The sequence below is a fragment of the Narcine bancroftii genome, chromosome 9 (genome assembly GCF_036971445.1).
Source record: "Narcine bancroftii isolate sNarBan1 chromosome 9, sNarBan1.hap1, whole genome shotgun sequence".
Taxonomy (NCBI): Eukaryota; Metazoa; Chordata; class Chondrichthyes; order Torpediniformes; family Narcinidae; genus Narcine; species Narcine bancroftii.
Window position 1 is genome coordinate 120589217 of NC_091477.1, and position 72089 is coordinate 120661305.

Below are 72089 nucleotides of genomic sequence, written 5' to 3' on the forward strand. Positions count from 1 at the left end.
ATCTCTGCACTCACCTTTGATGTTGCTAATCTCACCGTCGGCACATTTTGCACAGTCAAAGCAACATGTTGGTTGCCCTTTCCGGCTCACTTTCCTTGTTCCTGGAAGACACGGTTCTGAGCAAATTGCTTGTGGGATCTAAAGTAAAATAATATATAAGTTACAGTCTACGGATGATAATGTACAGAACAATCTATCCCTAGTTAATCCCATCACATATCGTTTCCCCAAACTTCCAGTTGTATCCTTTAAGTCACATTACAACTGTGCTCTTTTGTTGCCACTTATATCAGTTCATACGTTCAAAAGTAAACAACGAAAATCTGTAAACAATGTGGTGAAGTTTTAAAACAAAACTATGCTGGATGAATTCAACAGGTGAAACAGTGTACTTTATATAAAAGAGATAAAGATGTATCACCAACGTTTCGGCTTGAGTCATTCATCGAGGGATCAGCTCCCAGCCGAAAACGCGCAAAATGTGCATTGAAAATCGTTAATCACTTCCACCAATCATATATTTTTCTACCAAAATTCTAATCAGTTAACCCCTCCTCCACACACTAGGATAAAATTGTCGCTATAAACGACAAAGAATAAAGACACACAACGTTGACGGTGCACTTGCACACATCAAGCTGGAGCATCCAGTCATCGATAATAACTGTCTGCATCTAACCCGTATTTCAAACACATCAGAATCTTCCATTTGACTGATATAAATTCACGGTACAGATGCATGCCTTATTTCCAGTCGTGCCCCACACGATATCCTCGAACGTCAGGACCAGTTGGAGCCCTGGGTGCGCTGAACCATCATAATAGCCAATGTTCACAATGTCAAGTGTACCCTCCGAATTCGTTTGAAAGTTCACCAATTCGTATTTTGGCATTGGATCTCCGTTTTCATCAAAATACACGGTTTCTCCAGTCTTCACTGTGAAATTGACTATGCGTAGATAGTGGAGGAACTGGAAAGTATAAAGCAAGGTTTAGGCATTGCCGTGAGTTCAGCGCGAGGAGGTACAGGCGTTCAGCATCACTCTGCACGTCAAACATTGAAATAACTTGCAGGATAATTGCTACCTTAAGGGGCATATTAATGGGAGGTGACTCATCAATATTATATCCTGATGTATAACCTTGGGTCATATTTACTCGATGTGATCACGAGATGGGACAGTTAAGAAGGCTGAATATGATTGATAGGCCGGCTGAGTTCAGGAGTAGAGGAGATCATGTCATAAAACCACACTTGAAGTACTGTGTTCAGTTCTGGTCATCTTATTATAGGGAGGATGTGGAAGCTATGGAGAGGGTGCAGAGCAGATTTACCAGGATGTTGCCTGGGTTGGAAAACAAACCTTAAGAGGCAATGTTAGCAGAGTTGGAATTTTTCTCTTTGGAGCGTAGAAGGATAAGAGGAAACTTGATGGCGGTCTACACAATTATGTAAGGCATACATAGGGTGGACAGCTACCACCTGTTTCCCAGGGTACGAAGAGCAAACACCAGGGGTCACATGTACAAAGTTAAGGGAGGGAAGGCATCAGGGGTAAATTGTTTACACAGAGATGTCGGTCCTTGGAATTACTTGTCATGGGTGGTGGTGCAGACTAGAATATTAGGTGTATTTCAGAGACTCTTTGACAGGCACATGGATGAAAAAAAAAGATAGAGGGTTATAGGTTAGGATTATGCTTAGTAATTGTATAAGCAATATAAGGGCCGAAGGCCATGTTCTGTGATGTCGTATTCTATGTTCAAAAATTAATCATTGTATTTTCAACTTGCTGTTTGCATGTTTCAAGTACCTGCCACGGCTCAAAATGTGAAATCTGTGCACATGTGTGATTCACAAAGGGTCCATTGCCTTCTTCACAAGTCAATAGGTCGTGGAGCGCATGAGCGATAGCGTAGATTGCCTTATACACCTGATATGAACTTCCGTCCATTATCGCCGGAAGGTAGGAGTTTTCCATTCCTTTCATTTCTTCTTTCCCCGTACATTGCCGAAATTCAACCGGAGAATTTTGTGGAATTATCCGGTTATCAGTGGTAAAGTTACATGTGAACAAAGTTTCCCAAAACTCTGTCAACAAACTGTTTGCAGCAAAATTCGAAGGATGGATATTATGAAGAAAATCTCTGAGTTCCGCGATCTCTGTCCTGTAGGTTATCGGACCGATTGTCCCGGCGAGATAAATTGCACTTACTTCAGGCGGGAGAGGGTTTTCTGTAAGCCACCCTTCGCTTCCAATCCACTGTATTCCAGTTACATTTTGACGCCAAATTTCGTCCAGCAAAATCCGCATATCACCGCCAGGAGCAAAGGCCACCACCACTTTTGTGGACGCCTGTTTAATCACCTGGACAATTTTCCTGATTTTCTCCGCTGGGTCGGTCCTGTGAAATGACTCCGAATAGGCGATACAAACCCCAAACTTTTCCACGTGTTTCACAAATCCTTGCATTCCAAAATTGCCGTAATCGTTGTTACTTCTAATAGTTCCGATCCAAGTCCAGCCAAACACTCGCACCAGTTCCGCGAGAACTTTAGATTGGTACTCGTCGCTGGGTATCGTTCTTAAAAATGTAGGGTATTCCTGTTTATCGCTGAGACAGGAACAGGTGGAATAGGGACTGACCTGCACAGAAAGTGATAAATGTATGAATAGCTGTTCCTTCTTGCATTGGAAGTAACCGATATCGCTGGTTTCAATCTGAGTCATTTTATATTTCTACACCACGGAAGTATTGAACATGTAGAATATAAACGCCATTGTTCGAATATTTTGCACACATTTCACACATTGCTTCTCAACAAAAAAAAACTGATGGTTAATATTTCCTCTGTTCTTTGGCCATTTTCTGGTGGGTTTCAAATATTATCAAATTCCAAGCTGTAAAATGCATTTTATATCTTTGTAAAATATATGCCTGTCACCTAATTACTTTCTGGCCTAGAATTTTATTTTTTTGTTCGTACTAATATCAAAGGCACTTGAGAATCGTCACTATAATATCGCAGACTTATATTTGGTCTTTTACCAGTGGGACGCCGAAGGATCCGATTGTCCTTGAGGTCACGATGGAGCTTGTGGACCCATCACAGCCAACAATGGCAGCGACATTGGACGAGCTTCTACATTCCGGATATTCAGTCAATTCTTCTTCTCCGTTGATCAAAGTGAGCGCTGCTTTCGAAGCAATCGCTGGGGACGAGCAGTCATCATGGATTTTATACCCGAGTGTGATCCCGGGGAGTAAATTTTCATCCTGGTTTATTTCTTCAATCGCAAAAATCATGGTCTGCGCCAAACGGAAGCTCACAATATTAACACTGCAATAAGAGCAAAATAAGGCAATAAAACAGTTCAAATTAATCGTTCCATGAAATAATACGTCGAACTATTTAAATTGTCTAATTTACTTATTATTTATACCAGAAGGACGCATCAACATCATAATCCGTTGAAGAAAAGTGGCTGCCCGCATCCACCCCTCCATGGCGCACTGTGGAAAGTAGAGAAGCTCCCACGAACGCAGAAAGCAGCTGCAAGATCCAACACAAGCTCTGACCTCCCATCTTTGTGTGACCATGAACGAACCTACCTCCCATGTTTCGGCTTTTTATCACGTCTTTCTCGCGAAAGGAGGAATAGAAGTCTGAAAACTGGCACTCGTGGGTTGTGCAATAGTTCTTTTTTCAGCTGGCATCAGACTCTTGAAATTTCCCTTGGTAGTCAACCACACGACTGTCTGTACCATTGCAAGTCATTTTTGCGCACGCAATACGGTGAACATTTATTGTTTATCTTATGTATTATTGTCTTTTTCTTTAATTAATTCAATTAGTGTATCGTTTTTTCTTTAACTGTTTGAAAGCAGCAGATACGAATTTCGGTGCACATGTAGATTATATTGAGTGTATGAAAATAAACTCATCGTTACCTCCGATGTCAATTTCAGCACTGGACACAGACCTCTCTGCCGTTCCTCGATCTCATCCTTGAACTCGGCCCAACACACATACCTCCTCATCCTTTTACCCTCAGGTGCTCCGAAACCTGATCTCGGCTCCCGACCTATACTCGTTACTGATATTTCACCACCTCCAAGGTCAAGGCATAAAATAAGATCCATTCTTCACTGACCAGCATTGACCGGATACTGCAGCAGATGACGGATGTGCAATGTTTATCCATATTCACCGCAATACATGACTGTCCTTGCAGGAGCACGTATCCGTGAATGGCAGTTCAGTGGTTAGGAAGCTCAGAGTGCACTCAAACATCAAAGATGACTCACGTTGGACGTTTTATGGTCTCTCTGTTATCACAGAAGTTTATTGACAGAGAAATGATCGGAACTAGCATTCAGAGGATTATTATACTTGTGACGACACTTGGCTTATGTCTACCCAAATATAGCAATTTAAAACATTACGCGTCTAACCCAATCCATCATAGTATAAATATATTGGGAAACCATCTAGTGACTTCCGCCAATATTTTGATGTTGTCATTCACATTGCATTAAATGCACGTGATATTATTACTGAGGACAAGAAGGGCTCCCGACAGGTCTCGGGCGCTGAGGGGTTCCTGATTGTATCGGAAATTTCGATCCATCTCGGGTCTGTGTCGCTGCAGAGGCTGCAATCGCGCTGGAAACCAACTTGCTTCTTTTCCTCCGGCAATACTTATAGGGAATTTTTGTTTCTCTTGCCGTAGACAACAGATAGAGTATATCAAGTGTGTTACATTTTAATATATTATTATAGGATCGTAAAATGAACCTTGAACCAGGAACATCATTACAGGAATGATCCAGAGAGGTAATTCATCAGGAATTTGCCTCGATTGGAGAACATGCCTTCTAAAGCAAGATTGGCAGAGCTATCATGCGAGGTAACTAAATTGAGGTGGATAAGATAATGAGGGGTTTAGATAGAATGGGCAGTAAGCATTTTTTCCAAAGCCCATCTGTTTGAGGGAAGTGGAGGAATTTTTAGGGGCGATGTCAAATGAAGGTTTTATTTTCAACCGAGGAATGAATTCCTGGAATGCAATGCCTGTCTTGGTGCAATATAAACATTCAAAAGGCACTTAGATATCAAAAAATGAGGATTGCTTGCAAGATTTAGGAAAGTATTGGATTGTTGTAAAGTAGATTTACATAGGTCAACAAAATATTGTGGACTGCGTCGTAATAGGAAATGTTCCATGATTTATCTGTCAGTGAAACAATTGGGCTACCTGTCGTAATAAGAATATATTAAACATTCACTTAATAAAGAATATACAGACTTTCATATTTTTGGTTCGTGTCAGCACATAAGTGTTGTCGTGGCAACAGATCCAGAATAACTTTCGTTCTGTCATATACATTTGCCAAATAGTTGCCAGTTTACGTTTGTGGAAGATCCTGAGCGTAAGCACAGCCTTTTGAAAAAATGAAACAGGTTAATGGCCAGGAAGGTCGTGGGACGAAACCGGCCATTATAGATCCCTCTTTATTTTGGGCGACAGAATTTCCAATCAGACGTTGGGGCGCCACGACAAAATGCACAGTCAGCATTTTGTTTCACTCGATGCTCTGTGTTGGAAAGCTATATCGATACTCCATGCCTTGTTGCTTTGGTGTGAACTTATGATGAAGTAAGTAAACTTATCTATCAGTGTTCAAAGTTGTATTCGTTGTGTCACCGCAGTACACAAAAATGCTGGAGGCACTCTTGTTTGCTCTCATTGTTCCACTGTTTCCTGAAATGGAACAGTGGCAATAAAGTTGCACGATAACAACAAAGTATTTTTAATTTAATGTTAACATTTTAAAGTTTAAGTGAAGTGTTAAATGTAACAATAATAGTTAAAAGTCAAAAATAAAAATCGCGAACTTGTCTGGCAATCATTAACTCTATTTAAAAATCAATTCAATGTTTTCAGTAATTTCTACTGCCGAGCAAACAATGCCGGTTTACAATGCAATCTTACTCGCCTTCTGCACTCAGTGCTTTTCGGAGTCAAGGCAAATGAGTGGAAGTGTTCAACTGGGTCTAAATGCAAAGTGAATATTCCACCAAGAATGATGTCTCCATCCTTCTCGAAATCAGACAAATTGGCTTTAGCTCGACGTTTACAAACGATTCCATGCGTTTCCCAGGCAGCGAACAGCAGCAGGAGAACCAGAAACCGGGACATTGCTGTATTACAGGGGACCTGTCACGATTGTTCTGCAGTGAAGTGAAGAAATTGGATTTATATTGTGTATATCAAGATCTGAGTATCTCCCAGTGCGATTTACAAGCACAGCAAGTACTGAAATAATCATGAGGTAATATGTGCGGGACAGGTGTTTGATGATGTTGCATCCAGCTCAGGGCGAGATTATTTTTTATAGAGAATAAACATTACATCTGTTTTTCTTTTCATGCTGTTTACATTTTCCAGTGATACATGAAGATGTTCCAGGGACTATGCAGTGGCCGCACGTTCAATGATAACCACCAGAAATGTAATTGACTCACGGTCTCCGTCCCATCTACTTTCACGTCAAATGGCACATCAAATAATACGTGGGGGGAAATAATTCCATTTTAGAGAAACATGGGGCAACCTTCTCACTAAGATGGCAATACGTATCTGTAGCGAGCTGAAATTGCAGAAGCTGGTGCAAACAACGTTCTGAAAACAGGTGAATATATTGGCAGATGTGACGGTCTTGATCGGAAATGGACATAATGCAGGCACATGAATTCCAACTTGGTCAGCATTGACGAAGGGCCTGTTATATGCTGTATAACTCGGTAATTCCAAATATTTCAACAATGGAGATATTGAATAACGTGCCTGCTCACAATTTTGATACTAATTCAACCTTGAAGTAAAGCGAACATTTCATTCGCCCTTATAATTACGATAATGAAGTGATTGAGTGATCGGCCACAGTTCACATTAACTCGAGCCTGCCAACCATTTTGATGTACTCCTGACATAACGCTGAAACAGGTCCTCCGCGGGTGCGATTTTTCCAGCCCCATGCCCAGCCCTGGAGCACCTGGAGAAGAAGAACAGCTATGCCAGCCTACTATTTATCGAGGACACCTCCACTCTTAGCAAAATTCTACCAATCAAATCCCCTAACCACGTGAATGTCGTCTCAGCAACCTTTCCATGGCCATCCTTAATATTGAAACACCAGGGACTTGTGGCCTGGCGCCAGGAAACATACTTTCTCTCAAATGCAGGAAAAGAGCTGGTTATTGACTTCTGGAGGAGAAGTGGTCTCAACGAATGGTCCTGAAGTAGAGATAGTAACAGCTTTAACTTCCTTGAGATAACCATCTCCAATTAACTGGTCCATCCAAGTCAATGTAATGGGCATGAAAGCGCACGATAATATCTCCTACCGCAGAGGACTAAGGAAATCTGTCATGCTATCAGCATCTTTCTTGCAATTCCAACAGGTGCTGTCGGGGTGCATCACTGCGTAGGATTGGAATTATGCTGCCCAAGACTGCAATAATCTGGAAAGTGCTGTGAACGTATTTCAGTCCATCACACACACACACACACACACACACACACACACACACACACACACACACACACACACACACACACACACACACACACACACACACACACACACACACACACACACACACACACACAACACATACCTTTCCCCAGTCGACTGGGAGTCACTTTATTGAGCATCTTGGATCTGTCTGCCGCGGAGATTTCCCAGTGAGCAACAATTTCAATTCCTCATCCCATATCCCTGCCGACACTTCTGTCTATCTTTTCATGCACTGGCTGACTGAGACCACAGGAAAATTTTAGGAATACCCCTCATATTTTTCCTTGGCATCCTCCAACCATATCGCATTAAGAATGACTTCTCCGGTTTCCATTTGTACCAACCCCGATCATTCCCTATTCCCTCCCCCCTCCCCTCTCTCTCTTTTTCTCTCTCTCTCTTTTCTTTTTCCTCTGTATCCTTTCCTCTAGCGCTGTTAACACAGAAAACTAAACATATCCCTTCCCCTAGTCAATTCTCACCTTTCCTCCCTGGTGTGACCATCCATATCCATAATATCTTTTCTCTATTCGTCCATACCTCTTCCCCTGTCCATTCGTCCCTCCCCAGCCCTTTAATTGAGTAGCCTGTCTGCTTTTTACTCATACCTCGTTAGGGCTCAGGCTCAAAGCTGCCTTATTTACCTTTACCGCCTATTGACATTGCTGGACTTGCTGAGTTCCTCCAGAAAGCATGTGTCATATTTTTAAAAATTATTCTTTCTATCCTACCTTCGTAAAAGGTAAAAATCTCGAATAAAGTTTTTATTTGCAGACACTTCCAATAACTTGGATGCGTCACCAAAGCTCTCTTTAAATTGCTTACTAAGCCAAATCATATCACTAATTCTTGTGGTATCTTGTGGAAATGAGGAACTTTAATACTAACGCTTGCTTTCTGTCTGACGCCAATATTTTATATTCGACTCCAGTAAACATGCAGCAACCATTTATGCAAAATTAATTCACTAGATTATATCTGGTGATTCCTATTTAATTACCTTCTTGTTTACAACCTGAAAAGATCCAACAAATATTTGAACCCATGTTCTTTCGATCAATACATACTGATTCTCAATGATTAGATATAGATGCTGTGCTGTCAATTTTTATATCATGGATCCCAGTATTTGCTGGACAAACGCTGTTTTGTGTATTGACCGTTGATCCCCCAATTTCACGCCCATTATTTTTACCAATTACAGTGTCAGATGTGTTGCACCTCAATTTACTGGGACTTTTGTGGACTGTAGTTTTTGGAATATTACAATAAAACATGTTTGAATGCTAAAAGATAAAGCGATCTCGCATACCTTAGTCCCATAAATATCTCACGTGGGTTTTACTTTTATGCCATTGTCTCATGTCATGTCTCATCATGTCTCTTCTACCACAGTGCATTTTATTCTGCGAGATTCCTACGTTCTATGATATACTTAACGTGAAGAAACGTGTCGATCACTTTTTAGTACGCTCAAGATGTCATATAGGTATACTGCACGGAGGTGCCATCCAATCTAATTCCAAGCCGACCAAATTTGCCATCTAGACTGGTTCCATTTGCCTATGCTTGACTCGTATCCCCAAGAGCTCCCCCATTCATCTATCAGCCAAAATGGTTTTGAATGGTGCAATTGTTCGCATGTCAAAGATTAAAATTCAAAGTTCAGACTTATTATTAAAGTAAATACATGACATCACATATAACCTTTAGATTTTTTTTGTCTTTTGGGCCAGGCAACTTTTCTACTTATTCGTAGTGCAACAAACACTAGACTCCAAAAAATTACACAAGAAAGAGAAATTTAAACAAACTGACTGCAACAAAGAATAAAATAAATATTCTGTCATGATTAATGAGCGATGTAAGAGTCCTTAAATAGGTTTATGATTGAGTTTGTTGTTGAGGAGTCTGATGGTAGAGGGGTAGCAGCTGTTCCTGAATCTGGTGGTGGGAGTTCTGTGGCACCGAGACCTCTGATGGCGGGTGCGAGAACAGACTGTCCTGGGTGGTGTGCATCCTCCCTGACGCCAACTTTCCATGTCGATTTTTTTGCCTGTGATGTACTGGACGGTGTTCATTAACTTTGTTTCAGCTCCGGTTTATCTGAGGCCCCAAACCAGTCCGTGAAGAAACCGGTCAGTACACTGCACATCTGCTGAAGTTTGCCAATGTGTCCGCTTTATACCAAAACTCCGCAAACTCCTGAGGATGTAGAGGGGATAATGTGTTATCTTCACGTTGACATGAGTGTGTTGGGCCATGGATAGGTTTAATGCGTTATCACATAGTGAAGACATGTGGGGTAGAAGCCATTCAAATGTGACATTCATTCAGAGGAAGTGAATAACGTACGCAGATCAGTATTTTTTTTAAAGGATAGTGTAGGAAAACCTACAATACATGGGTTAATGTAGAATGGGGAAATATTTAATGGAATATGAAGTGTAATGTGTTCACACAGAGCATGTGGGAAAAATGATGGAATCCATTATTAAGGATGTAATAGCGGAGCATATGACTAACAGAGAAGGGATCGGACGGAGTCAACATGGATTTACAAAAGGTAAATCGTGCTTGTCAAATCTATTGGAATTCTTTGAGATGGTGACAGGTAAAATAGATGGGGGAGAGCCAGTGGATGTGGTGTACCTGGACTTCCAAAAGGCCTTCGATAAGGTCCCGCATAAACGACTGGCTTACAAAATCAAGGCTCATGGGATTGGGGGCAAAGTATTGATGTGGATTGAGAACTGGCTAGTAGGTAGAAGACAGAGAGTTGGGATAAATGGCTCGTTTTCTGAGTGGCAGGCGGTGACCAGTGGGGTGCCACAGGGATCTGTACTGGGACCCCAGCTGTTGACAATTTACATTAATGATCTGGATGAGGGGATTGGATGTCATATCTCCAAATTTGCAGATGACATTAAGCTAGGAGGGGTTGTGTGCACGGAAGAGGGGGTCAGGAAGCTCCAGTGTGATCTGGATAAATTGAGGGACTGGGCAGATCCATGGCAAATGCACTACAATGTGGATAAATGTGAGGTTATCCACTTTGGTAATACAAACCGGAGGGCAGATTACTATTTGAATGGCAATAGATTAAGAGATGGGGAAGTGCAGAGAGACCTAGGGGTACTTGTACACCAGTCTCTGAAAGAGAGCATGCAGGTACAGCAGGCGGTTAAAAAGGCAAATGGTATGTTGGCCTTCATATCAAGAGGAACAAGGATACCTTACTGCAGCTGTACAGGGCCTTGGTGAGATCCCACCTGGAGTATTGTGTGCAGTTTTGGTCACCTTATCTAAGGAAGGATGTTCTTGCAGTGGAGGGAGTGCAGAGGTGATTCACCAGGCTGATACCTGGAATGGCAGGAATGACATGAGGAAAGATGGCGCAAATTGGGATTGTACTTGCTGGCGTTTAGAAGATTGAGAGGGGATCTCATAGAGACATATAAAATTCTGGCAGGACTGGACAGAATGGATGCAGATGGGATGTTTCCAAGGATGGGAAAATCCCGAACCTGGGGCCATGGTTTGAGGATAATAGGCAAACCGTTTAGGACCGAGATGAGGAGGAATTTCTTGACCCAGAGGGTGGTGAATCTGTGGAATTCATTGTCACAGAGGGCAGTAGAGGTAGGTTCATTAAATATATTTAAGAGGGAATTAGATCTATTTCTTCAGTATAAGGGAATTAAAAGTTACAGAGAGAAGGCGGGGACGGGGTACTGAACTTTAAGATCAGCCATGATCTCGTTGAATGGTGGAGCAGGCTCAAAGGGTCGAATGACCTACTCCTGCTCCTATCTTCTATGTTTCTATGTTTCTCTTTATTTCCACTCACATACCCTATGCAATCAGTGCTCGATTCAGAATATTAAACGCGAAGGAATTTATCCATTCTCCAAACGTCTGGATGGGTTTCCTCCAGGTGCCCCAGTTTCCTCCCACCCTTCAAAATGTACGGGTGTTTGTTGATCAATTGGGTGTAATTGGGTGGTATGGGCTCGTAGGACAAAAGGGCCTGTTAACGTCCTGTCTATCCAAAATTAAAAAGGAAGGTCGAGGGGTCGATTTCTGTGCTACAACCTTCTATGGTTTCATATATCTAATAAAGGGTCATTTAAAATTGACTAAATTTGTATCAAAATGTGGAAGGAATAGACCATCTTACAACAAAGAATAGCAACAAAGAAGGAAAGGAAGAAAGTAAACTCATGGGAAAGGCCAAAAGAAACTATTAATAAAGAAATTTTGTAGAAGGAAATTAAAGCTTAGAGCTGATAAAGCCCAATTACCCTGGGATTTCTTGATCAAATCTAATGCGTTTAGATATGAAAACTTTGTTTCTGTAGTAAATTTTAACATACTACTAAAGAAATAAGGGAGAGAGGATAGAGGGAAATACTGGCTGATTGGCTTCTCATGGTCTTTTGGAAGACTCTCAGCTTATGTATAGGGATACCCAAGCCCTCTGATTATCAACATCCAAATCCCTCCCCAATTGCAAACTGCTCAGCATTGCGTTGTTTTCACCACAGCCCTTCTTGCGCATTGTGCTGCACCCGCATGTATTTGCAGATTCCCTCTGCCTGTTAGTTTCTTTTTGAAGTTCCTCATAATATCCAAAATTCCTCATTTTGTGTCAACAGCTAATTTGAAAATGTTACATTCCCATTGATAACGATCGTTGATATCTATTGAGCTCCAGCTTGGTGCTTCCTGTACATCACTACTGTTACGAGACCAAAGGACCCCAAAACCCAGCCGCAATAGATATTCACCACGACAAATGGTTATTTAAACAAAAGTTGTTTTTAATTAACTTTATGCATGAAAATAGAATCAAGCTTTATCTCAATATTTAACTAACCCAAATTAACCCCCTTCTAATTCTAAGCGCATGTGTATGATGTGAGTGTAAATTTAAGAAATGTTCTTTGGTTCACAGTCCAATCTCACTTCCCCTTCTTCCAAATTCTCTAGTTGCAGGCAATTCTTATATTGTGCACAGAATTTAACATCTATCAAGTTCACCAGGCTTTGGTGCTCGAAAGGTAAATGTTTAACACTCAAAAAGGTTCTTATAGGATTTGCAGAGGGAGATTTGTTGTTCCAGAATTTCCTCAACTGAGGTATCACCATTAGTCACCTCAATGTCTCGCTGATGAAACTTACACCATCAGGGTTCTCCAGATGACAACCTCTTTCTTTCAGGCTACTACAGAGTTCCTTTCTGTTCCACTTATTCCAAGAGAAACACCAGAGAGATAGCACTCCCAGCCATCTGCCACTCTGGAGCTTTCTGCTTCCAACCAACTTTTCCTGGCTTATTTCAGCCGTGACTGTTCAGTCTCTTTCAGGGTCATGCACAGTCTGGCTGAGAGACCTTGTTGAGCCTCTCTCTCTCTCTCTCTTCAACTGCCAACAGCTATAAAGCCCATGTGACTCTCACTTGCAAATTCCCAATTTCTACAGCAAACCACAGGAGCTCTCCCTCTTGGTCAAGCTCTTGTCTTAGGTAAACAAAACTACTCATTGACCTTTGAGAGAGCACCTTGTAGTTATTCAACCAGCTAGCCTGTCTCAATCCAAACAATGTCTATTCATTTCACGACGTCATTTCAATTAGCACCCACTTGTGAAATGTGCATAGCATTCACCATTGTTTCTGTAAAGTTCACTGAATATGAATTCTAAAGTCTTTCAAATAAGATCTGCTTTAAAATGTGTGTATGTATGTAGCCTACTCTAATCTTAGCAAATTCTCCCAATATTTATCCATTACACTACTCACAAGAGAACCCAATGAAAGCAGAAAGAACCCATGGCGAATTAATTCCCTTAAATCTTCTTCTTTCTTTGGCTTGGCTTCGCGGAACAAGATTTATGGAGAGATTTATGTCCACGTTAGCTGCAGGCTCGTTTGTGGCTGACAAGTCCGATGCGGGACAGGCAGACACGGTTGCAGCGGTTGCAAGGGAAAATTGGTTGGTTGGGGTTGGGTGTTGGGTTGTTCCTTAAATAATGAACGAACTACCCACTCAATTGTTCGATTAGAGCTGCAGATTTGTTGCGTCCAGTGATGATTCCAGCTAAAGTAACCTGTTATATGAATCGATGGTCTCCTTAATCCATTTTTCTCATTCTGTGTTATAGCTATGCACGGCCTAGTGGCTCCTGTTTGTAACAGGTTTTAATAATCCGAATCGAGAACATTCCTGTTCAACTCACATCAAATTAAACTACGGACACATCAAAAACGAATCAAGACAATTTCAACATGCAGGAATCATACGCAAACACGCGTTTTAGTAATGGAACAGAAGCTGGAGGGGCATATGATCTTGATGGAATGTACCGATCTGAAACGTTGTCTGTGCATTTCCCTCTATGGGGGCTGCCTGGCCCGTTGACCCTCAGTAGCTTCTCGTTGTTTACTAAGGATTCCAGCATCTGTAATTTCGCGTGCTTCTTAGTTTATGGTGAAGTTCCTTTGCCCATCATGTGTTTCTTCGTGTTATTCTGCGGCTTCACTACAATAATGTAACATTTGGGTGCGAAAATACAGGCCAACAAACCAAAGCTTGAGGCCCAGATAGCAAACACTTCCACGGCCACCGTGTACTTCCCTGGAGAACTCACATAAGCTGGAATGAACGTGATCCAAACCGCGCAGAAGATCAACATGCTGAAGGTGATGTACTTGGCGTCATTGAAGTTGTCTGGAAGTTTCCGGGCAAGGAAAGCGAGAACTAAACACACAATGGACAAAAGAGCAATATAGGCCGATACCAAGTAAAAGGCCGTTAATGACCCCACGTCGCATTCCAGAATAATGATGTCTCGATAATAGCTCATGTTTTTCAGGGGATGGGGAGGTGACACACTTAGCCAGACAACGCAAACTAAAGCCTGCAGAAATGTCAGGATACACACGCCCAGCCGTTGCTGAGCGGGTCCAAACCAGTTCATCACGCTCCTGTTGGGAAGAGTTGCTTTAAAGGCCACCACAACTAGAATGGTTTTGCCCAAAATGCAGGAAATGCAGAGAACGAAAACAACTCCGAAAACAGTGCGACGCAACCTGCAAGACCAGTCGGAGGGTTCCCCAATGAAGCTGAGCGAGCAAATGAAGCAAAGCATGAGAGCGAAGAGAAGGAGGAAGCTGAGCTCGGAGTTGTTCGCTTTCACCATGGGAGTTTCCCGGTAACGGTAGAAAATAGCAGCGGTGGCCAAGGTGAAGCAGACTCCCACTAGAGCGAGCGTCACCAACACAAACCCCAGAACTTCTCCAAAGGAAAGGAACTCCACCTTCTTGCGAACACATCGGGTTTTCTGTTGATTTGACCAGTATTCCGAGGGACATTTCATGCAATCTGTGGAATCTGAATAAGGAAATCCAATGTGAAACTCCAAATATTCGTGAGCACAGAATATGAAATTCCGGAGGCCCCGTGCAATACAGTTACATACTTGCACAGCAGGAAAGTGGACATTTTGGCGCACCATGTGGCACTGCTGAGGAAGCCGGCAGCGCAATGCAAGGACAAAGTGGCCATGCTCCGGATTCGTACCCGGATCATCTCGAAGGACTTTGTATGCGTGTATGGGTAGGGTTTCCCCGGATCGGATTTCATCCCACCCTTCAAAATGCACGAAAGTTGGAGGAGGTTGGAGGTTAATTTAGTCCATTTTGGAAGCATGAGCTTGTGTGCTGTTACCCTGCTGTACATGAATTTTAACACAAACATTTTTCCAATCTCCTCTATATTAATGGACTCACCTGTGATGTTGCTAATCTCACCATCGGCACATTCTGCACAGTCAAAACAACATGTCGGTTGCCCTTTCAGACTCACTTTCCTTGTTCCGGGAAGACAGGGTTCTGAGCAAATTGCTCGTGGGATCTAAAGCAAAACGACACCAAATGCCTATTTTATCATATCCACGTGATGAAACATAGGAAAATCTGTTCCGTTTTTCCCAATACTCATGTTATCCCAGACTCCCAAATTATTCTTCAGATTTTTATTGTTTAATTCACATCAAGGCTCTTCTCTTTGTGGGCCATGTCTAGCAGTTCTCACGGTCATACAGTCGAAATGTAGACCGGTCTGGGCTGAATGACGCTATCCACTCACACAGGTCTTTTTTTTCAATATTCTTTAGAACCTCCGCACTCAATATATTCAACCATTGAACCACACACTGGGACAATGTGGGCATTCTGAACTCCAACGAATAAAAATATAATCCATTCACACTACGCTTGCACAGAAATTGGTGTATTCGACAATCGGTATTAACTGCCTCCATCTACCATGTTGTCCTTATTGGCCAGAAAAAGTCCACGGTAAAGCGGCATACCTTATATCTGTTCGTACTCCACATGATATCTCCAAAATTCATTACCAGCTCGTGACCTGGCAGAGCTGAGCCTTCATAATAGCCAATATTCACAATGTCAATTGTACCCTCTGAATTTGTTTGCAGGTTCACCAATTCGTATCTTGGCACTGGATCACCGTTTTCATCAAAATGTACGATTTCTCCAGTCTTCGCTGTGAAATTAACGAGGCGTAGGTAGTGGAGCAGCTGGGAAAGAATAAAGCACAGAAGGGGAGAAGTTAGCAGTGACGTTGATTCGGAATGCGGAGGTACAGACGTTGAACTTCTCTATACACCCAAATTATTTAAATATTCTATAGGATAATTGTCACCTGGAGTAATATGTTGATCTTGGAGGCGCCCCATCAATATAATGTACATATATCTAGCGGTGGGTCAGGGATGAAGATACTGGCCTTGGTTAACTCGATATCATCACTGAATGAAAATCACTATTTAAGACCCAAGACAAAAACCTCGAACCGTACAGCACGGAAACGGGTGCTTCCATCCTTCTAGTCTGTACAGGTCAACTTTTCTGCCTAGTCCTACTGGCCTGCACCAGGTCCATAGCCCTCCATACCTCTCTTATCCATGTACTTCTACATTGTGTGTCAGTTTCCTGTAGAACATTTGAATACTTTGGGTGTACAGTTTTCATTTTAGATCTCCCCATCTCTTTTGGCTCTTTAAATAGCTGTCCACTCTGATTTTCAAGGGGACCAATTTTGTCCCTTGCTATCCTTTTGCTCTTACTATACCTGCAGAATCCATTGGGATTTTCCTTCACATTGCATACAAAAGGAACCTTGTGTCTTATTTTAGATGTTTTGATTTCTTTCTTGGGTTTCTTCTTGCATTTTATACTCCTCATGTACCTCATTTTCTCCATGTTGCCTACTATTCACCACTCTCTTCTTCTGAACCAGATCCCCAATCTACCTGACAGGAATATACAAGTGCTTTACTCTCAACATTGTGGTCTCCCACTTAGTCCTCATGTCATCACTTGAAAACAATTGTTCAAGTCCATGCATTCTAGGTCCTCTCTTATTTCATCACAATTGCCTTTCTCCAATTTACAAACTCAACCCGAGGACCAGAACTATCCTTCTCCATAATGACATTTTGATCATTGGACCCAAAAGGTTCCCCAACACACTTCTATCACCAGTCCTGTCTCGTTACGCAATAGGAGATCCATTATTGTATTCTCTCTGGTTGGGAGGCCTCTATGTATTGATTCAGAAAACTTTCCTGAATGCATTTGACAAACTCCAAGCCATCCAGTCCTTTTATGGTATGGGAGTCAATATATGGACAGTTAAAATGCCCTGCTATCACGACCTATGTTTCCTTCAGTTCTGTTCTATCTCTACATATTTGCTTCTTAAATTTTCATTAACTATTGTGTGGTCATACCTTTCCTTTTCCTCTGCTCCACCCATTTAGCCTCAGTAGAGGCAGCTACTTGTCTGTCCCATCTGATAACAGCTGTATATTTTCCCTGAGGAGCAATGCTACTCCTTCCCCTTTCATCCCCGCCCTCTGCTCTCTTGTGTCTGAAGTAATTGAAGCCCAGAACATTGAGCTGCCAGTCCTGCTCCTCCTTCAAACGTTTCACGAATGGCCACAAGGTCATAATTCCACGTGTCAATCCACGTTCTAAAATCGCCTGCCTTTTCTGCAGTACTTCTTGCATTGAAATAGATGCACCTGAGAACAATTCCACCACGTACAACCTTTGACTTCTAACATTACAAATAATTTCCACCTGTCTTTTATTTCCTGCACCCTTTATCCATCTGGCACTCTGGTCCTCACCAGGAGAATTATGTTTGAATCCGATAACCCACCCTCCACCCCCATCCCCCAGCAGTACTATCAAATCTTCCCGCAAGGATATTAGTCCCGCTCGTTCAGATGCAAAAACAGAACAGGTCCACCTTCCCTGGAATAGAGCTGAATGATCTAGCATCCTAAACCTGCACCATGTCTTTTGACACGTTTTAAGTTGCATTATCTTCTTATTTCTATCCTCACTGCTAGGACGCGGCACTGGGACCAGTCTTGAGACAACAACCCGAAGAGGCCTTGTCCTTCAACTTAGCGCTTAACAACCTGAAAACTCTCTTTGCAGGACCTCATTGCCCTTCCTACGCACGTCTTCATCCCCGAAGGCCCCAAAGGTGCGGAAGTTTTGTTCTGTGGCTGTGCAGCCTGTCAGATGTAAACACATTCCACCCATCCCTTTCCCGCCCCACCCCCACCCCCACAAGAAGCTGGAGAAAAAACTGCCCTAATATCGTTCATAAACAAGGGATCTTGTACAAGTGCTGATGTCAATATTCATCCTTTACCAATCCCCACTGCTGACGATCTGCACACGAAACACACCATCACCGGGGTAATCTTTATCCTGCAAATTAGCTGCCCTGTTCCCCACACTTTGCATATTCATATGTTTAACCTTTGAACCTATTCTCTAAAAGAAGAATTTTGATAATCACGAAGAAAATTGTGGCCAAAGTGTCTTGGATGGCGAAGAAATGAAAATGGAACCACATAAATTTCAAGCATTGATCATAGCTCTCCCGCATTGCCAATGTGCTGTTTGTAAGCACAAGAAAAGCTCATATTTCAATACCTGCCAAGGCTCAAAATTTGAAATCTGTGCACATGTGTGATTCACAAAGGGCCCGTTGCCTTCTTCACAGGTTAACAGGTCGTGGAGAGCATGAGCGATAGCGTAGACCGCTTTATTCACGTGGTAAGAACTTCCGTCCATTATTGCCGGCAGGTAGGAGTTTTCTATCCCTTCCATTTGTTCCTTCCCTGTGCATTGCTGAACTGGAACAGGAGAATTTCCTGAAATGATCGTGTTCTCAGTGGTAAACCTGCATGTGAACAACGTCTCCCAAAACTCTGTCACCAAAACGTTGCCTGGAAATTTGGAAGGATGGACATTATGAAGAAACTCTCTGAGTTCGTCGATCTCTGTCCTGTAGACTGCTGTACCGATTGTCCCGGCGAGATAAATTGCATTTAATTCGGGCGAGAGAAGATGTCCTGTAACCCAGCCCTCGCTTCCGATCCACTGGATGCCCGTTACGTTTTGACGCCAAATTTCCTCCAACAAAATCCGCATTTCCCCGGCAGCAGCAATGGCCACCACTACATCCGTGGACGCCTGTTTAATCACCCGGACAATGTTCCTGATTTTCACCACTGGGTCGGTCCTCTGAAATGACTCCGAGTAGGCGATACAAACCCCAAACTTTTCCACGTGCTCCACAAATCCCTGCATTCCAAAATTGCCATAATCGTTGTTACTTCTTATAGTTCCGACCCACGTCCAACCGAACGTTCTCACCAGTTCAGCGAGAACTTTGAACTGGTACTCGTCGCTGGGTATAGTTCTAAAAAATGTCGGGTATTCCTGCTTATCGCTAAGGCAGGAGCAGGTGGAGTAGGGACTGACCTGCAGAGAAAATGATCAATATATGAATACCATTTTAATTTTACTTCTGGTTCAAAACTTGATAGATCAGGTGGAAATATTGTTGAATATAAAATAGTTAAAATCGTGACAGATTTAATGAATGAGATGAGACTTGTTGATAGTTGGGGGAAAGTACGTCCTCATGATAGGGACTATTTTTATACTTTTAGACACAAGACGTATTCACGTATTGATTTTTTTGAAGTTTCTCCACAATTACAAGCTTAATTTCAGAAGATAGAATATCAAGCAAGTATATTATCGGATCATTCACCTTTAGTGATATCAATTGCGTTGGGAGAAGAACAAAATGTGAATTATAGATGGAGATTTAATACAATACTTTTAAAGAGGAAGGACGTTTGTGAATTTATGAGGCCAACATAAAATTTTAACTAGAAATTAATGAACACTCAGTAGCAAATAAATTTATTGTATGGGACTTTGAAAACCTATTTAAGAAGACATATAATGAGTTGCACATCTAAAATAAAGAAGGAATATATGAAAGCAGTAGATCAATTAGACAAAGATATATTGTATTTAGAAAAGGAATTACATATTCATAAAAATGAAGAGAAACAAAGATTATTGGAATCAAAAAAATTGAAACGTAATGCAATCTTATAAAGTAGAACGACGTACTGAGACAGAAATATTATGAATTAGTTGATAGAGCCTATAAAATTTTAACATGGAAACTCAAAGCTGAGCAATTATCAAGACCAATAATAGCACAAAAAGAGAAACTGGTCAAATTACATAGAAAACGCAAGAAATTAATGATCTTAGGATTTTTTATAAACAATTATATCAGTCTGAATGTTTAAAGGACGAGGAAAAATAGATGAATATCTATAACAAGTTACATTGCCTAAAATAAATGTCGATGAATAAATGAAATTATCCAATTCCTTTACGAATGTTGAATTACATGATGTTTTGATGTTTTTGCCAAATAATAAGACTCTAAGAGAGGATGGTTTCTCTCTGGAGGTTAATGAAGAACTTAACCAGCTGTTACTTCCTGCTTTATGGTACTTTTTGAACAAATGAAAAACTCTAATGACTTACCAGAATCTTTTAAAATAACATTAATAAAAGTTCTTCCAAAAAGGGAAAAATCCTTTATTACCATCGTCTTATAGAACGGTATCATTATTAAATACAGATAATAAAATAGTATCCAAATTATTACCTAACACATTAACTAAATATTTGCCTAAAATAATAAATATGGATCAGACTGGCTTTATTAAACATAGAAGATCTGCAGACGATAGAGTTAAAATTATGTTTATTAAATGTAGCCCATTCTCCGTGACTTTAGACGCAGAAAAATTGTATGATAGACTAGAATGGGACTTTTATTAAAAGTAATGAATTTTTTCGGAATTCCAAATGATTTTATAAATTGGATAAGAGCTTTGTATAATCATCCAAAAGCTAAGGTGGGCACGAATAGGCAAATATCTAAACCTTTTCTATTAGAAAGATCATCTAGACAAGGATGCCCATTATCATCATTTTTATTTGCATTGGCCATATAACTGTTGACAGAAGTGATAAGGAGAGATAATGAGATTAAGAGTTATTTGATAGAAGATAGAGAACATAAAATTAACTTATTTGCAGATGATGTTACTTACAGAACCAGAAATAACATTGAAGAAAATTAATGCACAATTGGTAGAATATCGTTTGATATCAGGTTATAAAGTCAATGTAGGAAAGACTGAAGTGATGCCTATGAATGATGAGGAGTATACATACATTAAGTAAGCAGGTGATGATGTTTAAGTGGTAAAAGGAAGCAATTAAATATTTAGGAATTAATATTGATAGAAATTTAAATAATTTATTTAAACTGTCATTACCAAAAAATTATTTAATATTTAAAGAGATGGAAAGATTTACCAATATATTTAATAGGAAGGGTAAACTGTATAAAGATTAATATTTTTCCCAGGTTGTAATATTTATTTCATTCATTACCCATTCCTATACCAACGAAGGTTTTCAATAATTAAATAAAAGTGTAAGAAAATTTATTAGTCATGATAAAATGCCAAGGAAAGCTTTGGAAAAATTACCTTGGAAATTTTATCAGGAAGGATTACACTTAGCGAATTTAAAAAATTATTATAAAGCAGCTCAATTAAGATTTCTATCCTCCTGTTATCAAATTGGGCAGAAGACAGCAAGGGTACCTATGAAATGAATAATATAGGAGAAACTAATCCAGAACAATTTTTATATAAATGGAACAAAGAACCTTTGAGAGGAGTACCAATTTTAAAACATTTATTCAAGATATGGGATGGAATTCATGTACAAAGAGGAATTAAGAACTACCAAATAGCTAAGATGATGTTAAAGCAGAATGCACTTCATCCTTTTACTTTAAATAATCCTTTCTTTGATATCTGGCACAATAATGGGATAAAGAGGATAAAAGAATGCGTCTTAGGTCCTTTTTACTTGACGTTCCAACAAATGAAAGAGAAATACAATATAACAATACAGGAATACCTGGTCCTGGCAACTGTAGAATTACATTTGCATGGATCACAGGCATCGTTTGAAAAATATTCAAACTTTTCACAAATTACTTATATATTACAACAAAAGTTACACAGAGTTAAACGTTGTACGATTTATTAACCATTTTCCAAGCTCTAAAATGCAATTTTATCACGTGTCTTCTCTACTAACTTATTTCTGCTATAGAACGTTATGTCATTGCTCTTTACTAACATCGAACGTCGTTGAAAATCGTCATTATAGTGCCTCATTCAAATATTTAACCCATTACCAGTGGGATTCCGAAGGATCCGATTGTCCGTGCGGTTACGATGGAGTTTGTGGATAGTTCACAACCAACGATGGCAGCGACGTTGGAGGAGCTTCTACATTCCGGGTATTCAATCATTTCTTCTTCTCCGTTGATCAAAGTGAACGCTGCCCTCGAGGCAATCGCTGGGGACGAGCAGTCATCGTGGATCTTGTACCCGAGTGTGATCCCGGGGAGAAGGTTTTCATCCTGATTTATTTCTTCAATGGTAAAAATCATGGTCTGCGCCAAACGGAAGCTTGTATAATCAACACTGAAGAAAGGATAAGGGGAGGGAGAGAGAGAGGAAGTAATAAAAACCGTTCAAATTAATCATTCGACTAAATATAATGTCAAACTATTTAAATAGTATAATTTACTTATTATTATACAAGACAACTATAAAAAAAAACATGAACATCAAATGCCGCTGAAAACGAGTGCCTGTCAGCTCTCCACTCCTCTGTGGTATGGGATCTGTGTTACTCACAGGCGTACTGTGGAAGGTACACGAGGAGAGAGGGCTGCGAAACGTAGAAAATATAGTTGGGTCCATCTCAGGCTCTAACTCCCATCTTTGTGAGGCGCTGCCTCCGTCGACACGCACCTCAACTCCCAGGTGGTGGCTTTCTCCCACTCCTTTCTCCCGACAGGAGGTAAAGAAACCAGAAAGCCAGCACCCGTGGGTTGAGAAATAGTTTCTTTCCAACCGCTATCAGACTCTTGAACTTCCCCTTGGGACATCAACAATAGACTGCTCCAATGCCACACATTTATTGTACATCTATATTATTGTCTCTACAATGCCTACCTGCTTGACTGCAGCAAGTAAGAATTTCAATGTCGATCTGCATTGTACAATATGTTTTTCAATAAACTGATCGTTAACTTCAATGTTTAAGCTTTGGACATAGACCTTCTGAGTTCACATCCTTGAGATGAGCTTCGGGCACAGATCTCCTCAACTTTCTACCCTGATGTATTTCGAAACCTGAACTCGGTTCACGACACGCCCTCGCTGTTCATATTTGACCATCTCCAATCTCAGGGCATAAACTGGGATCAGGAAATAGCAATGACCGGATATTGCAGGAGAGAGCTGAAGAGGGACGCGAAAAGTTAGCCCATATTCCTCGCAATTCATGACTGTCCTTGTATGTGCACATTTTTGCGAATGACAGTTCAGTGGATAGGAAGCTCCCAGTGCACTCACAACAAAGATAACTCATTGGACATTTTGTGGTTTCTCTGTGATCTCACAAGAAGGTTTATTGACAGATAAATGATCGGAACTACAATTCAGAGGATTAATATTCTGATGACTTTAGCTGGGTTTATGTGTAACCAAATATGGTAATTTAAATCAAAAGGTTAGCAGCGGTAAGGCTTTTCTCTTTATAATGCCGAATGACGAGACGTAACTTAATCAAGGTGTATAAGATCATTAAGATCATGAAGGGTTTAGATTTAGTGGACAGCCTATTTCCAGAGCACATCTGTTTGATGGGGAGTGGAGGAAAATTTAGGGAAGATGTCAGATTAAGGTTATTTTTCATAGAGAAAATGTAATGCAGCGTCGACCTGGTGCAATATGAACATTCAATAGACACATAGATGGGCACATGGATGTCAAAATATAGAATTATTTGGGCCAAGTGAGGTAGAATTTGATTGTTGCAGAGTTGGTTTATATTGCTGGGTCAATAAAGTGGCTGACGGACCTGTACTGTGCCGTAATGTTCCATGCTTTATTTGTCAAAGTATCAAGTGTCGTAATAAGAATATTGCAAGTGTTTTCTGTACTCGGATTATGGTGAACATTTATTGTCTATCTTAAGTATTATTGTTGCATTTTAATTTAATTCATTAATTGACTATAGAGCTTTTTTTTACACGTACCTACCAGTTCGGAAGCAGGAACTAGGATTTTCGGTGCGTGTGTGCATTGTATAATGTGTATGACAATAGACACATCGTTATCTACGATATCACTTTCAGATTAACGTTTTAGCTCCAGACACAGACCACCCCACCTCACTGCCCTCCGGTGTTCCTAATTCTGATCTCGGCTCCTGAACTACCCTCCTTGTTGATATGTAACCACCTCCAAGCTCAGAGCATAAAACCCTAACCCGTGGAGAGGGCTCTAGGCGGACGCGCAATGTTTACCTCTATTCCCCCCAATCCATGACCGCCTTTGTACATGCGCGGATCCGAGAATGGCAGTTCCGTGGATAAGAAGCTCAGGGTGCAGTCAGGCAACAACTATAAATGTCGCATTCGACATTTTATTGTCTCTTTGTGATCACAAAAGAACATTTATGACAGAAAATTGATCGGAACTAGCATTCATAGGACTACAATTCTGGTTTTAATTTAAAGTGTTACGCGTCCAACCCAACACGTTATAGTAGAAATATATGTTGCCATCATCCAATGGCTTCCGCCAGTATTTTTTTCTAGTCCATCGCATTGCTTTAGAGGCGTGTGATGCTATTAATATGCACATATAAGAGTCAGTGAAGCGCAGATTTCACCTTTAAATAGAGATTCACCCTTCATATTCCTTCACTGTCATTTTTCAATCCGACGTAAAGAACATCATTGATTGTTTCAGCTCAAACTCTATTTCACAGAGCTGAAAATCTTCAAATGAAGATACAATTACAACTTTGAAAATATATTTCAAGGGTTATGGACACATTCGGATTCAATGCGTCAAAACAGATAGAGACCACAGCCGGCATGAACAAGATGGGTAGAAAGGACTCATTTTTGTGATGTGTCTACCTCAGATTCCACGATGATAACTCTTCTGGCAAAAGCTGCATGACTGCCAAATAAAATGGAAAATGCAATGTTTACGTAAACTCTGCAAAGGAACAGATTAATCACGCAAAATAATTAAGAATTAATGACTTAAAATTCTGCCTTTGCTGCCATTTGAAAGCGGGAAACTGTTGGGAAAATCGGCACTTAAGGCAACATTTGACAGGTCACAGGTGAAGCCCAGTTTGGAACATTGCGTGCATTTCTGGTCACCAAATTACAGGAAGGATACCAGTAAGATGAAGAGTGTGCAGAGATTTACTAGGATTTTGCCGCGTCTTCAAAGTTGAATGGCAGGGAAAGATTAAACAGCTTAAGACTTTATTCCTTGGAGCGTTGAAGAATGATGGATATTTACAAATCTATGAGGGATATAGAGAGAGTAAATGTGAGTAGGCTCTTTCCACTTAGATAAGGAGAGATAAATACAAGAGGACATGGCTTTAGGGTGAAAGGGGAAAGGTTTAGGGGTAACATTAGGGGGAATCTTTTCACTCAGAGAGTGGTGGGAGTCTGGAGTGAGCTGCCATATGACGTGGTAAATGCAGGGTCACTCTTAAGTTTTAAAACTAAATTCGATAGATGCATGAATGGGAGAGGTCAGGAGGGTTATGGAATTGGTGCAGGAAACGTATTTAACTGAAAAAGTTGAGGAGAGATTGGATTGGCCATGTTGTAGCATCGTCTTTTAATTCAAAAGCAAGAGGTGTTGGTATTTTAATTCATTTTAAAAAGTTATCTTTTACACTGGATTCAGTTTTCCAGCTGTTGGTAGATTGTTGTTTGTTAATTGTAAGATTTTTTCGGAGGCTTGGACTCCGATCAATGTTTATACCCCTAATGTAGGCGATGATTGTTTTATGGCAGAAGCTTTTCTGAATTTAAATCAGGCTTATGATAATGTGTTGGTTAGTGGTGATTTCAACAGCTGTTGGGACCCTTTATTAGATAAATCTCCAAAAACATTAGGTAAAACGAAGCTGGCTAAACAGTTGTTGATGGTAATGAAGGATTTGAATTTGGTAGAGATTTGGAGGAGGTTAAATCTGACAGAAAAAGATTTCTCTTTTTATTCCGCTCGGCATGATTCTTATTCTAGAATAGATCTATTTTTAGTAACAGCACAATTACAGGGTAGACCTATTCAGGCTGAATATAAAAGTTGGGATTTTGTCTGATCATTCTTTATTATTAATTACTTGTATTGGTTCAGAAAGGGTTGAAAATACATATTGGTGGATATTTAATATATTGTTGAAAAAAACTGAATTTATTACATTTTTGAGAGAAAATATAAAATACCTTTTGCAAATAAATGAGGGATCAGTGCGAAGTAAATTAATCTTAGGAGATGCATTGAAAGTCTATCTGAGGGGACAAATTATTAGTTATACAGCTAAAGTTAAAAAGCAATATCTGGTAGAGAGTCAAGATTTAGAAAAAGAGATAGATAAGTTGGAAAAAGAAGTACAATCAGACACCACAGAAGTTTAAAAAGCTCATATAACTAAATTAAATTTATGGTACAATACTTTATAAATTTATACATTTGAAAAATTATTGGAAAGAACGTTATTATGAGCTGGGTGAATGTGCCCACAAAGTGTTAGTTTGGCAGTTGAAGATTGAACAGGTTTCAAGGACAATAGTGCTATTATACGGGGTACAACAATTACTTATGAACATCAGGAGATTAATGATGAATGTCGTTTATATTATGAGGAGTTGTATACCTTTGAAATTTTGGAAGACAATGTTAAAATTAATGCATCTTTGAATAATCAGGCTTTACTGTCTTTAAAGGGTGCAGAAGTTAAAGATTTAGATAATTTTGCTTTTTTATTACAGTCATGGAAGTTAAATAGGTATTGCAAGCAATGCTTGATGGGAAATCCCCAGATGAAGATGGTTTTACTTCTGAATTTTATTAAGAGTTTCAGGATTTGTTGCTTCCTGTATTAATGGATGTTTTGAAACTGGCCATTGAGAGTGGTTCTTTTCTAGATTCTTTTTCTAAAGCATTGATTACAGTTATTCCCAAGAAAGATAGAGACCCATTAAAAGTAGGGTCTTATAGACTTCTTTCTTTATTGAATGTGGGTTATAAGATAGTAGTCAAGGGTTTGGCTAATAGATTAGCTAAATATTTACTGGAGCTGATTCATGTAGATTTTTAATTTTAATAGGCTGGGTTTATTAAGAATCGGTATTCTGTGGATAATATTGTGAAGTTAATTTCTCTGATTAATGTTTCTCAAGACCAACCCGACCAACTTATGATAGTTGCCTTAGATGCTGAGAAGGCTTTCAATAGAGTGGAATGGGGTTTTCTATTTAAAGTACTGGAATTTTTTTAATTTATTGGTTGGGTGAAGGGTTTATATAAAAACCCATCAAATAGGGTGGTGACAAATGGGAAAATAGCTCCTTCATTTATATTATCTAGATCAACTAGACAGGGGTTTCCTTTTTCACCAGCTTTGTTTGCATTGGTGATAGATCTGTTGGCTCAAATGATTAGGCAGAATGGCAGTATTAAAGGTGTATGTAGATGAATATAAAATAAATCTATTTGCAGATGATATTTTAATATATCTAACACATCCTATGCAATCACTGGGGTATCTTCAAGCATGGTTGGAACAATATGGTAGGTTGTCAGGTTATAAAGTTAATTGGGATAAGAATGAAATAATGCCTTTAGAAATGGAAGATTATTCAGCTTGTCAGCAGGTTACAAAATTTAGGTGGTCTGATAAAATTAAATACCTGGAAATAATTGTTCATGAATACAATCATTTATATGATCTGAATTATTTGCCATTATTGACTAAAATGAAATATGATTTAAATCAATGGAAAGGTTTGCCAATAATTTTGATAAGGTGAGTAAGTTGTATTAAAATGATAATTTTCCTTGTATACAGTAACTTTTTCAATAAATTCCGTGTACAATTCTGAAAAAAGTTATTTAAAGATTTGAATGTATTAGTGAGGACGTTTTTGTGGAAAAGCAATTTAGCGAGGGTGTCATTACAAAAACTGACATGGAAATATGCTTTTGGAGGATTGCAGTTACCTTATTTTCAAAACTATTATGATGTGGTGCAATTAAAATTTATTAATAGAATATTTGAAATAGATCAACCTTTGGCATGGGCTAAAATTGAAATGGCTCAGATTCATGAACAAAGAATGGATCAATTAATTTATAAATGGAACCCTCAACTTTTTCAAAATTAAAATTTACCTGTGTTCTGGCATGAGAAAAAACATATTATAGGGACTGAAAGAAGAAGTTCAGCTAAAACTCTTTTGTATTAGAATAAATTGTTTTCCTTTTCAATGAGTAATCAACTTTTGAAATTATGGGAACAGAGAGGTATTAAATTGATGGAATATTGTTGTGAAGCTGGGTATTTTGTTTCATTTCATAGACTGAAGGAAAAAATATGGAATTTCTTCGAAAACGTTATTTACTTATTACCAGATTTGAGCCTTGCTGCTAGATAAATTTGGATGCAGCTTAAGGTTAACTAGACTTGAAAATTTACTTGCCAAAAGTGGTGAAATATGGTTTATCTCAGATATGTATGGTTTATTGTATCATCAAATGTTTAAACCAGATGTTTATAAAACAAGTATTAAATGGAAGAAGGACTTGTCTATTTCAATTTCTCAGGATGATTGGATAACTCTATGTGAAGAGAGCATGACTAAAATAAATAATGTAAGATATAGATTAGTCCATTATAACTTTATTCATCAGGTTTATTTAACTCCCGAGAAGTTAAGGAAATATGGACTTTGTTCTTTAGATTTGTGTTTTCGATTAGGTAAACAGGTTGGGTCTTTTTTTACATTCAGTATGGCTCTGTGAGACATTGAGGCCTTTTTGGAATAGAATTATGGAATCTTTGGAAAGTTTGTTCCAATTTAAGCTTTCACGTGATCCTTTAGTATTTTTATTGGGATATATTAAGAAACTCGGTTTGGAATTAAAATTAGATAAGTTTCATATTGCATTTATTGGATTAGCATTGGCTGTGGTGAGAAAATGTTTAGCTATTACTTGAAAGAATGAAATTGAGTTGAGTATTCAAATATGGCACATGGAGATGTGATCCTGTATTCCACTAGAAAAGATAACTTATAATTTATGTAATAATTATTCATTTTTTTGTTAAGATGTGGAGCACTTATATGAAATATATGGCTTTAAATATATAGTAGAATTTTTTCCCCAGGTTGAGATGGCACCTAACATGGCGACGGTTTGATTATTATATGTATTAACTCCTTTTCTTTCTTTCTCTCCTTCTTTGGGGTATGTATAAGTTGAGGGGAGAGGTGATGGGTGGGGACTGGGAGGAACTTAGGGGAGAACATTATGTATATTTGCATTCTTTACTTGATTGCATGCCTTATTTTGAATAATAAATAAAATGTACCAAAAAAAGCAAATTGGGATTCGGGAGGGTTCTGAGGGCAAGAAGGCTCCCAAAGGTTTTCGGGCACTAAGGGCTTCCTCGTCGTGTGGAACATGTGCTTCTGGAGCTCTCGTTGCCGATGGGGCGAACGGGAGTCGCTCAGGCTGCAGAGTTTGCAAAATCACTGGAGGCGAATGTAGGGACAATCCGCGTCTCTGAATGAACTCTCTCTTGTTTCTTTCTCGACAATGCTAATGGCGACTCTGTTTGCCTTGCAGTTGTCAACAGTTGAAGTATATCATGCATATTACATTTTAATGAATTATTACGGGACAATAGAAGTAACCTTGGATTTTGAACTTCATTACAGAAAGGATGCAGGTGCTTCAGAGAGGATGCAGAGGAGATTCATCAGGATGTGCCCTGATTAGAGTGCATGTCTTATGAAGCAAAGTTTCAAAGATTGGCTTTTCTCTTTGGAGCAGGTGACTTAACAGTGGTGTACAAGATCATGAGGGGCTTAGAGAGAGTAGATAACCAGCACCTCTTTTCAGAGCACACCTGTTTGAACGGGGAGATATCATGTGTAGGGTTTTATTCACACAGAGAGTGGTGGGTGCCTGGAATATTCACAGGGCACCTAGATGGGAACATGGATTTAGAAAAAGTAGGATAATTGAAATGAGATAACGATGGATTAGATTTTTAGAGAATAGGTTTAATAGGTCAGGACAACGGGGTTGGCTGAAGGGCCTGCGCGTTGCCGTATGCTCGAAGTTCTATGATTAATTTGTTAATGGTTTAAGAGTATATCCCCCTTAAAAGATACATCATATAGTTCCACTTAATAAAGAATATGCAGACTTTAATATATTTGTTTAGTCTCATCAGATACATGATGTTATGGCAACAGATCTGGAATGGATTCATACTGTAATATCTATTTGACAAACAGATGTCAATTTATATTTGTGGAAGAGAGCGTAAAATGGTTCTGAGGGTAATCACAAATTTTGGAAAAATAAACAAAAGAAAGGGTGAAATGGGCAGGAAGATCACGGGACTAAACCGACAGGGTTTACATACAAAACACATATAACGTATCCTTTTTCTGAAGACAGAATTTCCAATCAGACGTTGGGCGCCTCGAGAAAATGCTTCACTAGATGCTGTGTGTTGGAAATCTACATCAATGGTTTGGTTGCTTTGGTGCGGAATCATGATGAAGTAATTGTATTCATTGCGTTCAGAATTGTATTCATTGTGTCTCAAAAGTGCACACAAATGCTGGTGGCACTCATGTGCTTTCATTATGCCACTATTTCCTGAAAGGAAACCGTTTCCGAATAAACAACAAATGTATTTTAACTTAATATCAACGTTTTAAAGCTGAAGCAAAATGTTAAATTTAATATTCTGTAACAATGGTGCTTAACTGACAAAGGTAACAGTGAGCAACGTTGCCAAACAATCATTAACTCTCTGTTTAAAAATCAATTCGATGTGTCTCAGCAATTTCTACACTATAGAAAAACATGCCGGTTTACAAGGGGTGGACTCACCTTCTGCACACTGTTCTTTTCGGGGTAAATGCAAATGAATGGAAGTTTTGAACCATATCCATATGCACATTAAATATTCCACCAAGAATGATGTCTCCATCCTTTTCTAAATCCGACAAATTGGCTTTAGCTCGACGCTTACAAACGATTCTTTGCGTTTCATCTGCAGTGAACAGCAAAAGCAGAACTAGAAACCGAATCATTGTTCTATTACAGAAAATCTCTCACTATTGTTCTTCGGTAAAGGGAAGAACCTGGATTTATATTGTGTCTGTCAAGAATTGGGGATTTCCCAAAGTGATTTAGAAGCCCTGCAACTGCTGTAATATCGTAATTCTCCAATCATGGCATGACACACGCGGGACTCGTGAGTTGATGACGAAGGATCTACTCAGGGCGAAATTACTTGACAGAGAATAACAATTACATATATTTTTTTCGATCTGATTACATTTTCCAGTGATATATGAATTAACCCCAGAGAGTACAAGGCGCCGTCGCTCCGATGAGAGCCATCAGATATGTAATTTACACGCGACCCCATTCCATTAGGAATACCTAATTTAAATCTAGTAATACTTCCATAAAATAATACAATTTTATTTATTTCATGAACGAGGGGCACAAGTTTAAGGAGTGCGAGGTAAGATTTAAAAGGAACACGAGGCAAGTTTTAACCCAGATGTTAATCCGTGTTGGCAGCGAGGTGACAGGTGAAACGACAGAAGCGGACACAAACAGCGTTCTGAAGACAGAGGGGAAAATTTATGGCTGTGAGCTGCTTGAATGGGATTATGGGCTAGTCCAAGTATTGAAGTATCCCATAATTCCAACTTGGTCGGGATGGACAAGGAGCCTGTTCCTAACTCTACCACTCAATGATTCAAAGTAACATTGAAGAGAGTGAACAATGTGCACGTTGATACTCATTCGCCCTTTAAGTAAAGCCAACATTTAATTTCCATTTATAATTCCCGTCATGAGATTCTTGAGTGGTCGATCACTGCACACATTAACTAAAGCCTTCCAGCCATTTTTCACCCACACCATCGCATCCTGCCGAAATCGATCCACAGCAGTTGCCATTTCCCAGTCCTCGAACACGTGGGCTGCAAGAAACCTGTCACCAGCCTGTTATTTATTGAGTACAGCACCGCTCTCTGCACAATAACACCAAGCAAACGAATCCACAATCTGCGTAAATTTAGTTACAGAATCATCTTTGAAGTTGGCTTCATGAATGATTATACACAGGCCGTAATTCATGGAATTGCTGACAGGACCTTCTCCATGATTATCCTCAACATTGGAACACGACAGGGCTGCCTATTCAGTCCTCTTCAGCACTCTCTATACATACAAATGCCCCAACTCTAAATCTGCGGAAGACTTTTGTAGTTAGCCTCTTCAACAGATAAGAGGAATACAGAAACGTGAAAGAGGAACACTTCGCTTGACGCCAGGAAGCAACCTTTCTCTCAATGTCATTCAGACAAAAGAACCGGTGATCCAATTCCGGAAGAGAAGTGCAGATCATCCCCCAGTTTGAATGAATGGTGCTGAAGTGGATATTGTAGCAGCATTACGTTCCTTGAGGCAATCATCTCCAGTTGCCTGGTCCATCCAGGACAATTTAATGGGCATGAAAGTGCACCAGCACTTCTACCTCAGAAAACTAAAGAGATTTTCTTAGCATTAACTCTTTTGCAACTTCTACACCCAACCCAACCCCAACCCCAACCAACCAATTTTCCCCTGCAGCCGCTGCAACCGTGTCTGCCTGTCCCGCATCGGACTTGTCAGCCACAAACGAGCCTGCAGCTGACGTGGACTTTTACCCCCTCCATAAATCTTCGTCCGCGAAGCCAAGCCAAAGACTGGTGCACATTTTAAATAATGCTTGCATGGTGAATTACTGCGTGGGATTGAAATTGTGCCGTCCAATACCACAAGGATCTGGAAATGGTTGTGAACGTGTTTCTCTCTATCACACACTCACAGGGTTCCCCCAAACGACTGGGAGTCGCTTCTAGTTTCGTCCGCCGTAATGGCGGGGATCTTCCAATGGTCAAGACTTTCAATCCCTGTTCCATTCCTTTGCCCTCATGTCTTTCCATGATCTCATGTCCTCACAGACTTAGACCAGCCGAAGATTGGAGGAACAACAGCTTATTTTCTGGTCGGAAATATGTGTGCCCCCACAAAGGGCCGTGAAGCATCCGGCTAGCACACTTTATATTGCACGTTTTGCTGAAGTTTTCCACGGTTTCCGTTGCCAAACCAAAACTGCAAACTCCTGAGGTCGAAGAGACGCTCACGATGATAATCGTGAAGGATGAAGATACACAGATACAGAGAAGAGAAGACGACACAGACATGGATACAGACACAGAAGATGAGGAAGAAGACCAAGAATTTCAAAGGAAGGAAGAAAGCAAAATAGAAGGACAAAGTTAATTCATGACCTCAGAGTGAAGATATGTGGGGATAGCAGCCATTCAAATGCGACAGTCAATCGGAGAAAGTGAATAATGAATGCAAGATCGGTATTTTTTAGGAGACAATAGGACAGTACAAGAAAAGTTTCAGGACATGGGTTAAGGTACAATAGGGAAATAATAGGAATATTAAAAAGACCGCGTTCACACACAGATTGAGGGAACTAACGGCTGAATTTGTACTTGCAAGCTTAATTTTGTCATTTCAGGAAATTTTGAACGGGTTCTAGGATAGAAAGGACATGGAGGGATATTAACCGAGAGCGGGAAAAAATGAAAGAGACACAAGATTTATTGTCACAAAAAAATTGGCGTATTGGAAAACTACAGTTGGCGAAACAACATAAAAATAGTGGGCCTGAAAGAAGGCAAAGAAGGGTCAAGTATGGAGGAATTTATAAAAGGATGGATCCCGAAGGTGTTGAGAATGACAGATTCACATGAAGAAATAGAAACTAAAAGGGCGTAAAGAGCACTAGTACCGAAACCACCACCACATCAGAAACTGAGATCCATATTGGTAAAACGTCTAAGATATATGACAAGAGAGAACATACTGGAGCAGGCAAGTAAGAAGGTTAGAGGAGACAATAAGCCATTGGAATATAAAGGACAAAAAATATTTTTTTACCTGGACATAAACTTCGAACTTTTATAGAAGAGGAAGGAATTCAACATGGTGAAAACAATCAGTATTTATTTCTGGGAAAGAGAATAGACTGCTCTCAGACCCAAAGAAAGCCCAAGAATTTGCTGAACATTTGCAGGACAGGAGAAGAGAGGAGGAGAAGTGTCAAGAAGGATGCCCAGCAAGAAAATATATAAAAATATGTAAAAATAATGTATATATAAAGATTTAAAGATGGATAAGAGAAGGGGAAGAAGGGGCAAAGAGAGAGAGCTTTGTTATATATGTAGGAAAATAGTGTTCTCTGGGGTGGGCTGGGGGGAGAATAATGGTTATTGTGAAAGCGAATGACACTTGTGAGTAATTTCGCAAACCAAATGGAAAGGGGAGTTGTAGTTGTGGTCAAGGGACAAGGGGCAACCCAAGGAGGTAGGGTTCATTTGGGGTTAAAGGGTTATTACTTGTGCGGAATATTTCATGTCTTAAGTGTGTTGTCATATATAGAGATTAAAAAGGAAACCTTAAAAAACAGTAATGGAAAAAAAAGGGGATAGAGGTGGTGAAGAGGTGGAAAAGAAGTGAAAATAAACATATAAGATGGCCACGTTGAACTATATGACTATAAACATTAAGGAATAAATAACCAAATTTAAGTGTATCCCATTGGAAGAAAAAAAATCACATATAATTTAAAAGACAAAGTTACAATGTTTGAAAAAACCTGGGAATCATACATGGAACTTAAAAGAAAGAGCAAGCCTTGGACCACCACCACCTAAAATGATAAGAAGATAAACACGATCAGATTTAATGTGAATAAGTAGATGATACGTCTTTTTTGTTTGTATTCCTTTTGTATAAAGATATTGTTTTATTGTATTTTATATGTGCAATATTTACTGTTTTTGGAGGAGGGTGGGAAGGGAGAAGGGAGGGATGGGGGTTAAAAAAAAAGAGAAAATGTCACTGTGTATATTTAAAGAGATGCATCTGTAAATATTTTGGTTGATATGGTTCATGGTGCGATAAAGAATTACCAAAAAAAAAGAAAGAAGGAAGAGAGAATAGAGGGAAATACTGGCTGATTTGCTTCTCATGGTCCTTTGGAAGATTCTCAGCTTATGCACAGGGATACCCAAGCCCTCTGATTATCAACACCCAAATCCCTCCCCAATTGCAAACTTCTCAGCATTGCGTTGTTTTCACCACAGCCCTTCTTGCGCATTGTGCTGCAGCCGCATGTATCTGCAGATTCCCTCCGCCTGTTAGTTTCCTTTTGAAGTTCCTCATAATATCCAATATTCCTCATTTTGTGTCAACAGCAAATATGAAAATGTTACATTCCCATTGACAACGTTCGTTGATGTCGATTGAGCTCCAGCTTCGTGCTTCCTGTACACCACTACTCACAAGTGAACCCAATGAAAGCAGAAAGAACCCATCACAAATAACCCTTAATTCCCTTAAATAATGAACGATCGACCCACGACAAGTTAAACTCAATTTTTCAATTAGAGCTGCAAATGTGTTGCCCCGTGTGATGATTCTACCTGAAGTAACCAGGAATATAAATCTCCTTAATCCATTTCTCTCATTCTGTGTTATATCTATGCACGGCCCAGTTTGTAGCAGCTTTTAATGTTCTGAATCGAGCACATTTCTTTTCAATTCTCATCAAATTAAACTACCGACCCATCAATAACGAATCAAGAAAATTTTAATATGCAGGAATCAGATACACTGACGTGCAATAGAACTCACACGCGTTTTAATAATAGTACAGAAGCTGGAGGGGCATCTGAACTCGAAGGAGTGTCCCGATCTGAAACGTTGGCTGTGCGTTTCCCTCTATGGGGGCTGCCTGGCCCGTTGACTCTCAGTAGCTTTTCGTTGTTTACTCAGGATTCCAGCATCTGCAATTTCGCGTGTTTCTTAGTTTATGGTGAAGTTCATTTGCCCATCATGTATTTCTTTGTGTTATTTTGCACTAAAATAATGTAATATTTGGGTGCAAAAATACAGACCAACAAACCAAAGCTTGAGACCCAGATAGAAAACACTTCCACGGCCACCGTGTTCTCCCTGGAGAACTCGCATAAGTTGGAATAAAAGTGCTGAAGGTGATGTACTTGGCGTCGTTGAAATTATCTGGAAGTTTCCGGGAAAGGAAACCGAGAACTAAACACACCGTAGATAAAAGAGCAATAGAGGCCGATACCAAGTAAAAGGCCGTTAATGACCCCACGTCACATTCCAGAATAATGATGTCTCGATAATAGCTCATGTTTTTCAGGGGATGGGGAGGTGGCACACTTAGCCAGACAACGCAAATTGAAACTTGCAAAAATGTCAGGATACATACACACACCCAGCCGTTTATCACGCTCCTGTTGGGAAGAGTTGCTTTAAAGGCAACCACAACAAGAATGGTTTTGCCCAAAATGCAAGAAATACAGAGAACTAAAACAACTCCGAAAACAGTGCGACGCAACCTGCAAGACACAGATGTTCAAGATGTTTTTAAATGGCGTAATTGTACCCACCTCTTCAACGACCTGCAGCACTTTGCATTGTTTCTGTGTGAAAAGGTTAAGTTCAGGTCCATTTAAAATATTCCATCGCTCATCGCACTCTCGTTTTAAATTTTCCTATCCCAGAATAGTACGTGTGACTTTTCACGTTTGAAATGCCATCTTATATTCTTTATATCCCTGGAAGGCCGCCTCTCATCCTCCCATCCTTTAAGAATGATAGTCCAAGCCTATCCAGCTTCTATCTTCAATTCTATGCCTTCATTTCCTGTAAAATCCTTGTAAATCTTTTTCAACATTTACAGATTAATGTACAGCGGCAACCCATTCTCTCTAACCAATGTTTGTATGTTCGATTGCCATCAAAGTGTACACATCAGAGAGATTTGAGGCCCCTACAGCCCAGCAAAATCCATCCTGGGCATTAAAACTAGTCTCAGAATATACCCTTTTTATTTGCCTCAAATCTCATGAGCTCCATAAAGGTGCTACCAGCCACCCTCTTAGCAGTAACCATTTAACTCACGAACCCCCTCCCTATACCTTAGGAATGCTCAAGGACTGGAAATGACCAGTGGAATCATGAATGTTCACAGGCTGCACTTGCAATGACGATACAAACAGAGGTTGAGCACGGGATCGAACCAGGGTCATCGGAGCTTTCAGTAAGCGGCTGTACCAGCATGTTGCCTGCATACATTTCAATCTCTCTCAAATGGTGAAAAGGGGGCGGGAATGGTCATTGTTCAACTCAGATGAGAAAAAGAATGCGGCCCCAGTGAAAGGCTGGCCATTTTCTTTTTCTTTCCAGTGAATCGAACCTCTCACCAACCTCTAAAAACGAAGTTTTTCTCTGGTGAGGACAAAAATATATCGACGCGATTATTTTACCAACCGTCCGATGCTTTACGAAGTCTTGCAGAACATGATTTTTCAGATTTGAGAATCTTCAATATTTCCCAGGTTTTTATCTGCAACATCTTGAACGATTCCAATTTTAATCGTGGAAATAAAGTGTCTACAGTTGAATGACGAACTACACGCCGTCATTTCAACAAACTATGACAGATGAGCAATACAAATGGGATGGGAAGAATATAAGAAATCACGGTGGCCATTCAGCCCAACGTTCAAATTCCTCATCTCTTCCATTGAAATCCTTTCATACACCCGCCTTATTCTAATCAAGGTCCGTGTTTCACTCATGATTGTTCCAATTATCCAATCACTCTTGGTGTTGCAATCCCAGATTTTCATTTCTCCGTGTGTTTCACTCCTTGGTAACCAAGAGCAAACATGTCCTACCTCTTTGTTGACCTGCCTATCTGTAAATGCCATTATCCATTTCAGAGATCAACACAATTGTCACCCACATTCATGCAATTTAACTTCATGACTGGAGGAGTTTTGTTTTGTTTTTACAAGGTACCTGTTTGGCTGCATCAGGTTCACATGTATATTGTGCTTAGATATATGACAATAAACATTATCATTCTGATTTAACTGAATATTGGGTTCCACAACTACATCGTGGTTGCTTCGCCAGTGCATCGCAGACTTGTGCTCAATTCTGAGCGCCACATGCCTGATGAAAGGTCGGTCCTTAAGAGATAACCAGAAGGTGCTCATTAAGCACATCACATGGCTGAATAACTCCAGTTCTGTGTATAGTCTGGAGACACAGGACCTTTCTGCTTGGAATGAAGGAGGATGTGCAGTCATGTATTCGAAGAATTAAATCATGAAGGGTATGGACAGCGTGGACGAAGGGAAGTAGTCCTCATTGGAATAACATTCAGGATTTGACCATTCTACTCTGGGAAACAGACTGACGATCAATCCCGTCAACGCCTCCAATATTTCATGTGTCAGGTCGCCCCTTGGTCTCCGACTCTCCAGAGAAAACAATCTAAGTTTGTCCAACCTCTCCTTTTACGTGATGTACTCCAATCCAGGGAATGTCTTATTTTGCATCCCTTCAAAGGCCTCCACATCCTTCCTGTAATGAGGCAACTAGAGGCTTCTATTTATATCATAGGGAGATGAAGCCATACAGGTCCTTCCGCCCATTACGTCCATGCAGATGACGTTGGCATTGTGGGTTCGTCCCATTACCCTGAAAGAAATGGACAGTGTGGATGGAGAGTAAGTTCTTAATAACAGAGTGGTCTAAAATGAACTGGACCACCCAAACTTTTCTGCTTTTGTGGGATTTGAGATGTGGGAGGAAACTAATAGGGGCACGATGAGTACTTTCACAAAATCATCTGTGGAGAAAAGCAAAAGTCCATCGGGCCTTTCGTTAAAAAATAACATCTCCAGCCCATGTCAGGGATTGTTTCAAAATGCATTTCTGATGAACCCCTTTACTTTCACGGTTAAAGGTCGACCGCTTTATTTCCCTCAGCAATTTGCTTTTGCTTCCTAATCCACCATCTGCCGTCTCTTTGTCTTCTTGTAGTTAACACGCTGCTTAAAACTTTTTCCCCAAAACTGGACTTTGTTCACAATAAATTATTTATAAAAAAAAGAAAACCGTTCAAATTCTTTTACACCTGTTGTACAAATCATGTATATACGTTCCCATCAATGTGCATTGTCACATTTGTCCTCTAAATACACCATTACCACCCCGTGACACCTTGTTGCTTCTCCTCCCTCTGTGTCTGAGGGAATTCTCCTCGGTCTCTGCCCCTCAATTCCTGGTAATGGGAGGACTCCAGATGGTGGTCCTTCCCAACAGCGTCCTGACTGTACCAAACCTCAGCATGTATTCCTGCATCCTGGAATGTGTCCGTCGGCAGCATTCTTGCGCCTACATGTGCTGAAAGACCAGGAAGTTGACCAAAGGAGGACCGAGGTGGTGGTCTTCCAGCAGTTCTGGATATTTGCCTCTGTGTGGGTCCCCGGGAGTAGCCTGTAGATCATGTGATCTAATTAGATTACTCGAATTAATATTTGGCATAAATGATCCATTAGACAATGGTGATCGTTACTCAATATCAGCCCTTTCCTTTTCGCTGTTCAAACGTCCTGTTATCAATGATGCCAGGACGCAGTTGTCTTTGGAGGGAAAGAACCCCACTTAAGGAAGTGGATCTCAACTCTGTCCCCGCACTGTTGAAACAAATCACTCTACTTGTTTTCAGGGTTTATTCTCCAACTTAGAATTGGTTTCAGTTATTCTTGATGGAATGTGGACAACATGACTACATTATCTCATTGGGGGAACCGAGGCTTTATACTCTCTGGGAGTTCTTATTTCATTGGGCTATGTATATTTTCTCTGGGGTGACTATTTGAATACTTTCATTAGATATAATTTTTATTCGTTGTTATTTCCCTAGCCACTCGCCAGATGTAAATACATCAATACACGTGTCCCCATATACCATGTCATAATTGAATTAATGCACTGGCTGCACTTGAAAATCCATTTGGGAATTCCTTCGATTTTAATAGAGATCATATAAATTCAGGTTCTTCCCTTTAAAGTGTAACGATAGTGACAGGTCCCCTGCAATAGAACAATGCCTTGGTTTCTGGTTCTCCTGTTGCTGGCCGCGACGCGAGAAACACGCGAAATCGTCTGTAGGCGTCGAGCAAAAGTCAGTTTGTCTGATTTAGCCAAGGATGGGGATATCATTCTTGGAGGAATATTTACGGTGCACATGGATCCGATTCTAGACTTCCCTTCGTTCGCTTTTCCTCCGAAAAGCACTGGGTGCAGAAGGTGGGTCCACCTCTTGGAGGCAGGCATTTGGTCGCTATTCGGAACAATGTTGTCATCCTTTGGTTTGATATTTGAATTCGAGAGTTAATTATCGTCTGACCACTGTTATCTCTATTTTCCTTTCCTGCCTCTGTAACAATACATTTAACATCGTACTTCCACGGAAAAAATGTTGAAATAAACTTTGCTATTCAGCTACTTTATGTCAAATTTGAAAAGAAACTTGACAAATCGAATGCACGTTTGAACGGAGTGGTATTTACTGTATGTTGTAGTAAGGTACCATCAATGGCCGATTTAAATTTCCATGTCAGATAGTTCAGTAATACGTAATGATACCTTGTGGGCATTTTCTCTGGGGATCTTCTGGGCAAATTAACTACATTCTTTCGTTTTGTAAGACTGTGGGGATGGACTCTCCAGAGCGGGAGTCTGTGACCGATTCTGACATGAGGGTTTTTGCAATGAATTCATTCAGAGCTGCGAAATGTAAATAGAAATGGCTGATTTTCGTGCTCTCCCACTAAATCTAAATTGAACTTTTTTGGAAGGGGAGGGAAATTAAATCATGAATGATATCCAGGCTCCGTTGCCATGGCATTATATGCTAATACCGAATAAGAAAGGAAAGACTATTGTCTTCTCTGATGAACTGGGAAACATCTCATCTTCTCCCTGCGCTGCAATGACAATGTGGCATTAAGAATCTCAGTACGTGTCTGACCTTGTTGACAAAGCTTCCCTCGATTTCCTGAAGATATATCTTTCTTGAAATACTCGGAAACTGAATCTACCCTGCTCTCGTGATCTGAAAATTCTATCCTTCTTGATACTCTATCCCTCTTGTGTGAAAAAAAATCGTTCCTTTCAGAAATACACGACCTACATTTCAAGTGCAAACCAAGCGAAGATCCAAACTAATTCAGGCTTGCTCGATACCTGCTGGAGAACCATCTTTATTTTTAAAATAATTAATCATTCTGACTAATAATTATGTCCTTTTCTCATATATATAATTTATATTAGCATTTCGCCTTCCACTTTAATTGGCAGGTAAGGTAACTTTTATTACCATTGATAGGAGTGTAGTGGAAACGTACAGCAGAGAAACGGATCTGTCGGCCCACGGTGTCTATTATCTCCGTGGATCCGTTTGAAATGCCAGGCCCGGACACCGTGGCCGTTTTAACGCGATCATTCTATCTGCTTAATGTTATTCGCCCTCTGCGACGGAGCAGATTGTCCTTCTATGGCCTTGGATTTGAACATTATTGTATGCTATTAATCTGAAGGCTCGCTAAAGCGCACGTCGCTATTTGTGGTTATGGTTTAATGTAAATAACATCGTCAATGTTGCCTGAATGACGACATCTAAATAATGAGAAAATAGCTGGAAATGGCTTGATGTGTTTATATTATAATTTATTGGGTGTGCAAGACATCTAAAGCAACAACATTTGGTACATATGATCTTCAGGCAATATCATCTGAATTCCGCTCATTCTTTTGTCACTAAACTGACTTGAGTGATCACTGAGGGACCTCAAAATGCTCAATGCCTCGGGTAACACTTTGACCTCCTCGTTACCATCGGAGGATCGCTGCACTTGCGAGATCGACGACGATTTCTGGGAATGGTGGGAGCTCGTCCAGATCCCTGGTGCGGGGAACGCCGTTTGCTGTTGGGACGGATTACCTTGGAGGCCTTGAGCTAGGAGGTGGTGAAATATCAACAAGTGCGGGTCCAGAGTCGAGGACAGAGTTGGGTGCAGGTGGAGAGGTTTGTGCCCAGAGCTGAAACCTGATGCTGGAACATATTAGGGCCGGGGAGCTGGAAGCCATTGATCCTGAGTGACACATACGTTTCCTTTTCTATCGACGAGGTATGTAAAATTAATTGCGCGAATAATCAGGACTTGCTGTGGTTTTTGGATGATCCTTTGCGAACGATAACTTTTTTACATTTCAATGTATGATTGAATTCCTAACTTTCAGTTTTTATCACATACTTATCCGCAGTATTAACTTTTCGAGCTTCCGAGTAGCGCAAACCATGATTTTTGCCATTGAAGAAATAAACCAGAATGAAAATCTACTTCCTGGGATCTCCCTCGGGTACAAGATCCACGACGACTGCTCGTCTTCCGCGATCGCTTCGAAAGCAGCGCTCACTTTAACCAATGGAGGAGAGGAACTGATTGAATACCCAGAATGTAGAGGCTCCTCCAACGTCGCTGCCATCGTGGGTTGTGATATATCCACAAACTCCATCGTCACCGCAAACACGATCGGATCCTTTGGAATCCCGATGGTAATGGGCCAGATATTTGATTGTAATGTTATGATAACGACATTCAACTCGCTTCAGATTCCTTCTTTAGCACAGACATGAACACACATGGTCCGGGCTGTGAGTTGGGGGGTGTGCCATAATTGGTGGTGGTCGTAAGATCGTAATTCAAAGAGCTCGGGTAATTACCACAATTCATATCCAGCAGAAGCGTGGAAAGATGTTAGTTGTAAAATTGACGTAATTCTGCAAAATAATCTCAGAATTCCCGTTCCCTTCTCAATGCTGAATACTTGCTGTTGTGTACAAGGATCAAATATTTCACTTTGAAATGGTAGCGACGTCTCTGTCATTTTCAGTGCAAGCCTGAGCAAGGTACTCATGTAGTTAACATTTCCTCTGCAGGTTAGTCACTTCTCCACCTGCTCCTGTCTGAGCGATAAGCAGGAATACCCTACGTTCTTCAGAACGATACCCAGTGACGAACACCAGTCCAGAATTCTCGCAGAACTCGTGCGAGCCTTCGGCTGGTCTTGGATCGGAACCCTTAGAAGTAACACCGAATACGGCAATTTTGGAATGCAGGGATTTGTGGAGCACGTGGAAAAGTTTGGGGTTTGTATCGCCTACTCGGAATCATTTTACAGGACCGACCCAGCGGAGAAAATCAGGAAAATTGTCCAGGTGATTAAACAGGCGTCCACAAAAGTGGTGGTGGCGTTTCTTGATATTGGTGATATGCGAGTTTTATTGAACGAAATTTGGCGTCAAAACGTAACGGGTATACAGTGGATTGGAAGCGAGGGCTGGATTACAGGAAACCTTCTGCCGCCTCAAGTAGAAGGAAGGTATATCACCGGGACTATCGGGCTGGCAACTCATAGGACAGAGATCGCCGAACTCAGAAATTTCCTTCATAATGTCCATCCTTCCAATTTTCCTGGAAACCGTTTGGTGACAGAGTTTTGGGAAACTTTATTTACATGTTATTTTACCATTGACAACATAACAGGAAATTCTCCAGTTCCATTTCGGCAGTGCACAGGGAAGGAACAGATGGAAGGGATAGAAAACTCCTACCTTCCAGCGATAATGGACGGAAGTTCTTACCACGTGTATAAAGCGGTCTACGCTATCGCTCATGCGCTCCACGACCTGTTAACCTGTGAAGAAGGCAACGGGCCCTTTGCGAATCACACATGTGCACAGATTTCAAACTTTGAGCCTTGGCAGGTAGGAAATCCTACACCTATTTTGTTACCCAATCGGCAATGATAAAAGTTTGGACCTTATCTTGTGACATTTGCATTCACCTTGTATATGTTTTTGTGGTGATCGAAATTTTATTTTCAGACTTTACATTTTATTTTAAAATAAAATTTTATTTTAGAAGGTCAATATTTTAGTCTGTGAAGTGTGGGAAATGGGGCCCCTAATTTGCAGAGATAAGGACTCCCCCGATTACCTTGTGATTTTCATTTTGATTAACTGCATTGGGCAACAGCCGAAGGATAATGTTAGACGGGAACTGGTAGAACATTCCAGCTTTCGGAATGATCGAGTGTGGGGGGTTCGTTTCTCATTTTTGCAGAGCACCATCTAACAGACGGAAACCCTACGGGGCAGTACTCGCTCCGGCTTGCTGTGGAGCGGCAGAGAGCTCAAGTATATCCTCCCCAGCCTGTGGTTCAGTGGTGATGCCCAGTGAACCGCGGCGTCTATTTTAATACTTGACCCATCTTCAGAAATACTGAAGAGGCGTCTCAATATGTCTCGCCACAAGGCGTTCAAACTGGGTGGACAGTGACATCGAGCCCACGGCAGGGCTAAAGGTTAACCTTCCTTCCTTCCTTCCTCCCCAGCTGCTCCACTACATGCGTTTCGTCAATTTCACAGCGAAGACGGGAGAAAATATTTATTTTGATGCAAATGGTGATCCAGTGCCAAGATACGAATTCGTGAACTTGCAAACTAATTCGGAGGGTAGAGTGGACATTGTGAACATTGGATATTATGATGGGTCAGCTCCGCCAGGGCGCGAACTGGCAATGAACACGGGGGATATAGTGTGGAGCGGGAATGCAAATAAGGTATGCCTTTTTTTTCACCGTGGATTTATATCGGGGAAGTGGAAAATAATGGGATTAGGGTGATATGGTGGATGTTGTCATTTCTTACCGAATCCTCTGATTTGACCAATTTAAAGTGCACTCTCCCCAGTTTTCCTTCTTGGAGTTCAGAAAAAATAGGGACCACCATCTTCAAATGTGAGAGACCCTAAGAGACCTTGACAGGGTAGATGTTGAGATTGTTTCACCAGTTTGAACGTGTCGAACGAGAAGATTTTTTTAAAGATCAATGATTAAGACTAAACAATGTGTAATTTCTCGCCTGAGAGTCTCGAGAATTTATGCTAGATCGTTAGATACATGAATTCGTAGAAAGATCAAGGAATTGACAGTCATGCAGAACTACCATAGAAGCGGAGTTGAGGAGGCACAGATTTTATATTTCAGTTTATTATCATACATGACTTCACTTACAACCGCTGGATCCTTTATTCTGGGGGCGAGGCAGAATTGCCACTTATTGCTAGTGCGAAAAAAAAACTATACACCCCATATACATATAAACAAATAAATAAATGTCAATAGATAAGAAATGTAGACGAAGCGAACTGTGCAATGCAGAGAGAGAGAGAAAATCACTAAGCGCACAAGCAAGAGTCCTTAAATGAGTCCCTGATTGAGTTTGTCGTTGATGAATCTGACGATGGAGGGGTAGCAGCTATTCCTGAACCTGGTGGAGTGAGTCGTGTGGCAGCAGCCAGAACGGAGTGGAGATCCTTGATAATTACTGCTGCTCTACAACGGCAGCGTTCCCTGTAGATGTTCTCGATGGTGGGGAGGGTTTTACCTGTTATGTCCTGGGTTGTGACCACTACTGTGGAAAGAATATTAACTTGTTGCAACATGGCTTTGTTTGTCTGCCTAAAGTAACAAACAAAGACAAATCCATCTCTGGCACTTGCCTCCCATCCACTGAAAGCATCAATCTGAGACGCTGCCTGAAAAAGGAAGCCAACAGCATAAGGGGGCTCCCATCAACCTAGTCGCAGCTCTTGCTGCTGTTCCATTCAGGCAGAAGGTATAGAAGCCAGAGGTCCAGCACTTTCAGGTTCAAGAATATGTTTTTTTTTTTATCTAACAGCTCCCAGGATGAGACCAACAGATCATCAGAAATGTCTTCATTCTTCTATGCAAGTTGAAGGGAAACACTTCGTATTTTATCTGGGAGCCCTTCAACCAGATAGCACCAACATTGACCTTTCCAGTTTTCTATTAGCATCCCACCCCATGTCTCCTTTCCCCCCTGTCTATCTGCCTCTCTATTCCCTTTACCCCCTGCATCCTTTATCCCAGCTCTGCATTCGCAGAGATATTCCTCTTGTCCCTAACATTCCAACATTTCCTCTACCCTGGCCTCTTCTCCATATCCAATTATCAGCTTTTTTCTGTAGTTTGCCTTCCTCCCTCTGTCGTTTATTTTATTCATCCATTGCATGCATGAAGAAATGTCCAGGGCCGAATCATCTGTAATATATCTTTATCTCTCATGGACGCTGCGAGACCAGCTGAGTTCCTCCTGCATTTCTGTTTTTACTACAATCATAGCATCTGCAGACTTCTGTGTTTCACTTTATCCAACAGCACTCATGCTTTTGAACCTCCATGTCCTACCCTAAAACCAACATAAATTACTCAGGGACCGCCAAAGGATCTTTTTGCACAACTGAAATGTAACTTTTTTTCTTGCACTAGTTTCACTGTAATTTTTAAATTTGAAATGTATTATCTCTAGTTCAGTCTTGGCATATATGGTAATTTAATTTATGCTATTGTTGTGGTGTATCTTGTGCACCTGTGTGGCTGCAGGGAGTAAATATTTTGGTACATCATTCTCTTTCTTTGGCTTGGCTTCACGGACGAAGATTTATGGAGGGGGTAAAAGTCCACGTCAGCTGCAGGCTCGTTTGTGGCTGACAAGTCTGATGCGGGACAGGCAGACACGGTTGCAGCGGCTGCAGGGGAAAAATGGTTGGTTGGGGTTGGGTGTTGGGTTTTTCCTCCTTTGCCTTTTGTCAGTGAGGTGGGCTCTGCGGTCTTCTTCAAAGGAGGTTGCTGCCCGCCAAACTGTGAGGCGCCAAGATGCACGGTTTGAGGCGATATCAGCCCACTGGCGGTGGTCAATGTGGCAGGCACCAAGAGATTTCTTTAGGCAGTCCTTGTACCTTTTCTTTGGTGCACCTCTGTCACGGTGGCCAGTGGAGAGCTCGCCATATAACACGATCTTGGGAAGGCGATGGTCCTCCATTCTGGAGACGTGACCCACCCAGCGCAGCTGGATCTTCAGCAGCGTGGACTCAATGCTGTCGACCTCTGCCATCTCGAGTACTTCGACGTTAGGGATGAAAGCGCTCCAATGGATGTTGAGGATGGAGCGGAGACTTCATTATACTTACAGTATGTATGCATCAACAAACTTACATTGTGTTATGGACATTTAAGGTGTGAGTAAAATGTTTGCATAGTGATGGTTGCCCGAGCATGCAGTCAAGAGAAATGGTTAAAGATCATAGAGTAGCAATGTTTATAAGGCATCTGGATGGAGACATGAAGTGGCATTGAATGGAGGGAAATAGACCATGGGCAGGCAGAGATGCCATCATGGTTGGTACAGACATCAAGGGGCGAAGGACAATTATCACATTCTCTGGGCCAGTTCTCTTCACAACAGGGAAAGATACAAGGAAGTAAAATATTGCAACAAGGGACGATTAGCCTAGTGGTTAGAGCAACGCTGTTACAGCACCAACGATCAGGACCTTGGTTCAAATCCGGCGCTGTCTGTAAGGAGTTTGTATGTTCTCCACGTGTCTGCATGGTTTCCCACGGGGACTCTGGTCTCCCACTTTTCAAAACGTACCATTTGGTGGTTCTAGGTTTAATTGGTGAAACTGCGCGGCATAAGCCGAAACTGTGCTGTATATCTACATTTTAAATTTTTTAATTTAAATTTAAATTCAACATCATGAATAGTTTGCGGAAGAAAATTGCCGGAAAACAGTGCAGCAAGCTGTGCACCTACCTCATAGCTCTAATGACGCATGCTCCATCCTGCCCTGAGCTGCTGGTGGCGTGGAGTATACACGTTCTCCCTGCAACTGCATGAGTTTCTTAAAGGTGCTTGGATTTCTTACCAGATGCCAAAGATGTGCTGTTTCGTTGGCAACTAGCTCCTGGTGTGTGGGTGTTAGTTATCAAACACCCCCTCCACTAATCCTGGCATGTTTCCCCAAATTTCTATCAACTCCCTCAGATTCTGCGTCTCACCAACACACCAGCATATCCCTAGGCCTGGCCCTAACCTTGATCTGAGTCAACAATAAGAGGTATAGAAGAGAAAGAAACTGACCTGTAGAATATTGTCATGGCAAATGGACAGCCAGCAACTTTGGGAAGAGCATTTTTCTTTCTTTACTTTTTTAATATTAGTATTGAATGTTATATAATAGGACATTCTTACATAAAAGAATGATGCATAAAATTAATGCAGACTGTAACAGACCGGATGAGCACAATATATCAGAGAGAAAAATATTTCTATTTTGCAAAATATTATTCAAAGGTCAAAATGAAAAAAGGAAAATAGAAAAAAGTATACAATTAATGAATCTAAACCCCAAACAATTCCTAAGTTGCATAACAATATAGAAAACAACTGCCAGTAGAAATAAAAAGATACACATAGCCACAAGAATCACAAAGAACCTGATTATGATCCCATTAGAGGCTGTGAAAATAATTCCAAAAAGAACCTCAAAGATTAGGAAAAATTAAATTCGAGCCACTGATGGAACTTATTATTTTCTCCAAGGTTAAATGTTACATTGTATCATGTACCCATTGATTCTGAGAGGTTGGGACAGTGTCTTTCCACTGAATCAAAATAACTCGTCTTCAATAAGAGAGGCTAATACGTGATATGGAAATGAAGACCATTTCATGACCCTCTGTTCAACCATCCCAAACAAGGCCACAATGGGTCTGGTGCTGGGTTTACATTAATAATTATTGATACAGTACAGAAGACTGCTTCCCAATACTTGGCAAGGGTTGAACAAGGCCAAAACATATGAATTAATGATCTGTCCTCATTCGTACATCTGTCATAAAAGGAGCTAATATTAGGGTAAATACAAACTAGTTTAACTTTAGACATATATGCTCTATGCACAACTTTGAATTGTAACAGTGCATGACGGGCACAAGGAGAAGACGAATTAACCAACAAAAATAGAGTTCCAAGAATCATCAGAAATAGAAATGTGGAGGTCCGACTGCCAGGCCTTTTTAATTTTATCGCTGAAGCTTGCCTTGATTTCAGCCAAGCATAATATACAATCACTATTAACCTTTCTGAGTTGGTTGAAAATTGTAAATTGTAAATTGTTTCTATCAAATTCATAACGGGAACCTGCAAGAATGTTGAATATTGAGAATAGAGAAAAGTCTCTAATCTGCAAATATCTAAAAAAAAGTGAGAATTTGGTCAATTTTTTTAAAATTGCTGAAATGTAGCAAGATTATTATCAATAAATAAATCAGAAAAATGTTTAATACCTAATCTTGGCCAATCCTGAAAAGCAGGGTCCAAGGTTGAAAAAAATAATTAGATAAAATAGGACTGAAAAGTAGAAACCTTTAGTGCCCAAAATGTTTTCTGAACTGATCATAGCCTCACATATCTACATTATCTACACTGTAGTGCATTTGCCATACATTTGTCCTTGCATATAATCTGCCAAACCAACCATCACCCTCTCCCCCATCTCTTGGGAACTTCTTCATCCAGCTTCGTGTCAACTGCAAATATGGAGATATTTTATGCAATTCCTTCATCTGCAAGGTCATCAAAATATTTTGCAAATGGTTGGGTTACTTCACTGTTCCTCATTAGTAACTCCCTGCCAATCTGAAAAATACCCATTTATTGCCAATCTCTGCTTACTTCCTGGCAACCAATTATAGCTCTCTGTGATTACAGATACATATGTATGTTCGTTTTGTTTTTAGATTCCACAAGCAATTTGCTCAGAACCCTGTCTTCCTGGGACACGGAAAGTGAACCGAAAAGGGCAGCCAACATGTTGTTTTGACTGTGCAAAATGTGCCGATGGTGAAATTAGCAACATCACAGGTGAGTTCAGAGAGAGGGACAGGTTCATGGACAACCTGGTCAAATTGTCTGTTTCTTACTATAAAATTCTGTGACTCTATGTCCCACTATGAGACAGTGTCTCGTGAATTGCGAAGTACCGTGCTGACCAATATTCTTGTAGGGAACATCGGAAGTTATTATTTTTCAGATTCCACAGATTGCATCAAGTGTCCCTCAGAATATTGGTCCAATCAGCAGAAAACCCAATGTGTTCGCAAGAAGGTTGAGTTTCTTTCCTTTGGTGAAGATCTGGGGTTTGTGTTGGTGACGCTCGTTCTAGTGGGAGTCTGCTTCACCTTGGCCACTGCTGTGATTTTTTACCTCTATCAAGAAACTCCCATGGTGAAAGCGAACAACTCCGAGCTCAGCTTCCTCCTTCTCTTCGCTCTGATGCTTTGCTTCATTTGCTCGCTCACCTTCATTGGGGAACCCTCCGACTGGTCTTGCATGTTGCGTCGCACTGTTTTTGGAGTTGTTTTCGTTCTCTGCATTTCCTGCATTTTGGGCAAAACCATTCTAGTTGTGGTGGCCTTTAAAGCAACTCTTCCCAACAGGAGCGTGATGAACTGGTTTGGACCCACTCAGCAACGGCTGGGCGTGTGCATCCTGACATTTTTGCAGGCTTTAATTTGCGTTGTCTGGCTAAGTGTGTCACCTCCCCATCCCCTGAAAAACATGAGCTATTATCGAGACATCATTATTCTGGAATGTGACGCTGGGTCATTAACGGCCTTTTACTTGGTATCGGCCTATATTGCTCTTTTGTCCATTGTGTGTTTAGTTCTCGCTTTCCTTGCCCGGAAACTTCCAGACAACTTCAACGACGCCAAGTACATTACCTTCAGCATGTTGATCTTTTGCGCTGTTTGGATCACGTTTATTCCAGCTTATGTAAGTTCTCCGGGAAAGTACACAGTGGCTGTGGAAGTGTTTGCTATCTGGGCCTCAAGCTTTGGTTTGTTGGTCTGTATTTTTGCACCAAAATGTTACATTATCTTACTGAAACCGCAGATCAACACAAAGAGACACATGATGGGCAAAGAAGCTTCACTGTAACTCTGGGATACACTCCAATCTATGCAAATTGAAATGAGTCAAGTGGCATCCATGGAGTGAAATGGACATCCAGCCTTTCTGCCCTGGGCCTTTTTGCAGTTCAGATGCCACCTGGCCTGCTGTGTCTCCCTCACCACATCAATGTAGTATCTTGTATTTCTGGTTTGCATTGTTTCCGTGCCAATATGTGTAGTCCTTGCTCATTAAAGAACAGTTGTTCATGCTTGTCTAATTTTTTAGTGAATTGAAAATAAATGTGTTCCATCAGGTGTCAGTAAAATCACTGTTGCAAACCAAATAGAGCGAATGGTGCATCGGTTTAACAGAGAATGTGACGAATAGATAAAGGCGGCAGCCAATTTATATTAATGGTTATTTCACATGCATTATAAATGTTACCTAATACAAATGATGCTTTTCTTCCACCAGTCACTATTGCAAATTTGCATAATGCACAGAGTGAATACATCTGATTGGTCAGTTCATTTGGAACTTGGGGTGGGTCTGTCCTTATTAATAAAAATGAAGATGTTATGGGAAAGTCTTGATAGGTTTGGTTTTTAAGATCAGCGTGTAATATGAAACACTCTGTCGATGACTTATTAAACATCAGGGAGACAACATCCATTTCACAGACCACGGTTGGGTCAGAGGCTTCATGATATTTTTTAAAAATATTTTACTTCACAATTTTTAAATCCACCACAGTAAGTAAATTTCATTCAGTAAAAAGACTTCAAAAATTACATGTGAGCTATACAACCCCCTTCCTCTCCCTCCCTCCCCAAACACCCCCCCAAAAAAGAAAAAAGTAAAAAAGAAAAGAGAATAGAAAAAAGAAAGAGAGGAGAATGTCAAGGAGATAAACTGTATATAAGGTAAAGTTTTTAATTATAATAATGAAGATGAGGTCTTCAGAGAGTCTGTTAAATATTCATTCCCACATTTCATAAACTATTAGTAATCTTCTCAAGTGGATACAGCTACAAATTCCACATGACATCTTTCCATTCCTAAATCTGTGTCTGATTTCCAAGTAATGGCTATATGCTTCCTAGAAACTGCTAAAGCACACATGTCAAACTCTGGCCCGCGGGCCAAATTTGGCCCGTGATGTAATTATATTTGGCCTGCAAGATCATTTCAAAAATGTATTAGAGCTGGCCCGCTGGCCGCCGCGCCAGTATAGCGCTTGCACAGCTAATACTACAAATCCCAGAATGCATTGGCGTCAGCCTGCTAATCGCCCCCACCTCCTCTGTTTACGTTGCAGGGTCTCACCATGGACTCTGGTTTTGGGGCCTGGCCGGTGTCAGGGGAATCCAAGGCCGCTTCCCAGCGCCCAGAACCGGAGGCCTCGGGCCTGACCTCGCCAGGACCGTTGCCCACTCCCACTCCCTGCCGCAGGCTGACCCGTGACTCACGGTGACGGGGCCGCTGATCCGCCGAGATGCCGCCCTGCAGCGAGAGCCGATGCCCCCGCACTGTCATTGTCCAACCCGATCGCCTGCAAACCCCCCGCCCTCCCGCACACAGGCCTGAGTAAGTATTATGAACTTTAATCTCAGGATAAAACGATCTTCCAATAGTTTCATGTCACAGTGATAAATATATTCCTGGTTAAAAATGGTCCTGCACCTGGATACAAGCTCATTAGGCATAAAACTTGAAAAGTGTGTAAATCAAAGGATATCTGTACCAATGGAAAAAGGGCATGGCAAATAACCCTGCTAGAGTTCATGCCCACAATCAGTCACCCATTTGATTGTTTCAGGAATCATGTTATTCTCCCACATTCTCAATAGCCCTCAGATTTTACTATTCGACAGCACACTAGCAACATTTGACAAATCCTCTATAGAGAAATATTATTTATTGAATATTTTATTTCTCATTTTTTAATGCTTCTGGAAAGAGTTTATCCAAAATTATTATTAAACATTTATTTTAATAAGAAAAAGTTTAACATTACATATGTTGAAAGAAGAGAAAACATGCAGATGTTGTTGAAAATTTGCAATAAATATTTAGTTCGGCCCTCGACTTAGTCCAAGTTTTTAATTTTGGCCCTCCGTGAATTTGAGTTTGACACCCCTGTGCTAAAGGAATTTATACAAATTCAACTTGATACATAGTTAATTTCAATTTACATCTTATAGTCCTAATATTACTCAACACAAATAATATATTATCCTGTGGGAACTTAACCCCTGTTCTTCATTCCATAATGTTTCCAACTTCCAACCAAAAAGGTTTAACTTTAGGACACTTCCAAGATGAATAGAGTCTCATGATTTAGACCAGATAATTTTGAAAGACAGCAATATATTTCCAAAGCTGGATGACATCCAACTTGAAGAAGTTGCTGGTATTATCACATGGTTATTTCACATACATTATAAATATTATCTAATACAACTGAAGCTTTCCTTGTGGGTTTGGCATGTCTTCTTTCTTCTTTGGCTTGGCTTTGCGGACGAAGATTTTTGGAGGGGGTAAAAAGTCCACGTCAGCTGCAGGCTCGTTTGTGGCTGACAAGTCCGATGCGGGACAGGCAGACACGGTTGCAGCGGCTGCAGGGGAAAATTGGTTGGTTGGGGTTGGGTGTTGGGTTTTTCCTCCTTTGCCTTTTGTCAGTGAGGTGGGCTCTGCGGTCTTCTTCAAAGGAGGTTGCTGCCCGCCAAACTGTGAGGCGCCAAGATGCACGGTTTGAGGCGATATCAGCCCACTGGCGGTGGTCAATGTGGCAGGCACCAAGAGATTTCTTTAGGCAGTCCTTGTACCTTTTCTTTGGTGCACCTCTGTCACGGTGGCCAGTGGAGAGCTCGCCATATAACACGATTTTGGGAAGGCGATGGTCCTCCATTCTGGAGATGTGTACTGTGTGAGTAACTGCTGGACACTTTGCAGGTGGTGCACAATGTAGCCATTATTTCCGGACCTTGGGTTGGCACTCCATTTGTCTAAACCCATCTTAATTGACAGAGTCACTAATCCATTTATCCTAACTTCTTTCTCTTCCTAAATACGATGTGTCTTTAAATGCTCATTTAAGTGTTTTTTTTTAAATTTGTATAGTTTATTTAAAATTTTTGACTATACATGCACTCAATTACAATATTAAAAAATACAAGTACCAAAGTATTTACTCCATGATGGTTATATCCCAACCCCTCCAAACCCCACCCACCCAAGAAAAAGCCCCAAAGAAAAAGAAATAGAAAGAAAGAAAAGCAAGAAAAGATAGAAGTCCATCCCAACTAGGAAAAGAGAAGGATAGAGCCTGAGCACCGGCTGCTGTGTCGTGACAACCCCGTAAAACCTTGATATATGTCTTACACCTTCATTGTGAGTGTCTTGAATGTTGCGTGTAACTGTGGTTAGTTAAATGTTAAATGTGGTGGATAAGGAGGGAGGGGGAATGAAAAGAGCTTGAACTCTGCAGAAAACTGTATAAATAGAAAATTGTAAATTGTAGTTAATGCTGACACTGTTAATATTGACACTGATAATGTTGATAGCTGTTTAAGTTTGGAAAATCATATATAAAATATTCAAAAGAAAAGAAAAGGAATAAGGAAAAGTAAGAAAGAAAAAGAAAGCAGAGTGGATTGCACTGAATATCCACATTTTCACATTCCTCTTGATTATTCAGCCTTAATACAAGGTAAATTATTGAACCAATTTATACAGACATTGAAACAATTACAGAAGCAAGCACAACAGACCAACTTGTATAAAGTCCAGAAACGTAGTTCATCTTTGATCACCTAACAGGAGCATTGATGAAAGAAATTGGTCAAAAAGAACCTTACCACTTTCTTCAATAATTTAATGATCATTGTTTCTTGGAATAATTTAGACTGCTTTTCATGAAAAAATTGAACTGAAGAAACACAGGTAGATGCTAAAAAATCAAATACTGAGCTCAGTCGGGGTTCAATAAGCTGTGATGCATAACAGGTTCTTATTTCCAAGCAGATTTTAAATTTTAAAACAAAGTTTTATGATACAGCAAGATAAAAGCCTATTCTGGCCATGGAATATGATCCACGGAAACATATTGGCACGCAATTAACCCACCAACCCTGTATGTTTTGGAGGGTGGGAGAAAACTAGAGGACCAGGAGAAAACCCAGACCCATGAGGTGAGAAAGCTACTCCAAGAGGATAGCTCAACTCTGCGACAGGATATGATAGGCTGGTGGTTTGGTGAAAACTTGGCAAATGAATTTAGGAAAATGTAAGATCACTTTTGTAGGAGGAATCAAAATGCATACTTCTGCCTAAATGGAGAAGATTGAAGTGTGGAGTTCAGATCTATCAAGGTGTTCATGCACATAAAACACTAAAAGTTAGCCTGCAGGTGGAACAATAATTAACAAGGTAAACGGGGCATAGACCTTTATTGAAAGGGGGATTGAGTTTAAAATGAGAGGTGTTGTCTCAATTATACAGGGTGCTGTTGATACTGTACCGAGAATGTTGTGTACAGTTTTGATCTGCTTCTTTAAGGAAGTCAAGCCAGTCCTGAAGAGATATGCTGGCCAGGAATGTGGGTTTTGTCCTGAAACAAAAGGCAACAAAAAAGTTAGATCTGTCTCCTTTGGAGTTTAGAAGATCTTATTGAAATATATAACTTCTGAGGAGGCGTTACAAGACAGATGCTGAAATATTTTGACTTATGGGAGAGTCTTGAGTAATGGGACGTAATTACAAGATTAGGGAACACTCATTTAAAAATTAATTGTGTGGCAATTCCTTTGGAATCTTCAGCTGGAAAGTCATAAAGATGAGTTCACCAGAGATATTTAAAACAGAGTTAAGTTTTTGGAAGATCAGGAAATTGAGGGCTATGGTATTAGCACAGAAGAATTTATGGCTGAGGTAGATCAGCTGTGAAATATTGAATGGCAGGACTGGCTTGAGGGATCAGCTTGTGCTCCTATTGTGTTCTTTCTTTGACTTGAAGACACACAATATTTGGTATTCCAAACATTGCAATAGAAATTCTCCAATTCTCCAGGATGACAAGATTAGCTTGCCTCTGGCCTCTTGTGTGGATGTAAGATGTCCCATGACAAAGAAATCTATGGACTTTAACTCTGCCCCCTTATTAACATGCATCTATCAATGAGCAATGTTCAGGCTGATTATCTGAATCATTATTATTCTTCAAATTGGAATGGATTTACAGGCAAATTGTTTGCTTTATTTCTAACATCAGAGACTGAACTTCAAAAGTATTTTCTGCCAAAGTTTCAAACTTCGATGCCAAACTTATGTACCACTTTCTTCTCTGCTCCATGTTTGTTCTTCATTTTTCAAGTGCAGGGACTTCATTTGGTTTAAGGTCTCTCATGGAAGTGTAGGTTGCTTCTTTTTTAATCATACTTTCATAAATGTGATTCTGATCAAAATAACTTTGCTGTAGCTGAAATCAAATCACAACTAAAGTTAAGAGCTACTGCCTTTCTGGGCATGAATGTCATATCAGTGGATAAATTCTAGTGCAATTCACATGGAATTGAATGCAGAATAACTTGTCTTTGCTGTACCTGGAGCAAATATTTGTGGTTCAATGTAGCAATGTGTAAACATGAGTGAATGCTTCCCTCCTATGACACCTCTGGCCAAATCTTGCTCAAATAAAACTTTAAATTAAATTTAGACATACAGCACCAATTTCAGGCCCTTTCATCCAATGATCCCGTGCCACCCAATTACTCCCAATTGACCAACAATCCTGTTACATTTTAAAGGGTGGGAGGAAACCGGAACATGTGGAGGAAACCCACACAAACTCCTTACAGGCAGCGCTGGATTGATGCCCTAGACACTGGCACTGCAACACCCCTGCACTGGGCACCACTCTAACCATGCCACCCTAAGCATAAAGCTGGTCCTGGAAATTGGTAATAATTACAAAAAGGTTTACTTTTGTGGAGAGGCCTTCCTGGTGCATTGATCCAGGCAAATCTACACAGTGAATAAATGTGAACATGACTTCATTCTCATGTACATAAATACAATGCATGGATGCACCAAATTGCTGTTTGCTGCAGCCAAAGGTACTAAAATGGTTTAAATTATATGTGCTGTGGCTAAAATAATTTGCTGCAATGGGGCAGAGGAAGACTCTTCTGGGAATGTTCCGTGCCAAATTATAAAAGATGTTGCACAAGAAGATATGTGCCAAAATTCTTACTTTCAGCTGCCAAAAAGGTAACTTTTAAAGAAAACGTTAAATAGTAAAACTAATTGAATTGAATTAAAAGAGACAACTCTTTTTGCATCTATAGGTGCTGGTTTTGGGTAGCTGTGAGAAGAGTTGTCACTAGGGTAATGGGAGTCCTTCGTGATGCTGGCTGCTTTCTTGAGGCAGTGCCTCTCAATCAGGCCTGCAGTGGATGGGAGGTTGGAGCCTGTGATAGCCGTGGCTGTGTTTCTAATCTTTTGCAGCCTTCTTCCTTCCTCAGGCAGTCGAATTCCTGAACCAGCCTGTGAGGCAATCAGTCAGTATGCTTTCCACAGCACATCAGTAGAAGTTGATCAAGTATCCAACAACATGCCAAATCTCTTCAGAATCCTTCAGATTCAGAAGTAGAGGCACTGGATTTTCTTCTGCTCCAGGAAAGATCATTTGAAATATGAACTCCCATGAGCTTAATGGTTCTGAGTCTCTCCACCTCTGTCCAATCAATGCAGATAGGTGCATGGTCTTTCAGCTTCTCCTTCCTTCAATCAACAATCATTTCCTTGGTCTTGATGATGTTGAGAGAAAGATTGTTACACCACAAAATGTTTCTACTTTGAAATGCATTTCTATAGCCGCTTTCAGGTGCATTCTCCCCCCAAGGATGCGCCTGCAGAAGCCGGATTCAGACCTGGGGAATAGTTGTTCAGGTGGCAGCGCTGAAAGCGCAGCACTGGCCACCTGAAAGGGACAGCTTCACGGGAGGCTCCTCAGAGCGCACTCCGGCATGTCAGGGTTGGGGCGGCCAGCGCAGGATGTCACCAGCCGCCCCAGCACTGACATCCTGCGCTGCCTGCCCCAGTGCTGACATCCCATGCCAGTCACCCCAGCTCTGACATCCTGTGCCACCCGCCCCAGTGCTGACATCTTGCTCTTCCCACCCCAGCTCTGACATCCCACGCCTCCTGCCCCAGCCCTGACATCCCACACTGGCTGCCCCTTCCCTGACATCCCGTGCTGGGGGGGGGGGGGCAGGGGCAGCAGGGAGGGGGCTGTCATGTGCTCACCAGCTGATTGTCACCCCCCCTTAGCAGCCACTTTCAGGCAGCTGCATTCAGGTGCCGGGGGAGGGGAACTTCAGTGCTCCGGCGATTATCCCTCTCGGAGGAGGGTTGGAAAGTGAGCCTCGGAGGTGCCTCCTGCTCTTTCAGGTGGCCTCCCGACAGCCAGACAGGGCTTTACATCGGGGTATTTTGGCCACCTGAAAGTGCCTATAATGTTGTCTCCGTCACTTATACCTTTCACGTTAAATACAAAAGATTGAATGAAGTAACGTATCATTTATTTCCATCTGCTTCTACTCACCTCTCCCCCTTTTTCAGGATGGTCCCAGACTTTATACCACCCAGTAATCGAAACAATAATTGATAATGACAGTTCCATCAAAGCAAGTAGGAGAATAATGATTCTCAGACTGAAATGAGATTCCTGGAATGAATCACAAGGGTTTATCAACATGTTGGAGAGTTACAACTGAAACAGTAAAAGTTGAACATTAGCAAATTTAACAAATCTCAGAATTATTCCTGGTTGAGTCTTAGAGTCACAAAATTTTACAGCATGGAAAGAGAACCTTGTCCATGCCAATCAAATCGTCTGCCTAAATGGTCCTATTTGCCTACATTTAGCCTATAGCCCTTTCAAACTATCTGACAAATATCCTTCAAGTAATTGACAAAAATGATCAAATCTCCCACAGAAGAAATCTGGGATCAATTATCAACTTGCTGACCAATTTTAATTTGGGCCCAATTAATTTCTGTAAATGACTTTTTGTAATGACCAGCTATATGAGATATGTGTTGGAGCAGGAATTGAATAATCATGAAGCAGACAATTTTAGAAGTAGCAGGTAAAGAACTTTCTGTGGAAAGTAAGAGCAGCTGGGAATTACATTATGAATGGTGGGACATTCAAGAGAATGTTGTAGAAAAGAGAGACCCAGCCTTGGAAGTAGCAACTCAGATGGACAATGTGATGAAGAAAGCATTTGGTAAACTAGTACAAAAATCGGGATGTGATTCAGTTGCACAAGGCTTGATGAGATCACACTTAGACTATTGTGTGGAGTTCCAACCACCCAGATAAAGGAAGGATGGCAATAAATTGAAAGGGGCCTTCAGCAGGATGTTGCCAGGTCTGGAGGGGTTGAGTTATAGGGAGAGAATGGATCGTCTGGGTCATTATTCCCCAGACCACAGGAGACTGAGAAGTGATCATAGAGAGGTTAATGAGATCAAGAGGGGCATGTACAAACCAAATGCTCTGAATTTTTAGGTGGGCATAGGTTAAGCTTAGGACAAACATAAAAGGCAACATTTTCACTCAGAAGGTGGTCCGGCTGGAACAACCTGCAAGAAGGCACAATAACAATATTAATTAAACATTTGGACAAAGATACGGGTGGGAAGGTCTTAGAAGGATGTGGACCAAGGGCAGAGAAATGGTACTAGCCCAGAATACCAGGTTGGTTGGCATAGACAAGTTGGCCTGAGGGAGCAAAATGGAGCAAGGAGTAACAACCTGAGTCTTAACGTGGACAAGATGAAGAAGATGATCGTGGACTTCAGGAAGGCAAAGAATGACCACCATCCACTATATATCAACAACTCTGTAGTGGAGAAAGTGGAGAGCACCATGTTCCTTGGAGTTCACTTCACTAGTGACCTATTGTGGACTCTCAACATCTCCTCACTTGTTAGGAAGGCACAACAGTGACTGCATTTTCTCAGAAGACTGAAGTAGGAAAGGCTACCAGCCAATATTATGTCAACCTTCTACCAGAGCTCTGGCCAACTGCATCACAGTGTTGTACATTCGCTGCAGAGAAATGGAACAGAGATCAATCAACAGGACCATAGGAGTGAAGAGGGGATCACTCCCCCCCCTCTCCCGCTTCAGTGTGATCTCCTGGGATTGTTGACTGAAGAGGGTGCACAGAATCATCGAGGACCCCGTCCGCTCCGCATACAGAATCTTTCAGCTGCTCCCATCAGGGAAGAGATGCAATGATGCAATGAAGAGATGCAATCAGAGCCAGCGCCACCAGGCTGAGGAACAGCTTCTATTCAAGAGCAGTGAGAATGTTGAATGACCAAAGGAACAGCTCACACTAAACATATGAGACTCTCATATTTGTGAAATTATATTTATTTATTTGTATATGTGAATATTTGTCCTGCGTATGCATTGCTTGTTTTTATGCTTGTTACATCTGGTTGCGTGCCACATGTTTTGCACCGAGGACCCGAGAACACTGTTTCTAGTAAGTCTTCTCTGAACCCTCTCCAATGTCAGCACATCCTTTCTCAAACTGTACACAGTGCTCCAAGTGAGGTCTCACTGGAGTCCTATAGAGACTTATCATTGCATCCCTGTTCTTATATGTGACTGTTGTTCTTAGGATAATAGATCATTTCAAAGAATGTTGGAGTTTACAGCTATCACAGAAACGTTCACGTAATTTTAGTTTGTACTTACTGAAAGATTCACATATTCAGATTTACATTCACCGACTTTGTCACCACAGGTGACATGAGGAACCCATTTCCGTAGATCCATGGCAAACAGCAGGAAAGCAGATAGGCTGGCCGCAGCACTCAATAGATTAGAGACAGCACAGCACCTGAGCTATCAACAGTTAAAAGATTGAGGTTATTATTTTATAATAACAATGTGGAATGATTAGAGAACAAAACAAAGGACACTACATCACCTTTGTTGACCTCACCAAAGCCTTCGACACCGTGAGCAGGAAAGGGCTTTGGCAAATACTAGAGCGCATCGGATGCCCCCCAAAGTTCCTCAACATGATTATCCAACTGCACGAAAACCAACAAGGTCGGGTCAGATACAGCAATGAGCTCTCTGAACCCTTCTCCAGTAACAATGGCGTGAAGCAAGGCTGTGTACTCGCACCAACCCTCTTTTCAATCTTCTTCAGCATGATGCTGAACCAAGCCATGAAAGACCTCAACAATGAAGACGCTGTTTACATCCGGTACCGCACGGATGGCAGTCTCTTCAATCTGAGGTGCCTGCAAGCTCACACCAAGACACAAGAGAAATTTGTCCGTGAACTACTCTTTGCAGACGATGCCGCTTTAGTTGCCCATTCAGAGCCAGCTCTTCAGCGCTTGACGTCCTGTTTTGCGGAAACTGCCAAAATGTTTGGCATGGAAGTCAGCCTGAAGAAAACTGAGGTTCTCCATCAGCCAGCTCCCCACCATGACTACCAGCCCCCCACATCTCCATCGGGCACACAAAACTCAAAACGGTCAACCAGTTTACCTATCTCGGCTGCACCATTTCATCAGATGCAAGGATCGACAACGAGACAGACAACAGACTCGCCAAGGCAAATAGCGCCTTTGGAAGACTACACAAAAGAGTCTGGAAAAACAACCAACTGAAAAACCTCACAAAGATAAGCGTATACAGAGCCGTTGTCATACCCACATTCCTGTTCGGCTCCGAATCATGGGTCCTCTACCGGCATCACCTACGGCTCCTAGAATGCTTCCACCAGCGTTGTCTCCGCTCCATCCTCAACATTCATTGGAGCGCTTTCATCCCTAACGTCGAAGTACTCGAGATGGCCGAGGCCGACAGCATCGAGTCCACGCTGCTGAAGATCCAGCTGCGCTGGGTGGGTCACGTCTCCAGAATGGAGGACCATCGCCTTCCCAAGATCGTGTTATATGGCGAGCTCTCCACTGGCCACCGTGACAGAGGTGCACCAAAGAAAAGGTACAAGGACTGCCTAAAGAAATCTCTTGGTGCCTGCCACATTGACCACTGCCAGTGGGCTGATATCGCCTCAAACCGTGCATCTTGGCGCCTCACAGTTTGGCGGGCAGCAACCTCCTTTGAAGAAGACCGCAGAGCCCACCTCACTGACAAAAGGCAAAGGAGAAAAAACCCAACACCCAACCCCAACCCACCAATTTTCCCCTGCAACCGCTGCAACCGTGTCTGCCTGTCCCGCATCGGACTTGTCAGCCACAAACGAGCCTGCAGCTGACTCCATAAATCTTCGTCCGCGAAGCCAAGCCAAAGAATTCATTGGTCTGACCAACCACATACAATTCAGTTTTGTTACACAGTGATTTTTAAGTAATCCCGAAGCTCTGCATATTAGTGGCTTTTTTTAGATATGCTTCACCAAACCAGAGAATAAAGAAACTTGAGTTTCAAATTAATAGGGTGGGTACAGAGGGTGAATGAACAGAGAATTGATGGAATTCTTCCATTGGTTGTATCCCAGAAGTGATCAAGTGTCGTAGTCTGGAAGGGCAGTTCCACCAACTCAAGAAGCTTGACAGCATCCACATCCAAAGTATGCCCTTGATTGGGACTCATCATTCACCCGAGACTTTCAGCCACTCCACCATCAGAAAGACTTGGTTGCATCCTGCACTTCCAGGCACAGAGATCATCTCCCAAGGCCACCCACCATCACTGGACAATGGGTGGCTTATAGCCGTGGGGGTTCTGTGGTCAAAGGATCTGATTTTCCACTGAATTATGCCAGTAATTCATGAATCTAAGAAAGACAAGGGTCTTGGGGCATGGGAACACCACCACTTCCCAGTCATTTATTTTCTTGACTGGGAAGTATGTTGTCATTCCTCCACTGGCACTGGGTCGCAATCTTTGAAATTCCAACTGAAAACCACAAAAAGAGCATCTCAAGAAGAAGACCACCGAAACCGTTGCATAAAGCAGTTCCTCACTGTCCCCTCGTGGGCAATTAGGGATGAGAAATAAATGCTGGCCTTGCCAAAATGGGCATATCCCAAAGATGGTGTATATACTTGATTCAGCCAGGACATTGCACTTAGCCCCAAATGACTGTGCTTCCCCTGGTTACCAGTGGATATTGCCCTCAGCTGCTTTGCTGCCAAATGTCAGTTCAAAGGAATTTCTCTCACCCAACATGTCTGATGACCCAAGGCTGAATTGTCACAGGCATAAAAACAATTAAAAATAATAATTTCCCACTGATAATTTAAACACATGGGGAAAAAAAACAATACATTATTAAGTTGGCAGATGAAATATCATGAACCAAATAAAATTGATGCATTTAAGAGAATTACAAATAAAGTGCATAAAATTATTTTTAGGACAATGTCACAGAGTTTGCTCAGAATAATTGTTGCTGCACTCAATTAGACATTTGGCTGGAAATTATAACTTCTTTCAGACCATTTTAGAATGAGACTAGCATTCTCTTCCAAGAAACACAAAACTGCAGATGCTAGAATCTTGAACAGGCAAAGAATTGCTGGAGGAACTCAACAGATCAGACAGCATCCAAGGGTAGATATAGTCAGTCAATGTTTTGGGTCAGGGCTCCTTATCAAGACTTGTTATTTTCTTGCTATAAATTCTTTCAGTTCATGTCAGTTTTCTTTCATTTCATTTAGTTGTGGTGAAGAAAGCTCATTGGAGAAGGACTGAAGCTTTGGCAAGGTTAGGGATTTCCATGCTGAACCTTGCTTGAATCCTAAAGTTCCTTGCAATTTCACAGAGGGCAGAAATTATTAATTTCAATGTCATTACAACTGAGTTGTCTGTTCTTGCAAGTCTGAATTATAAGGAAAGGCTGTATAGTCTGGAACTTTTCTTCTCTGGTGTAGAGGAGTCTGAGCAGTGACTTCTGACAGGCACGTAAATTATTTATTTTATTTATTTAGATGTACAGCACAGTAACCAGCCCTTTAAGCCCACGAGCCTGTGCCGCCCAGTTACACCCAATACAGGTGCAACCCCGGTACCTGTTGAAGGGTGGGAGGAAACCAGAGCAAACCCACACAGACACAGGGAAAATATCCAAACCCCTTACAGTCAGCAATGGATTCGAACCCCAACCAGTGGCACTGTAACAGCATTACATTAACTGCTACACTAACCTTGCCAACCTAGATAAGCTGAAGGATCACAGTCTTTTCCCCAGTTTAAAACTATATGGTATTTAGATTTAAAGGGATGAAGAGAAGCAACTTTTCCACACAGATGGTCATGGATATATTGCCTGAGGAATTGTAAGATGCAGGTACCATTGTAACATTAATATTAGATGGGTACAGAGATAAAAAAGGTTTGTATGGGTCTAATGGCAGAAAATCTGACTATCAGATAGACACCTCAATTAACACAATCGAGTAGGACCGAAGGGCCTCTTTCCATGCTGTATAACACCATGACTTGATATACAACAGGTGATGACAAACAGAAACAGTTAAGGAATCACAGAGTTAGTAAAAATGTATAATTGAATAAAGTATTGAATCTTGCATCTCTTATATTTTCTTTTAGGCTGAGGTTAAGGAATGGGAGTCTGATGGATGTTTACTGGGCTTTTGTTTTATTCATGGCTAATTATCACTATGTTTGCTGATCAACTTCTCCTGTGAATAGATGAAACAGCTGGGCTTTTGCAGGAAGGAGAATAAAGTACCTGCCATGAGAACATAACAACATAAATAGGAGCAGGAGTCGGCCTTCCGGCCTGTCGAGCCTACACTCCGCCATTCAAAGAGATCATGGCTGATCTGATGATAGGTTCATCTCCACCGACCCCATATCCCTTAATTCCCTGATTATGTAAAAATCTATCCAACCTTGACAAATATATTTACCGAGATCACCTCCATTGCTTCAATGAGCGGCGAATTCTATAGATTCATCACCTGCTGAGAAAAGCAGTTCCTCCTCATCTCAGTTCCTACTCTACTAGCCTGAATCTTGAGGCTATGTCAGCTAGACCAATGGAAGGAACTTATCTACCTCTATCTTACCTCTGCCTTTCATAATTTTTACAGGTATTTGTTTCTATAAAATCCCCTATCATAATTCTAAGTTCCAGCAAGTACAGGAGCTGGCAAAGTGAAGGAGGATGTATGGGTGAAAAACTTTTGTATTAGCTGGAACAAAAATGAGAAAATCTGAACATCTTCCCAGGAATATCGATGAAGCCTTTGACAACCCCTTTCCATGAGACCTAAAGTTATCAATAGTATCATTATGGCCAGCAAAGATTAGAGGCTCTTGCCTCTGGGAACTAGAGCTACATTTCAGATAAAGGGTCCCAATGATTCCAGCATTTTCTGCTTTTATTTCAAATTTTCAGTATTTTCTTTTAACCTTTAACCCAGTGATTCTCAGCCTTTTTCTTTCCACTCACATCCCACTTTAAGTCATCCCTATGACATAGGTGCTCTGTGATTAGTAAGGGATTGCTTAAGGTGGCATGTGAGTAGAAGGAAAAAGTCTGAAAACCACTGTTTTAATCGTACCTCATTGACTCGTTATGTGCACGGTTTCCTAACTCCAAAGGAAATTGGCCAATGACAATTTTCTCAATATTTCAGTAAAAATTGGGGGAGGGATTGCTTAAGGAGGAAAGTGAATTGAGGGGGGCAATTTGAAAACCACTGCCATAGGTGCTTTGTGTTTAATAAAGAATTACTAAGGTTGTACATCAGAGGAAAGAAAATGTTGAGAACCACTGTTTTAACCATTTCCTCTGAATCAGAATGCTTAGGTTTGAAGTAGATATAGAAGATTGGGTCTTTATTCATTGGAGCATAGAAGGTTGAGGGGGAATCTGATAGAGGTATATAAAATTATGAGGGGAATAGATAGAGTAGATGTGAATAGGGTCTTCCCCTTGAGGGTAGGTGAGATTGGAACGAGGGGTCATAAGTTAGGGTTGGGGGAAAAAGTTTAGAAGTAACACGAGGGGAAACTTATTCACTGAGAGAGTGGTGGTTGAATGGAATGACCTTCCGGAAGAGGTGGTTGCAGCAGGGTCAATTTTGTCATTTAAGAGAAGGTTGAATGAGTGCATGGATGTGAGGAGATTGGAGGGTTATGGACAGAGAGCAGATAGGAGGGTCTAGAGGAGATAACTTAAATTGGGCGGACTAGATGGCCTGTTTCTGTACTGTAATTGTTATATGGTTATATGGAGTAGAAAACTGAAGGTTTGACCACCTAATCCAAACTCTGAAGCCTTGTGGGAGAATGGATTAGAGGCAATGCTAATTTAAACCTAACCTCAATTGAACCCTCCTTTGATATCAATAGACTGTAATATTTCGCCAAAGCTGAAATATAGAATTGGAACTGAACTCATACACATCCCCTCTGTCAATAAGGTTAACATTCTCCTGCCCATAAAAACCACTGGCACACTCAACCCAACCGCGACAAAGAGACTTACAATGAGGTAGGTCAGTTTTCTTTCTGCATAAATTGACATAAACCCTGAGATGATGAACTGAAAAAGAATAAAATACCCAAAATTAATATTGAGATTCTAGTTCACATTATGAACATCCAAACATTAAATCAAACATGATATAAACTGGCTCCTATATAATCAGTCCCTCCCTCCCAGTCCATTATCCTCCATTGTTATTACATCCATGCCTCTATCCAAGAGTCTTGTGGCCTTTTGCCTGTTGGTCTGTGCTCCCCCATCCCTGCCCTTTCTTTCCTCCTACCACAGCCTTTTTATTCAGTCACCTGCCTGCTTTATGTTCATACTTTGAAGAGGGGTTCAGACAGAAACATTTGTAATATACCTGCTAAGTTCCTCCAGTATTTTCAAGATTTTCTTAAATGTCCCTATTGTGCCAGCCTCCACCACCACCCCAAGCAATACATTTGAGGCACACTCCACTCTCCGAATAAAAAGCTTACTTCTGACAATTCTCGTAAATGCTCCTCCACTCACCTTATAATATCCTCTGATATTGGCCATTGTTGCCCTGGGTAAAAGCTACTGGTTGTCCACCCTATCTATGTTTCTAAATTCTTCTACTCCTCTATTATCACCTCTTATTCTATATTACTCCAAAGGAAAAGCTCCAGCTCTCTCCACCTTTCTTCATGAATTTTATTCTCCAATCTACACGGCATTCTGGTCAATCTCCTTTGCACGCTCTTGAAAGCTGCAAATTCCTGAAGAAGTATCTGGGCAAGCAGTTAAATCACTGGGGTATAGAAAAATATGAACTGTGTTGTTAAATAGGGTTAAAAAATGGCGCTATTGCCAGAGCTGCTGTAATGGCAGCACTACCACCAGTGTGGACCTGGGAGAATCAGGAGTAGAGATACAGCACTGCTCCGAAGGGTTCAATTGCCTGGTCTTAATACCAGTGGCTCTGTACAGGTGTTAAATGATCTGTTAGAGGGGCTGATGGCGTTTGTAAATTAAAATCCCGCAACCATGGGGGTCTATGCCCAAGAAGGTGGAAGCTCTGCTTGACAACAGCCTCGAGGGGTTGCAGACTCTGGGGAGCAGCGAAGGGCACCAGAAATAGGAAGAACAACACCTCCCCACCCCAACCCCCACAATTTCATTGAGAAAGAAAATCAGAGGAGACGACTGTACAGGGCAGTGACCATGGCAGGAGACCAGTGAGTGGCTCAGCAGCTGAGAGACCCACATGGCTGTGGGCTGTTGCAGACTAATGGTGGGGGGGCCCACACGGTGGTGGGCTGTTGTAGACTAACAGTCAGGGGGATCCACACAGCTGTGGGCTGTTGCAATATTAATGGTGGGGGGAAAACCACATGGAGGTGGGCTGCTGGAACACAGGAACGAGGTACAGACCTGGGGTTCGCGAGAGGGTGCTGAGGGCAAAAAGGGTCTCGAAGGGCCTCGACTCTTAAGGTTTCCTGATCATGTCGGAGGTTTGGATCTGGAGCTCAGGTTGCCAACGGATTGATCAGGAGTCTGTGCGGGTGGCAGAGGCTGCGGGACCACTGGAGGTAAATGCATGGGCATTCAATAACTCTGAAGGGATTCTCTTGCTTCTTCTTCCCTTATACTGTAAGAGGCATTGGGCAACACTAATAACAACTCTCTGCTGCCTTATTACAGGCAGAAGGCAATTTCATATAATATTACATTTCAGTTCTTCTACATGACAATTATGGAAACTTGACTCTTGAGTCTAGAAATATAGATTGTTACTTCATGGATGCCATGGACCAAATGACAAATGATATTAGAAAGTAAAACGGATAATAATAGGATAATGAAGTAAAAGGAGGGTCTAACTTTGGAGATTATGTTCAGATGTATACAATATTGGTGAGGCCCTCTTTGGAGCGTTGTGTTCAGTTTTGGTCACTGTTCTACGGGAAAGATGGTGTCAAGTTGGAGAGGGTATAGAAAAGGCATACAAAGATATTTCAAGAACTCGGGGCAGGGGGTGGGAGTGATGGTGGTGGGGAGGGTTGCTGAGCTCCAGGAAGAGGTTGAGCAGGCTGGAACTTTATTCCTCGTATTGCAAGAGGATGAGGGTGATTTCATAGAAGTATCCAACATCATGAGAGGAATAGATTGGGTGGATGCACAGAACCTTCTGACCCAGAATAGAGGAATCAGTAACCAGAGGACAGGGCTTCAAGGTGAGGGGGAAGAGATGGGGGGGTGGGGTTAACTCTTTTACACTGAGAGTGGTGGGTATATGGAATGGGCTGTTGGAGGAGGTGGTTGAGGCAGGTACTATTGCAATGTTTGAGAAACAACAGATACATGGATAGGATGGGTTTAGAGCAGTGGTTCTCAATCATTTCTTTCGAATCATATGCTACATAGAATACATAGGAGTTCTGTGGTTAGTTATGGATTACTTAAGGTGGTATGTGAGTGGGGAAAAAAAGGGTTGAGAACCAGTGGTTTAGAGGAAAATGGGCTAAATGCAGGCAGATGGGACCAGTGTGCATGGGACATTTTGGTTGGCATGGACAGATTGGGCCGATGGGCCTGTTTTTAAACTGCATGACTATGTCTTAGCGAGAGAGACAGGAAAGCTCCTCTGAAGCACAGGAAGGTATTCTTTGATTTGTTATCCCAAAATCACATTGATGGCACTCACGAAGCCTCCTCCCCACCAAGGGATGGCTGCATCTGATGCGATGGATGGTGGACTCTGAAACAGTGGAATACCGATTGCTATAAAGAATAATCCCAGCATTACTTGAGCTACCTGAAAGAGAAAGAAAGAGCACGTGAGTAAAAGCAATCGTGGAGCAATTTAAAATAATATACCAAAATATTCATTAGTATTAGTATTAATGGAATTCAGAATCCGATAGAGAAGGTTATTAAGGTATATGAAAAAAACTAAAGTAGATGTGTTTTGTTTTTACAAGAAACTAAATTAACGGAAAAAGAACATGCAAAATTAAAGAGAGACAGGGTAGGAAGGTATTGTCTTCATTTACTTCTAAAGTTAGAGTAGTAGCGATGTTAATAAATAAAAGTTTACCAATTAAAATTTTGGATGTAATCATGGATGAAGTGAGGAGATATGTGATGGTAAATTGTAAAATTTATTGTGAATATTGGACTTTGATGAATATATATACATCGAATATAGACGATGGAAAATTTATACATGATGAAAGGGGAAAATAATTAGGGGAGGAGATTTTAATTTTACTCTTGGTTCAAAGTTGGACAGATCAGGTGGAATTATGGTTAGAAAACAAGGTAGTTAAAACTGTGAAGAATGTTATGAACGAAATGAAATTTGTTGACAGTCGGAGGAGAATGCACCCTGACATAGAGATTATTCATTTCATTCCTTCAGATATAAGACAGATTCACGTATAGATATGTTTTTAATTTCCTCTCAACTGCAAGCAAAAGTTCAAAATATTGGATATCAAGCAAGGATATTGTCTGATCATTCACCTTTAGTTATGTCAATTGTATTGGAAGAAAAGCAAAATACAAGTTATAAATGGAGGTTTAATTCCTGCACTGTGAAAAGGGCAAGATTTTTGTGAATTTATAAGACAGCAGATAAATTTTTAGACATTAGCAAACATTCTGTAACCAATAGGTTTGTGGTTTGGGACTCTATGAAGGCTTATTTAAACGTGCAAATAATGTTATACAGCTAAGGTTAGAAAATAATATATGTCTGAAGTTAATCATTTGGAAAATCAAATAATAAAGATGTAAAAAGAATTGCAAAATCATGTAAATGATGAGAAACAAAGAATATCAAATTTTTAAAAAATGAAATTTAATACAATACAAATATATAGAGTGGAGAAAGATATAAGGCTGACTCGACAAAAATATGAGTTGGGAGATAGAGCACATAAAGTTTTAGCAATTGAACACTGAGCAATTATCAAGAACAATAATAACCATAAAAGAAGATTCGGGTCATCTTATTTATAAGACACAGGGTATTAATGAAATTTTATAAGAAATTATACCAATCGGTATCTTTGAAGGATGGAAACAAAATAGATGAATAGTTGTCAAAAGTTATTTTGCCAGAACTAAATGCAGAAGAGAAAAATGAATTAACAAATCCTTTTACATATTGATGTCTTTACCAAACAATAAGGCTCCAGGGGAAGATCATTTCTCTCTGTGGTTTTATAAAGAATTTAAAGAGTTATTGTTTCCTATATTTAAGGGATTGTTAAATCAAATAGAAGACCTTTGTGATTTACCTGAGATATTTAAAACTACGTTCATAACAGTTATTCCTAAAAAAGAGAAGGATCCTTTGCTTCCATATAGGCCAATTTCATTATTGAATACAGATTATAAAATTTTGTCTAAATTAATAGCTAATAGGTTAGCTAAATGTTTTCCTAAATTGATAAATTGATAAATTGTGTGAAGATGAATAGTTTTCCTAGAATACAATACCGATTTCGATCATTACCAATTTTTGTACCAATAATGTTTTTTTTCAGGATTTAAATAAAAATGTAAGAAGATTTATTTCGCAAGACAAAATGCCTAGGATGATATTTGAAAAATTAACATGGAAATATGACCAGGAGGATTATGAATGCCTAACTTTAAAAATTACTATAAAGCAGTTCAACTTAGATTTTTGTCCTCATGTTATCAGACAACTTGGGTACAAATTGAAATGAGTAAAATAGGAGAAAATAATTCTAAGCAAATTTTGTATAAATGGCATGAAGGACTGTTGAGATGGAAAATAGATATTCCAATTCTGAAACATATACTTAATGTATGGAATGGAATCCATGTCGAAAGAGGAATGAAGAATTATCAGTTGGCTTGTATGTTATTAAAGCACATTTCTTTGATTCCTTTTACAGTTAATAATGTTTATTTCAATATTTAGTACAATTGTGTAATAAAAGGATAAAGGATTGTTTTTTGGGTTCTGTTTTTTTTTAACTTTTGACCTATTAAAACAAGTATAATATACCAAATAATACAATTTTTTCTTGCTATCAGCTTAAATCATATTTAAAAGAAAGTTAGGGATGAATTTTAGATTTCATGAACAAAGTCAATTTGAATATTTAATAAATGATACATTTGTCAAAAGATTTATTACTAATATGTATATAGAATTGGAAGAGACCATGCAGAAAAAGGGTCAAAATTTAAATTGAGATGGGAGAGAGATTTAAATATACAAATTCAAGAAGAAATATGGTCAAAATTGTTATGAGAGTGTAACCAATACAATTAATGTTAGATACCAAATGGTACAATTTAATTTTTACATCAATCATATTATAATCCATATAAATTACATGGACTTAATTCAAATTGTTCTGATCAATGTTTTGGATGAAATAAAGAAGTAGGAACATTTTTGCCTGCAGTTTGGCAATGTGAAAAAGTAGGAAATT

At 40.7% G+C, this 72089-nt stretch overlaps 5 protein-coding genes across 5 annotated transcripts in view; 1 reads left to right on the forward strand and 4 right to left on the reverse strand.

Moving 5' to 3' along the window:
- Nucleotides 1–3336, reverse strand: part of LOC138743087 (extracellular calcium-sensing receptor-like) — a 4453-nt gene extending 1117 nt beyond the window's left edge. Inside the window, exons 1-4 of the mRNA XM_069897901.1 lie at nucleotides 3052–3336; nucleotides 1815–2648; nucleotides 744–971; nucleotides 15–138 (exon numbers count right to left, since the gene is read on the reverse strand). Of these exons, the coding sequence (XP_069754002.1) occupies nucleotides 15–138; nucleotides 744–971; nucleotides 1815–2648; nucleotides 3052–3309 (1444 nt within the window). The 5' untranslated portion in view covers nucleotides 3310–3336. The remainder of the gene's footprint in view (nucleotides 1–14; nucleotides 139–743; nucleotides 972–1814; nucleotides 2649–3051) is intronic.
- Nucleotides 3337–14073: 10737 nt separating this feature from the next.
- LOC138743626 (extracellular calcium-sensing receptor-like) lies at nucleotides 14074–22589 on the reverse strand. The gene is made up of 5 exons (XM_069899151.1): nucleotides 22302–22589; nucleotides 18632–19465; nucleotides 15964–16191; nucleotides 15380–15503; nucleotides 14074–14981 (listed from the first exon to the last, which is right to left on the reverse strand). Exons 1-5 carry the CDS (start codon nucleotides 22557–22559, stop codon nucleotides 14074–14076), a joined length of 2352 nt encoding a protein of 783 aa, XP_069755252.1. The 5' UTR covers nucleotides 22560–22589.
- Nucleotides 22590–36215: 13626 nt separating this feature from the next.
- Nucleotides 36216–39604, reverse strand: LOC138743628 (extracellular calcium-sensing receptor-like). Its single transcript, XM_069899152.1, is given in 5 exon segments — nucleotides 36216–36343; nucleotides 36346–36764; nucleotides 38227–38399; nucleotides 38871–38913; nucleotides 39426–39604. Coding segments are annotated over 5 exon segments (942 nt in total).
- Nucleotides 39605–42556: 2952 nt separating this feature from the next.
- On the forward strand, nucleotides 42557–51157 carry LOC138743629 (extracellular calcium-sensing receptor-like). The gene is made up of 5 exons (XM_069899153.1): nucleotides 42557–42841; nucleotides 43226–44053; nucleotides 44683–44910; nucleotides 49957–50080; nucleotides 50250–51157. The coding sequence occupies exons 1-5, from the start codon at nucleotides 42584–42586 to the stop codon at nucleotides 51155–51157; spliced, it is 2346 nt and encodes a 781-aa protein (XP_069755254.1). The 5' UTR covers nucleotides 42557–42583.
- An 8577-nt stretch (nucleotides 51158–59734) lies between these two features.
- Nucleotides 59735–72089, reverse strand: part of LOC138743630 (high affinity immunoglobulin epsilon receptor subunit beta-like) — a 14261-nt gene continuing 1906 nt past the window's right edge. The window contains exons 3-7 of the mRNA XM_069899154.1: nucleotides 69317–69427; nucleotides 66646–66702; nucleotides 60894–61043; nucleotides 60195–60323; nucleotides 59735–59764 (exon numbers count right to left, since the gene is read on the reverse strand). Of these exons, the coding sequence (XP_069755255.1) occupies nucleotides 59735–59764; nucleotides 60195–60323; nucleotides 60894–61043; nucleotides 66646–66702; nucleotides 69317–69427 (477 nt within the window). The remainder of the gene's footprint in view (nucleotides 59765–60194; nucleotides 60324–60893; nucleotides 61044–66645; nucleotides 66703–69316; nucleotides 69428–72089) is intronic.

Coding starts and splice junctions, on each gene's coding strand:
- LOC138743626 (XM_069899151.1), bottom strand. CDS start 22,559: ATGATTTTTACCATTGAAGAAATAAATCAGGATGAAAACCTTCTCCCC. Junction 16,192..18,631: donor CAAATTTTGAGCCTTGGCAG/GTATTGAAATAT, acceptor ATTCTTTCCCAG/CTGCTCCACTACCTACGCCT. Junction 15,504..15,963: donor GGAGTACGAACAGATATAAG/GTATGCCGCTTT, acceptor GTTTTGCTTTAG/ATCCCACGAGCAATTTGCTC.
- LOC138743629 (XM_069899153.1), top strand. CDS start 42,584: ATGATTTTTGCCATTGAAGAAATAAACCAGAATGAAAATCTACTTCCT. Junction 44,911..49,956: donor GGAGCGGGAATGCAAATAAG/GTATGCCTTTTT, acceptor TTTTGTTTTTAG/ATTCCACAAGCAATTTGCTC. Junction 50,081..50,249: donor TGAAATTAGCAACATCACAG/GTGAGTTCAGAG, acceptor ATTATTTTTCAG/ATTCCACAGATTGCATCAAG.